This window comes from Triticum urartu, chromosome 1, assembly GCF_003073215.2.
Source record: "Triticum urartu cultivar G1812 chromosome 1, Tu2.1, whole genome shotgun sequence".
In the NCBI taxonomy this organism is placed as follows: domain Eukaryota; kingdom Viridiplantae; phylum Streptophyta; class Magnoliopsida; order Poales; family Poaceae; genus Triticum; species Triticum urartu.
This window is the reverse complement of record NC_053022.1, coordinates 253,547,398-253,619,486: the sequence shown is the minus strand read 5'-3', so window position 1 is coordinate 253,619,486 and position 72,089 is coordinate 253,547,398. Positions and strand designations below refer to the sequence as shown.

Genomic DNA, 72,089 nt, shown 5'->3' with positions numbered 1-72,089 from the left:
TCATCACCAGAGTGCTCCACAACAGAGCGTACCACCTCTATAACGTCAAGCATAAGAAAGACGAGCCACGCGCTTGGAATGCGGAGTTGCTCCGCCCCTTTTACACTTAAGCATTCAGATGGTTGAGATGTAATAAGAAATATCCCTTAGTTTGATTATCAAAGACACGGTTTTACAGTCTCGTAAATGATTGTTTTTCTTTTTTTATGTTCTAAATCCCCCAGTGGGTGCCTTAGATGCGAATCCGTTTCGCCTAAGTTTAACAAATCCTGCCGAGTGATGAGCAAGCCTCTCACTCGGAGGCTTAGCTGCGAATCCATTTCGCCTAAAAAATCCTACCGAGTGATGAGCAAACCTCTCACTCGGAGGCTTAGCTATAGTCCAGTACTCGCCTAAGTTTAAAAAAATCCTATCGAGTGGTGAGCAAGCCTCTCACTCGGAGGCTTAGCTGCAGTCCAGTACTCGCCTAAGTTTAAAAAAAATCCTACCGAGTGGTGAGCAAGCCTCTCACTTGGAGGCTTAGCTACAGTCCAGTACTCGCCTAAGTTTGAAAAATCCTACCGAGTGGTGAGCAAGCCTCTCAATCGGAGGCTTAGCTGCAGTCCAGTACTCGCCTAAGTTTGAAAAATCCTACCGAGTGGTGAGCAAACCTCTCACTCGGAGGCTTAGCTGCAGTCCAGTACTCGCCTAAGTTTAAAAAATCCTACCGAGTGATGAGCAAACCTCTCACTTGGAGGCTTAGTTGCAGTCCAGTACTCGCCTATGTTTAAAAAATCCTACCGAGTGGTCAGCAAACCTCTCACTCGGAGGCTTAGCTGCAGTCCAGTACTCGCCTAAGTTTAAAAAATCCTACCGAGTGATGAGCAAACCTCACACTCGGGGGCTTAGCTGCAGTCCATTACTCGCCTAAGTTTAAGAAATCCTGCCGAGTGATGAGCAAACCTCACACTCGGGGGCTTAGCTGCAGTCCAGTACTCGCCTAAGTTTAAGAAATCCTATCGAGTGATGAGCAAACCTCACACTCGGGGGCTTAGCTGCAGTCCAGTACTCGCCTAAGTTTTAAAAAAATCCTACAGAGTGATGAGCAAACCTCACATCGGGGGCTTAGCTGCAATCCGGTACTCGCCTAAGTTTAAAAAAATCCTACCGAGTGATGAGCAAACCTCACACTTGGGGCTTAGCTGCAGTCCAGTACTCGCCTAAGTTTGAAACATCCTACCGAGTGATGAGCAAATCTCACACTCGGGGGCTTAGCTGCAGTCTAGTACTCGCCTAAGTTTAAAAAATCCTACCAAGTGATGAGCAAACCTCACACTCGGGGCTTAGTTGCAGTCCAGTACTCACCTAAGTTTGAAAAACACCCCTATCTACAAGGACGACGAGGTGCAGGTCGACTGCAATCCTCTCCTCAGAGCTGTGCCACAAGTACAACGTGCGCTCCATCCCTATCCGCAAGGACGACGAGGTGCAGGTCGACTGCAATCCTCTCCTCGGAGCTGCGCCACAAGTACAACGTGCACTCCATCCCTATCCGCAAGGACGACGAGGTGCAGGTCGACTGCAATCCTCTCCTCAGAGCTGCGCCGCAAGTACAACGTGCGCTCCATCCCTATCTGCAAGGACGACGAGGTGCAGGTCGACTGCAATCCTCTCCTCGGAGCTGCGGCACAAGTACAACGTGCGCTCCATCCCTATCCGCAAGGACGACGAGGTGCAGGTCAACTACAACCTTTTCTTCGGAGCTGCGTCACATATACAAAGATTATTTCGACTGAAGAACAAGTTCCACTCGAAGGCAAACACAAGCATATTCGGAGATAAACCAAGTTCAGATAAATCCCAAAGTTCTGAACCACGGATCCAAAGTAATCGAGCATCAAGCCCGAAGAAGTTTAACAATTACACAATCACTCGGCATTCCAAAGAAGTGTAACGATTACACAATCACTCGGCATTCCGAGGCAAATAAAGGTGAAGCATAATGTTTTTGGTCACTCGTCAGGAGGAGGGCTGGCTGGATCGCAGAAATTGTCAAGGTCTATGATGTCTGTGATGCGAGTGGCGGCATCAAGGAAAGTGTCCATAAAGGACTGGAAAGTGTGCCTTTTTGTGTTAGCAACCTTGAGCTCCGCCAGCTTGTCCTCTTTGACATCCTTGCAGTGCACTCGGACCAGGGACAGGGCGACATCAGCGCCGCAGCGAGCAGATGACTTCTTCCATTCTTGCACTCGCTCAGGTATTTGATTCAGTCGGGCCATCAGAGACTCGAGGTCTTGAGACAGTTCTGCTTGAGGCCAGAGTTCGGCATCAACCCGAGTCATCGCCGCCTTCAGGCGGGCAAGATAAGCAACTGTGTTGTCCATCCAGGATTCCAACCGCATCACATTCATTGCAACGTCATCTTTGACTGGGCAATTTATGGGGTCGAGACCCGTCTCGACCCGCCCAGTTTCCGCTTCAAAGTCCTGGCAAAGCTCTGCACAGTCGGATGAACGGTGAGTTGACAATATAATAAGACCTGTCAATCAACCATAACAAGTCAGTCGAACATCAGTACCTTCAAGTTTTAAGACCAGTTGAGCAGCAATCTGGCCCAGATAAGACTCCAACTCGCCCTTCTTGGCTTTGAGGCTCCCAATCTCGTCAGACAGCTTGTCCTTGTCCTTCTTCAGTCGCTCGACCTCCCGATTGGCGTCAGAGACAACAGCCTTCAGTTTGGAGTTCTCTTCTTCTAACTTGCCAACTGAAGCAAGCTTCTTGTCAGCAAGTGTTGTTTTCTCTCGCGCTTCCTTCTGCGCGGCAGCAAGATCCAGATCCTTCTTCTCCAGAGCCTGCTTCATTTTCTCTAAAGAAATAACATTCTTCAGACGAGCTTGGAGTTGACGGTTTTCACTACGTACATCTGCTCGAGTGAAATCACTCGGTTAAAAAAAATGGAAAGGAAAAGTGCCAGTCATAAGATGGACAATTGTCAATTGGTTACCTCCCATGGCAGCTACTTCGTCACGAGCAGTCTTGAGATTCTTATTGGCCAATTCCAGATCAAGGTTGAGGCTGATTTGCTGCTTGTTCAGTGTAGAAAGTTGAGCCCCAAGATTACAAGATTTCTACAGTCAATATATAAGACATATCAGTCGACAGAAACAAAAAAGCATCACAGTGAAAGTTACTCTAAGACTACCGCCGAATCAAACATTCAACGGCAGTCTCGGGGACTACACCCAGTGGGTGCACTTAGTGTGCCCCCACTGGTTGGATTCAACACTTGACATGGTCTTCCCAGCTCGAGTCGAAAAAAAAGAAAGCGAAGACAGTTGTTCTCAGACCATAGTCGACTGCCCGCTGTCGGTGTCAAAACCGGCAGATCTCGGGTAGGGGGTCCCGAACTATGCGTCTAAGGATCGATGGTAACCGGAGATAGGGGACACGATGTTTACCCAGGTTCGGGCCCTCTTGATGGAGGTAATACCCTACTTCCTGCTTGATTGACTTTGATGAGTATAGGGGTTACAAGAGTTGATCTACCTCGAGATCGTATGTTGTGGTCTAAACCCTACAGGTATGATGAGTAATGTCATAATAATCTATTGACTAGCCTAGCCTCGGCTTATATAACATACCAGAGGCCCAGGATAACAAGAGTCCTAGTCGAATACGCCGGTGGAGAGGAGTCCTTGTCTTGACCACCAAGTCTTGTGGAATCTTCCTTGTATGCGGCAGCTGTCCGAACTGGCCCATGAGTATACGGCCATGGGGGTCCTCGGCCCAATCTAACTGATCGGGAGACGACTTGGTGAGTACCCCCTAGTCCAGGACACCGTCACCCGCAGTCCACCACGGTCTCGGGGACTATACCCAGTGGGTGCACTTAGCGTGCCCCCACTGGTTCAGATTGTCACTCGACATGACCCGCCCAGATCGAGTGAGAAAATTCAGAGTTTTAGACCACAGTCGACTGCCCGTAGTCAACTATGATCTCGGGGACTACACCCAGTGGGTGCACTCAGCGTGCCCCCACTATTTCAAAAATCCAAGTCGACTGAAGTGGAAGACCTATACGACTTTAGGATAGACAAACCCTAGTGGGTGGATGAGAAGTAAGATCAGTCAGAAAACCAACTAACTTGGACATTGGTCTACAGAGCAGCGCCGGCGTTGAAGGCCACCTGACTGGCCTAGTGCATCACTTACATCTGTCCCATCACAAGATTCAACTGAAGAAGAGCTTCCTTGGCGGCACTCGGTGGGTCGTCCGGAGTTTGGTACGCAATGAAAAGAGATGATGGCAGAACAGTCGAAGCACCCGCTGGGTCTGATGCATGGAGTTGTACTGGAGCAACAGGGGTCTGAGCAGCTGACCCCGATGGACAGTCAGTCGACAGCGGGATAGCGAAAGTGACGTTGGTGTGAGCCGGATCTACGGATCGCTCCACCGCCGTCCCAGGCATCAGTGTCGATTGAGGAACCTGAACCTCAGGCGCTTTCCTGGTCAGTCCGTGGTCCCTCCTCCTCCTTTCCCTCAGAGGCACTTCTTCTTCTTCATCGTCCGAAAGCACAACAACATCTCGTGGAGCTGCAGCAAACTAGAAAAATCAGAGAGACGACTGACGAACAGTCTAGTCGACCGACTAAATTCGAGTCAGGCAGACTTACTGGCTTTGGAGGTAGCTGCGTCGTCGGTTTCCTCGTCATCTAGGACCTTGTCAATATCCATATCAGTCGCGGCGGAGGCCGGGCTGGAAAGTTCATCATCCACTCGGGCAGGACATGAGACTCAGTCGAAGCAAAGAAACACAGGAAGAATGTTTACCCAGAAGCAACAGGAACATCCATCTTGATCTTAGGCAAAGTCTTCCGGGCCTTCGAGTGATTGATCTTGGGCTGCTTGATGACTTTCTCAGCCAGCTCTGGAGTCAGAGACCAAGCGCGCTTTTGGGATGGAACGCTCGAGGCCACAGTCTTACCGTGCCTGCCCATGGGATCGTGGCGTTGCTTGGATCGATGTTCCGAACGAGGCGGTGAGTTGACTACTTCCTCGTCGTCTAACTCGTCGCCCTCATCTTCATCATCATCGTCTGGCGACTCCCATTCACCGCTCTCCTCTGCGCTGTCCTCGCCCTCATGGTCCTGCTCCAGAGCTTGTTCACCATTGGGCATTGAGTACATCTTTGTGTAAATCTACAAGACAAGAAGTCGAGTGGAAATTAGTCGGATTAACAAATAGTAGGAAAACGCATTCAAATGCAATCGGTCATATTGGTCAAACCTTGTCTGGTTGGTTGCTGTTGCTGAAAGGGTTGACTCTCCTGGCGCCCCTGGGGTTTTCCTTATTCCCGGTGATGCTCGTCAGCCATTGAGCCACTGTTTCGGCCGGCACCTCCTCTGGATGAACCCGGAGCGGTGTCGCCAGCGCCGGAGTACATCCACATGGAATGGTCACGGGCCTAGAGCGGTTGGATGCGCCGACTGAGGAACACCTCCAACAAATCCATGCCAGTGACGCCTTGGTTGATCAGTTGGACAACCCTCTCGACCAGCATGCCTGTCTCCGCCTTCTCCGCAGCGGTCACTTTCAACGAGGAAGGAGTCTGAACGCGGTCGAAAGAAAAAGGAGGAAGTCCAGTCGACTGGCCTGGAGTCGCGATATCCTTGCAGCAGAACCAGGTTGACCGCCAGCCTCTGACCGACTCAGGAAGGGTCGTCGGAGGAAAGGAACTCCTTTTCCTCTTATGGATACCCAAACCCCACACATCTAGATAACATGGGTTTTCTCGTCCTTCGAGTTTGCTTTCTTCACTGTCTGGGATCGGATGGTGAAAATGTGCTTGAAAAGACCCTAGTGCGGTCGACACCCCAAGAAATTCTCGCACATGGACATGAACGCAGCAAGATACGTGATGGTGTTGGGAGTGAAATGATGGAGTTGGGCCCCAAAGAAATTCAAGAAACCCCGGAAAAAAAGATGCGGAGAAAGCGAGAAACCACGGTCGACATGAGTAGCAAGCAAAACACACTCACCCGGCCGCGGCTGCGGCTCCGTCTCCCCCTCCGGCAACCGGGCAGCCTTGTGGACGATCAGCCCTCACTCGGCCAGCTCATCCAAATCCTCTTGCCGAATTGAAGATCGGATCCAATCACCCTGGATCCAACCTGGCGGCAGCCCCGAGCGCGATGAAGATCCCCGATTTGTCTTCTTGCCCTTCGCCGCCCCCGTCGCCTTCTTCGCGCATTCCAGTGCCGTCGTTTTTTTCCTTTCCCATGGCGGCGGAGCGGCGGCGTCGAGAGTGGAGAAGCTGGATGCGGCGGTGGAGCAAGAGGAAGAAGAAGGAGAATGGACGCACACAGTGCAGGCGCCTCGGCCTCGTCGCTTTTAAAGGCCCACTTCCGAGTGGCTGACGCGCGGGCCCGGGTGATCCTATCAAATCCCTCAACAGTCGCACGTGAGTTACGTGGCGAAAAAGGTGGCGCGGAAATCGAAACATTCATGTTTATCCACTTCGCTTACCACGGCGCGCTCCATCCGGCGCGCTTCCCCTGAAATTTCAAATCCCGCGAAATCCGGGATCCGCCGCGACCAGTCACGCCAAAGATTTCCCGTCAAAGGCAACACTCGACAGGTGACGTTATAAAACCGATCGGCAATTTCTGAATCGATCAAGGCGACTGAAACGAAGCCGAAATTCCAACACTGACCTCTGTTTAGAAGTGAATAGTTGGGAAACACAAGAGTCAAGACAAGATCAACTTCAACCTTCTTTTCACTCGGACCTCAATCCATTCGGGGGCTAATGATGAGGACATAGACCTGGGGTAGGGTAATAGGCCTGACCTATATGTCCTATCCAAGGTCACTGTCCTAGAAGCAAAGAAGCTCAAGAGACGACAGGGAGGGCCCAACAAAGGTGTCGAGTACAATCCACTCGACCTACCAGTCACTCGGAGACTCCTCCTTCTTTGGGTCACTCGACCACACGATCATTCGACCATACAAGAATCCATTCGACCTATTTGAAGACCAAGAGTCGTCGAGAACAGCAACGGGCAAGCGTCCACTCTGTAACGTTTAAGGCCATTGAGGCATTTAAGGCTACCATTACCAGTAACTCCATCTCTTTATGTACCTTAAACTCCTTGTAACGTGGGCTGGCTGGGGTCCTGGCGCACTCTATATAAGCCACCCCCTCCACTGAGACAAGGGTTCACACCCCCTGTAAACACACACATACATAATTCAGTCGACCGCCTCCGGGCACCGAGACGTAGAGCTGTTACTTCCTCCGCGAAGGGCCCGAACTCGTAAAACTCGTGTGTACAACTTCACCATAGCTAGGATCTTGCCTCCTCATACCTACCCCCCATTCTACTGTCAGTCTTAGATCCACGACAGATAGATTCTCGAAAATGGCACACTTTATACCATGTCATAAAAGCGATGATGCTGCTAATGTTGTTGATTTGTTTTTTTGTGAAATTATTCGCTTGCATGGTGTGCCAAATACTATTTGTTTCAGATCGTGATACTAATTTTCTTAGCCACTTTTGAAGATGTTTATGGGATAAGCTGGAGACTAAACTGCTTTTTAGTATTACATGTCACCTCCAAACTGATGGACACACTGAAGTAGTCAATAGAACATTGTCTACTATGCTTAAGCTTGTTTTGAAAAATAACAAGAAAATGTGGGAAGAATGCTTGCCTCATATTGAATTTGCTTATAATCGTTCGCTGCATTCTACTACTAAGATGTGCCATTTTGAAATTGTGTATGGTTTTCTACTTTGTGCACCTATTGATTTGTTGCCACTTTCATCTTCGGAGAAGGTTGATGCTAAACAACGTGTTGAATTAATCTTAAAATGCATGAGTTAACTAAGGAAAACATTGAGCGTATGAATGCTAAATATAAACTTGTTGGAGATAAAGGTAGAAAACATGTTGTGTTTGCACCTGGAGATCTTGTTTGGTTACATTTGCGTAAGGATAGATTTCCGAATTTACGCAAATCAAAACTAATGCCACGTGCTGATGGTACTTTTAAGGTGTTAGAGAAAATAAATGATAATGCATATAAACTTGAGCTGCCTGCAGATTTGGGGGTTAGTCCCACTTTTAACATTGCATATTTGAAGTCTTATTTGGGTGAGGAAGATGAGCTTCCATCGAGGACGACTTCATTTTAAGAAGGGGAGGATGATGAGGACATCAATACCATTGTTACACCCACAGCCCCTGCTGCTATACATACTGAACCAATCACTAGAGCTCGCGCACGCCAATTGAATTACCAGGTACTTTCGTTTCTTGGTAACAGTTCTAATGTTCATGAGAATATGATGTTGCCTAAATTGGATACATTTGTTTTTCTTACAAATGAAGGGCCTAGTTTGGACAAGAAAGATGAACCTTGAAGCAAGTTCAAGCATGAAGATGATGGGATGCGCAAGGGAAACAAGACTGCAGTTTCAAGTGATGATTTCAGGACTTTGAAGCCACCATAATAAGTGCATGAAACCTTGAATGAAATATACAAGATGCCACTTCATAAATGTCGTCGAGAGGCTATTCTAGGTGCCGCGTCACTTTATTATTGGGCCAGGCCTGTGACGCCCCCGATTTGACCATACACTAATCATACACGCAAACGTGTACAATCAAGATCAGAGACTCACGGGAAGATATCACAACACAACTCTACAAATAAAATAAGTCATACAAGCATCATATTACAAGCCGGGGGCCTCGAGGGCTCGAATACAAGAGCTCAATCATAGATGAGTCAGCGGAAGCAACAATATCTGAGTACAGACATAAGTTAAACAAGTTTGCCTTAAGAAGGCTAGCACAAACTGGGATACAAATCAAAAGAGGCGCAGGCCTCCTGCCTGGGATCCTCCTAAACTACTCCCGGTCGTCGTCAGCGGCCTGCACGTAGTAGTAGGCACCTCCCGAGTAGTAGTAGTCGTCATCGACAGTGGCGTCTGGCTCTTGGACTCCAATGTCTGGTCACAGCAAACGGGTATAGGAAAGGGGAAAGGGGGGAGAAAAGCAACCGTGAGTACTCATCCAAAGTACTCGCAAGCAAGGAGCTACACTACATATGTATGCATTGGTATCAAATGGATTAAGGGTATCATATGTGGACTGAACTGCAGAATGCCGGAATTAGAGGGGGATAGCTAGTCCTTTCGAACACTACGCTTCTGGTAACCTCCATCTTGCAGCAGGAGAAGAGAGTAGATGGTAAGCTCACCAAGTAGCATCGTGTAGCATAATCCTAACCGATGATCCTCCCCTCGTCGCCCTGTGAGAGAGTGATCACCGGTTGTATCTGGCACTTGGAAGGGTGTGTGTTTTATTAAGTATCTGGTTCTAGTTGTCATAAGGTCAAGGTACAACTCCAAGTCGTCCTGTTACCGAAGATCACGGCTATTCGAATAGATTAACTTCCCTGCAGGGGTGCACCACATAACCCAACACGCTCGATCCCATTTGGCCAGACACACTTTCCTGGGTCATGCCCGGCCTCGGAAGATCAACACGTCACAGCCCTACCTAGGCACAACAGAGAGGTCAGCACGCCGGTCTAAATCCTATGGCGCAGGGGTCTGGGCCCATCGCCCATTGCACACATGCACGTTGCGTACGCGGCCGGAAAGCAGACCTAGCAACCTCCATTACAAAGGAAGTTGCATTACGCGGTCCAACCCGGCGCGCGCCGCTCAGTCGCTGACGTCACGAAGGCTTCGGCTGATACCACGACGTCGAGTGCCCATAATTGTCCCCGCGTAGATGGTTAGTGCGTATAGGCCAATGACCAGACTCAGATCAAATACCAAGATCTCGTTAAGCGTGTTAAGTATCCGCGAACGCCGACCAGGGACAGGCCCACCTCTCTCCTAGGTGGTCTCAACCTGCCCTGTCGCTCTGCCTCAAAGTAACAGTCGGGGGCCGTCGGGAACTCAGGCCCACCACTACCTAGATGGAGCCACCTGCCCCTTCAGCCCCCATCTCCGAACAGTATCATAAGTAATGTAACAGTATAAGTATACAGCATATGCCCGTGATCACCTCCCGAAGTGATCACGGCCCAGTAGTATAGCATGCCAGACGGACAAGAGTGTAGGGCCACTGATGGAACACTAGCATCCTATACTAAGCATTAGGATAGCAGGTAAAGGTAACAACAGTAGTAGCAAGGACAGTCTATGCATCAGAATAGGATTAACGGAAAGCAGTAACATGCTACACTACTCTAATGCAAGTAGTATAGAGAAGAGTAGGCGATATCTGGTGATCAAAGGGGGGGCTTGCCTGTTTGCTCTGGCAAGGAGGGGTCGTCAACACCGTAGTCGAACTGGGGGTCGCCGGCAGTCTCGGGGTCTACCGGAAAGAAGTAACGGAGGGGGAATACAATAAATAATAAAGCAATCAAGGTATCACAAAGCATAACAAGACAATATGCAGTGCTAGAGGTGACCTAACGCGGTACTAAGTGACACCGACAAAGGGGGAAACATCCGGGAAAGTAACCCCGGCGTTTCGCGTTTTCAGATAGATGAACCGGTGGGGAAAGTTGTTTGTTCGCTAAGCTAGGGATGTGTGGCGGACGAACGGGCTGCGTATCCGGAATCGTCTCGTCGTTCTGAGCAACTTTCATGTACAAAGTTTTTCCATCCAAGCTACGGTTTATTTTCTATGAATTTTTGAAGTCTAAACAATATTCTGAAATTATTTCTAATTATTAAATTCGACAGAAAAGGAATAATGACGTCAGCATGAGGTCAGAGTGATGTCAGCAGTCAACAGGGCGTTGACTGGTCAAACTGACGTGTGGATCCCACTGTCATAGACACAGTGTAGTTAAACAGTATAAGACTAACTAATCTAGTTAATTAGGTTATTAAGCATGTTAATTAAGTTAATTAATCATATTACTAATTAATTAATTACTTTTTATTTACTTTTTCATTCCTTTTTTCTGTTTTACAGGGGCTGTCCCACATGTCATAGGGTACAACTAAAGCTAAGTCTAATATAAATTAGTTTAACAAAGGGGCTTGTTTAACTAGGGATTAGCCCCTAAGCTAGCAAAGGGCCGGCCACACTCAGAACACACATACGCTGCACACACCACACAACACACTTGGCCATGGCCGTGGCCATGGCCAGTAGCAGCAGCCGGTGGTAGTGGGCAACAGTAGTACCAGCAACAGAGCAGCATAGCAGCGGCCTAAGCACGAAGCAGCAGTAACAACAATTAGCAGATACAGCAGTAATAAACAGCAGCAGAGAGCAGCGGCACAAGCAGTTCAGCGCAGCATGCAGCGACGAAAATTAGCAGTTGCGGGCGCAACGCACGACGACGGGAGCGGCGGGGTGCGGCCAGGGGACGGCCGGTGCACGGCCTGTCGCGGCCAGGGTGCGCGTGATGGGTTCGGGTAGGTGCATGCAAGAGCGCGGGTGCGGCCACGGTGAGGTCCGGCCATGGCGGACGACGGAGCTCTTTTTTTTGCGGGGATGCCTTGAAGGCGTCGAGGAGGTCGGGGATGGAGCTCGGTGCTTGTAGGCTTCAGTAGTACGGCACGAAATCGACGGGAAAACAAAGGGTAAATCGAAGGGAGCTCACAACGGGGCTGTAGGGCAAGTCAGTGTGCTTGGGGGTGCGTCGGGGATGGATTGGAGTAGCGGCAATCGACGGCGGACGGAGACGATGTACGCGGAGATGACCAAGTTGATGGCTAGCGTATGAGACGTCCCGGCTCGATTCCATGGCTCGGGATAGACGGAGTCGAGGGTGGTGGTCCTCCTGGACATCTTCTCAGGCGACAGGGAGGCCGGTGGCCATGACGACGACGGCGGCCATGGAGGGCGCCGTTCGGTTGTATGTTGCGGAGGAGAGAACGGCGCGAGGGAGGAGAAGGGAGAGGGCTAGGGTTTGCTAGGGTTTGGGGGGCGCGGGGATGCCTTGAAGGCGTCGAGGAGCTCGGGGATGGCGCCACGCACGGCCTGGCGCAACCATGGCTGGCGGATGGCCGCCACGCCCTCCCCCGTCCTCTATAGCGAGAGGAGGGGACAGATCGAGGTGGGCTAGGCCGTGTGTGCACCGAGGCCACTAGGGCCCATGTGCACAGTAGATCTCTAGGCCCATATTATTTTTATCCTTTTATGTTTTATATTTTTGACACCGTTTTCTATTTTCCTTTTGTACCAAACGATTTTTTGTGAACATGAAATTTGGCACATAAATAATAGGGATTATTTTGAGCTAGCAGAAAAAGTTTGGGGGCAATTGGAGTTAAATAAATAATCGTTAATTGTGAAAAGGCCATTTTATTCATTGTTGGGCCACTTATTAATTTCTAGGAATTTACTTGTGGGTCAAGTGAAGTTGGTTTCAACATGGCAATGATCAGGGCAATCTGTAGCGTATTGTGAACATTTTAGATTTACGGTTTGAAAACTTTTATCGTTTAACTTTATTTTAAATGTGAATTCAATTGGGATTTTAATCATCGCGAGATTGATAACAGTCATCGCGTTGACGTGGCATCATTAGTAGAGGGTTACTGTAGTCTGATTATCCGGGCGTCACAAGGCCCATGTAATTTCGAAATACTTAAGTATAGCCTGTTTTTAAAGTCCTTATGTGTAGGGAAACAAAAGATAGGCTTGGTTTCGGACCTCTCCCCCAAGGACCACGAAATTCCCCCCTCTTTCTTCATATATACAACCCTTATGGCGTCGTTAGACTTTGGGCTTTGTTTAGATTAAAAGTTTGTCATAGCTGCAACTTTGCGTATTTCGTTTGTTTTCAACGACCAGACTAAGACGTCACAGAACCCTATCTTGATCAATAAAACTTTCATCTTATATTCGCAAAATTCAGATTGCAATATCAGATTCTTGATTGTTCTTCGTTTGCTCGTAGAAAATAGACCTTCGTGGTCGGATTGATCATGCTCCGACATGGTCAATAACCCTCAGAGATTGGTTTAGCGATTGCTAAGGCGCGATATCTTCGCACCTTTGTAGTCAGATCGTCAAAGTCGGCTCCCACAGAAAACGATAGCTATCTCATTGAAACATTGGGACACCTTTGCCTCTATCATGCGTCGCCTCCAATCCTGTATCCACGGCCTCCTGCCCTCACCGCCGAGCGATGCTTGATCCGTCAGCACCATGGATAGCTGGGAGAGGGAGAGAGATTGAAATGAGAAGTGGGTGAAGTGGCGATGGAGGTAGTGGGCTAAGCCTTACAACTTTATGTTTGTTCGACTGGCCGTGGTGGCATCCTCCAATGCTTCAAGATATGTGCTTATTATCTGACGATCAATAAGTCGTTTGCTCGAGATTGCCAAAAATCTGCGCCAATGCTATAAACTTTAGAGAACGTGACGGTTTTGGTTGTGTGGAACTTGATACTCACATCAACCTAGCCCCGGAAGAATTGTAAAACAAATCTTAAACTTTCTCATGCCCGTTTCTCCGCGCTCTCCCGTCGGTTCCTGTCTCTCCCTCCATTTTCCGCTTCGTTCCTAGGGTTTTCTCCCCCCTCCTCCTCCTCCCAATTCTGCGCCCCCGCTCGCGCGATCCCCTCCGCGATGGTCTCCAGCGCCCGTAGTTCCGGCGGCATGGCTCACTCGGCTTCCAACAGCGCCGGAAGCGCCGGTTCCCCCTCCGGCGGCATCGGGCCCGGCAAGGGGGTTGCGGCGGCGGCCGCCACGACCTCGGCGTCAGCGTCCACGCCGGCCAGCGGGAGCACCGTTGCCCGCCGCCTCAATGATCTCGAAATTCAGGGAGATGACCCGCCATCGTCGCAGCCCGCTGCTAGGTTCGTGAAATCTGCTGTCGTGTTGCTGTTTAAGCTGAGTTGCTCACCACCTTCTTTGCCCGGGGACTGTGTACCGCAACCTTAGCACTGGGCGGTATAGAGTAATTTTGCGATCTGAGATGCGGATTTTGGTCTCGTGAGCTGTACTATGTAGAGCTGCATTTCGCTGTCCACGAAATTCAGTCGATGCATACTTCCTGCAGCATGTGTTGGTTTGAATTGGTGCGCATTGGCTACTGAAGAGGGTGTTAGGAAGATGCGACGGTGAACTACTGGACTTCATCGGATTGTTATGATTGCTTTACATTTGATTGTTAAAAAACAGGCGATTGCTAACTGTTGTTTGAGTAACAGCATGCTCTGAAGTCCATTGCCTTAGAACTTTTATGGGTGAGTTCATATTTTGCTTGGGACTTCCATGCTTCAAGCTATTGGATGTATCTTAGTGTTAGATGTGTTTCCTGTCAAGGAGTAGATAAGTAGTGTGATATCAAGCTGTGCCGCTTATCCTTTACACGGGTACACTTGCTGACCATCGAAATGTTGCGAGGTATCGATATCGTCTATGTGTAATTGCATAGAGTGCTCCTTAGGACAAAAGTGGAACGTCACTCAGACTATCAGAGTTGGTGGCAGGTTTTGTGCTTTGGATTTGTCTATAATCTAAGCTGTTCCCTGTTGGCTTCCTTAAATTAGACATCTTCTCTATTTTCTTTCTTGAGATTGGACTTTTTCACTTATTCTTAATTGATTAAAAATTAGCAGCATTAAAAGATTTTACAGTGGTTCTGCTTTGTCATTGCAATACATTATTTTCTACGTAATTTTAGTATTTTACTTATTTTATCTTAAAATCTACAAGTAGCTGTGCACTTTTGACAGATAGCTGTATGGTATTTGCAATGCAGCAAGAAGAAAAAGAAAGGAACACGCGTAGTAGGTCCCGACAAAGGTAACCGTGGATTGCGCCAATTCAGTATGAAAGGTGAGTTGAATACTCTTCTTTCCTCTAGTACCTCTGTGATAGTCATCTTCTCATCATCATGTAAGCATACTGATTCATAGGGCGCACGCAGAATACATATGACATACTGCTCACTCCATTTTCTGATGTAAAAGCATAATTGATATTTTCTCTGTTTGGTTCATTGTTAATTTGTTATTAAGAAAACCAGTTTATTGGGTCATATCTGACCAAATATAGTGTTAAAAGTTCTCATGAAGTGTTTCATTTGGTCTTTTTCAGTCTGTGAGAAAGTTGAAGGCAAAGGGAGAACAACCTACAATGAGGTGTTTGTTTTTTGTTTCTTTCTATGCAGCAACTTATCTTGTTTTAGCATAATTGATGTGTGGATATATATAATATACAAATGTACATCCACACTTTTAAAAAGGTAACCACAGATATCTGAACCACTATTATGTGATTATGGATCCTCGTCATGCTATAAGCTTGTGTTAGTTTGTTCACCAAAGTCTAGAGACATCAATTGTCACTGCATCTTATTATTCTAACCAATTCCTTTTTCGGTTATGGGTTACATGATACGGTTCGGAGGCACCCTTAGCTTGTGTATCACACAGATGTACACAGTAAAAGGATACAGCAGAGTCTGCTGAACTACCAATGCAGGAAGAAGCATTGCTAGATGTTTAATCTCTGAGTTAACATTTCTGTTTGTCTAGTAAAAGGAAAAAAGTGAATCTGTTCTGACTCAAATTTATTGTGTCAACATGATTAAAGCTTTGTACACATGAATCTTACTGGTTTTGCTCATTTGAGTTGAGCATACTATGTTGATTTGTCACAAAATGTGGAAAATCCGCGTTATGCCGATCTGTTCCTTTTACTTTGTATAAGACAAAGGCTATTTCAAAGGACATTCCTCTGTTCATCTTTGATTGATGGGATTGAATCTATCCATTTTATTCATATTGTTTTGCTAACATATAAAGTTCAGTCCAACATGCCTTGCAACATTTTTTCCCTGTTTGTTCATAAAACGAAGCGTCTGTAACAAATCGGTTTTGTCTTAGTTAGTAAGAGGCAGAGCTCCTGCCGGTTTCTCGAGAAAGGAAAGAAACTGAAGAACCAATTGTGTTATGTGTGCCTCAATAATTCAGTAAAGCAAAAATCGAGACTACAGTGTGTTAGAATCCTGAACATCAGGCTCAGGAGAAGAGGCAGCCCTGTTTCCTTGACGTGTATTCACAATGTGTGTTAACTGCAAACTTCAATTACCATTTTTAGAAGAAAATACTCTTTGCTAATGTAGTATGGTTCTATCACTGCCATGTTGTTAGGACCTAGGGTTCGGGGCGTGGGCTGGAACGCGGCGGCCGGCGGCGAGGCGCCGTCCTTGCGGCTGGGTGGCGGCGGCGCAAGAGAGAGAGGGGCTAGGGTTTAGGGTTCCGGCTCCTCTGGGAGCCGGGCAATAGAATAGTCTTATTGCTTAATCCTCAAAATAGTCTTACAACTTGTATATATAATCATAATCTGAAGTGGCCTCCGTATCCCAAGAGAAGGCGTCGCGGCGGAGGAGACGCGTGAGCGGGGCCGCGATAAGGCCAAACTCCCGAATGAACTTCCGGTAGTACCCGGCAAGACCAAGGAAGCCGCGAAGAGCCCGCGGAGACTGCGGAATGGGCCAGGCGGCGATGGCCGCCACCTTGTCGGCGTCCATGGCCACACCCTCGGCCGAGATGACGTGGCCGAGGTAAGCGACCGAAGGTGTCCCGAACGAGCACTTCGAGCGCTTAAGATGAAGATGATGCGCCCGAAGCTCGTTGAAGACGATGGCCACATGCTGGAGGTGCTCTGCCCAAGAGGCGTTGTAGATAAGAATGTCATCAAAGAAAACGAGCACAAACCGACGTAAGTAGGGCCAGAGGACATCGTTCATCAAGGCCTGAAATGTTGCCGGGGCGTTGGCGAGGCCAAAGGGCATCACCAAGAACTCGAAGTGGCCGTGATGGGTCCGGAACGCCGTCTTGGCGATGTCGTCGGGATGCATGCGCACCTGATGATACCCCGACCGGAGGTCCAGTTTGGTGAAGAAGCGCGCACCATGTAGCTCATCCAGGAGTTCATCGACCACCGGAATAGGAAACTTATCCTTAAGTGTGAGAGCATTAAGGGCGCGGTAGTCGATGCAGAAGCGCCAGTGCCGTCCGACTTACGGACGAGGAGGACCGGCGCCGTAAAGGGTGATGTGAGATACGGATAATGCCGGCCATGATGGCGCACTGCCGCTCCAACTCGTCCTTCTGCAACTGAGGGTACCGGTAGGGCCGTACTGCCACCGGAGCCGAGCCCGGCAGGAGATGAATACGGTGGTCGTAGACCCGGGCCGGCGGAAGGCCCTGGGGTTCCGCAAAAAGATCATCGTGCTGCTGCAGGAGGTGATCCAGCAGCGGATGCTCGGCCTCCGTGGTGGCCGCGGCTAGCTGGAGTGGGGGCGACGTCGGGGTGCCGCCAACGCCCTCCCACCGGATGCGGCGGCCGAGGCGCCAGAATGTCATCGTCAGGGCGTCGAAGTCCCAAAGGATGGGACCGAGAGTCTACAAAAAGTCGACGCCGAGGATGAAGTCGAAGCAGCCCAAGTCGATGCCGGCACATTGATGGTGAAGTGCTCGTCGCCGATAGTAATGGGAACGTCCCGAGCGAGCCCATGGCATCGGAGGCGGTCGCCATTAGCGACGGTGACCCGCAGCTGCTCCCCTCCCGTCGGCTGTAGGCAAGGCGCCGCATAGTAGCCTCCGGAAGGAAGTTATGTGTAGATCGTGTCTAAGAGAGCCACCAGAGTCTCGCCGTGGATCGTGACCGGATAAGCATAGTCCGCTCATTGCGGATGCCGGCCAACGTGGAGGGAGACGACAAGGGCCGTAGCCGCGGGGGCGGGTGCCGGCGCGACCTCGGCGGCGGCTGGGTCGCCGAGTCCCTCGTCGGTGGCAGCGTCCTCGGTCTCGTCTGTCTCCAAGTAGAAGAGGCGCGGGCAGACATGGCCCGGGGCATAGGGCGCATCACAGTTAAAGACAGCCCCAGGCGGCGGCGCTCGAGCTGCTCGGCCTGCGAGAGGCGCCGGAAGGGCGCGTCGCGGCCGGAGTGGCCGTCGGTGAGGCGGCTGAGAAGCTGGAGCGGCCGGCGGTGGTCGTGGAGGCACTCGGCTCCCCCGAGGTGGTGCGGGCCGTGTTAAGGCCTGGGCGCGCTGCTCGAACAGCCCGAGCGTAGTACATGGCCGTCTGCAGGTCCTGGGGTCCCTTCATCTCGACGTCCACGCGGATGTGGTCGGGAAGGCCGCCGACGAAGAGCTCAGCCCGCTGTAGTGCTGTCACCCCGGTGCGTGACACGCCAGAGCCTGGAAGCGGTCGGCGAAATCCTGGACCGTGGAGGTGAAGGGTAGGCGGCCCAGCTCGGACAAGCGGCTGCCGCGCCGTGGGGTCCGAAGCGAAGGAGACACTTCGCGGAAACGATCCCAGGGGGGCATGCCGCCCTCGTCCTGCTCGAGGGCGTAGTACCATGTCTGGGCGGCACCCCGGAGGTGGTATGAGCGAGCCAAGTGCGCTCGGACGCAGGTGTGCGCTGCCCGGAAGAACTGATCACACTGGTTTAACCAGTTAAGAGGGTCCTCCGAGCCATCATACGTGGCAAAGTCGATCCGGGCGAAGCGAGGTGGTGTCGGGGTCGATGCGCCAGTGCCCACCGGTTCGTCGATGCGAAGGGCCGAGGACGGCGCGCCGAACTGTAGCGTGGGCACCGCCGGGTTCGCCGGCCTCCGTGTAGACCGGCGGTGGCGACGATCCGGTGAGCCAAGCCGGAATCGGAGAGGGCGACGGTGGAAACCGCACCTGCTGGATCGGAAGCCCCCCGGAAGGGCCCTGACTCAGGCCGGCGTAGGCGGTGGAGACGGCGTGGGGGCCGGCGCAGCCGGCGCGGAGGGGGCCGGGGCAGACCAGACCGGCCACGGGGTTGGGGCGGACGCGGCCGATGCCGCGGGTGCTGGCGCGGGCCAGTGTGGCCAGGCCGGCGCTGGAGCGGCCGGCTGCTGTAGCGCCGGGTAGCCGCCGGCGAGAGCGGGCAGGCACCGAGTCCAGGAAGCGCCGGCGGCCCGGAGGGCGCAGGCGGCGGGGGCGGCTGTGGCGGTCCCGTACGGGCTGGCCAGGAAGAGCCGGATGCCCTGGACCGCGACGACCAAGTTGTTGAGGACCCCCGCCATGGCCTCCGGGGTGTAGTGGGCCGGTAGAGTTGATGGCGACGGCGGCGTAGTGGTGATGGGGGCCGGCGGATGGCCGGGTGACGCGCCGGGGATGAGGTCCAGCGACGCGGACGGGAGGACCAGCGACCCCGTGGCGAGGGGCGCTGATGCGGCGGTGGTGGTCACGGGCAGCGACGGCGATGATGGTGAGGATGACATGGTCGAACCAGAGCTGGCTGATACCAAGGTGTTAGGACCTAGGGTTCGGGGCGTGGGCTGGAACGCGGCGGCCGGCGGCGAGGCGCCGTCCTTGCGGCTGGGTGGCGGCGGCGCAAGAGAGAGAGGGGCTAGGGTTTAGGGTTCCGGCTCCTCTGGGAGCCGGGCAATAGAATAGTCTTATTGCTTAATCCTCAAAATAGTCTTACAACTTGTATATATAATCATAATCTGAAAATAAACTAAGATAACTTGGGCCTTAAGCCTGCCCAGTGGGCCCCCGGCGGCCATAGACCTGGCCGGTCATAACACATGTTTTCCTGTTTGCATTGCAATTTAGCTATTGCTTATACGATGTAAGGCCTGTCTTTTTCAGGTGGCAGACGAACTTGTAGCTGAGTTTGCAGATCCAAATAGTAATATTGGGTCACCAGATCCTGATAATCCCAACACAGTTAAGAAATATGGCTACTCCTTCTGGTCAGTTATTTGTTATGTGCAATGTACTGATTGTATGTAAAATTCAGCAACAATATGATGAGAAAAATATACGAAGAAGGGTTTACGATGCACTAAACGTCCTGATGGCTATGGATATTATATCTAAAGATAAAAAGGAAATTCAGTGGAAGGGCTTACCCCGAACAAGTTTGAGTGATATTGATAAATTGAAGGTAAGTTTGTCCCTAATCATGTACTCCCTCCATCCCAAAATAAGTGACTTAACTTTAGTACAACTTTCTACTAAAGTTAGTATAAAGTTGAGTCACTTATTTTGAGACGGAGGGAGTACTTAACAACTGTTCTACCTTTCTTCTGGTTGTTTCCTTCATAAGTTCCCTAATCATGTAACCGTTCTACCTTTTGGTTGTTTCCTTCATAATTTCATGTGCATTTTACAGACTGAGGTCATTGGGCTGAAAGGTAGAATTGACAAGAAAAGTGCATATCTGCAGGAATTGCAAGACCAAGTAAGGACATATGGCATTTTTACGCGGACCGATAATTTGAATTATTCTGTAATCCCCAGTCTTTAAAATTATGACAAGGAACTTGGTTTCATACATCTTCTAGATCACTTGCTATTTTTGTATACATATTGATTTTCTGTGATGGTGAATGTTTCAGTTTTTTCACCCTATATAGTGAAATATTCATCCATATCAATAGGGAATCCCTTCGTGTACACTTCTGTGCCACAGCATGGGTGCAGAATTAGGAGAACAGCTAATCTACGATTCAGCCTTTATGGTGCATGCTTAATTGATCGATGCAATGTTCAACTGCTGTATGTCTGCTAGATTTATTGTAGGGCTGAATGCTTAGCAAGCATATATCTGTTTTAAAGTTATCATAGTACTATAACTAAGCTGGCTTATTTTAAAGTTGTGGTATGCCAGAAGTTTGTTATTTCTTGTCTGATATCAGAAGAAGATTGGAGTATATTGTACGGAAAGGTATCATTAATATCTAGGTGTTAACCATGTTTTTTCTTCTACTTTTCTGTATTTAAGTATGTGGGCCTCCAAAATTTGGTAGAGCGAAATGAGCAGCTATATGGTTCGGGAGATGCTCCATCTGGCGGAGTGGCCCTGCCATTCATATTGGTTCAGGTAAGCAAAATTGTATCCTGTAATTGATATGTGGGCTTAAATGAAGTTAATCATGCATTATATTCAAATGCTAAAGCTGATGATCTAGCTAACTTGTGTTGCTATTGTACATTTTAAGTCACTTTGGAGCTTATCGTGCTAAGTAGAATTTTGATTTTCTGTGAACTCGAACAAGAAAGTTTCTGCTTCCCCTTTGGAGCTGTGGGCATGCTTTATTCATTCACATTGCTACCTCAAGTTGTGCGCATTTGACTTCCATGGCATCTGTTTGGTTCTCTACCACAATGGTGGCATGTTACACTTTCGTACCTCTAGGCAGTTGACATATGTTTTTTTTTCTGGCCATAGTCTGCCTAAACTGCGGTATACAATTTCTTTACCACACAAGATGTGGCTTGCCACATTTTACTAAATTAGATTTGGCAAAGTGAGGTTGTCAACAATGCACCCATGTAAGTTATAACTCTTTTTAGTCATAGTTTTTTCTCCACCACGAACATTCAAAGGAGCATCCTTTTTTCGAGGTTTGGACTTGGATTATCATAATTGAGGAACCTACAGCAAAGGAGGCGAATTCTGAGCAGGGTTAAGTGTTAACCAGTCAATACCATTTGATTCATGGATTATCAATGGGTCGTGGGTGCTATAGTAAATTCTTGCAATGGAATTTTTGCTGTTGTTTTGCATGGACTGCATAGGTATTAATAATGCAAGGTGGAGCAAAGTTCTAACCTTGAGAACAAACAAATAGAAAGAAAACGAAATCCACAAGATTTTATATTAAGTTCCTAGCTTCCGGTCGTGGTCTGTAACTTTCACCCAGCCAGGTTTTAGGGCTTTTATTACACGACCATTTGGACAACAGCTCCGGGTTCTGTTCTCATAATCCTGATCCTATATTTGGGCGTGGCCAAAATGGACCTGTGGCCAACAGAACTACATATTCATAATTGTAGGAGCAGTATTGCATTGTAAGTGTACATTCTTAGATGGCTATGAATTGATTCTTTTTTATTGAGTTATTAATTTAAACATATGAACCATCGTACCAACCCTTGTGGTTCTGCATTTGCCTTTTTTTTCACCGCTTATATGCCCCACAAAATGCTTTCCCAACTCCAGTATGTATATGCTACCAGCATTTATTTTCATGGCGGTGAGTGACAAGGACCTCTTTTTGTTGTGCAAACAGACACGTCCTCATGCAACTGTCGAAGTGGAGATATCAGAAGATATGCAGTTGGTGCATTTTGATTTCAATAGGTAAAAGACTAACGCTACAATGTGTTCCTTGGCATGATGAATCTTGCTAAGTGATCTAATTATCTACTCCCTCCGTCCCATAATTTAAGACGTTTATTGACACTAGTGTACTGTCAAAAAACGTCTTACATTATGGGACGGACGGAGTAACAATTTAGTAATAAGTGACATTTCTTATAATTTTCTGCCCTAAGTTTTCTTAGATTTAACTTGTCCAGTTTCCCAATTAAATGGGGTGTCTGTTGCTAAGCACAAATCTGATCTTATTTTGCATTCTTTCTGTACGGAGATTTCATAAATTTCTTGGCATACCTTTTCTGCTGGACACGCATCTCTAATTATTTCTGTATAATAGCTTGGATAAAAACTCTAAATAAGGGTCCCTCTTTTTTCTAAAGGGAAATGTAACTTTTCAGTTGTATGATCATCCATTCTAAATAATGATCCATTAGTTGGGAATCAATGTCTGTTGATTCCCTTGACCACTTGAGGAACCTGTGGTGTCCAATCTGGTCGCAAACGAAACACTCAGCAGTACCACTGGTCTCTTTGATTTGCAGGATTCTAAAAATGCAGGAATAGGAAAAACACGGATTGCATTGTCATGCTCATTTAAATCTTACAGCATTTTTGTCTTGTTTGATTGGATCACAGTTAAAACAAAGTATTTTTTTCAAAAGGTTTGAGTGGATGCATAGTTATTATGAAATGTATTGTACAGTAATCTTTAAGAAAAATTCCTATAGGATTCAATCCTACTAATCAGACAAGTGACATAGAAAAATTCGTTAGGATTCCTATGAAAATCCTTGAATAGGCCTTAGCTTGTTATTTCTTTTTTCTGAGATGGTAGCTTGTTAGTATTTCTTAAGCAAGTGTTTTGCGTACTTGACATGGTGAGCCCACACCCACTACTTTATTGGCAATGGAAATCTTGTCTCAGCTCTATGAATTATGCAGAATCATTTGAGATCATGTCTTGTGAGTCATAAGTGCACAAGAAAACCCTTCGGCAACCATGTCTGACATGTATGTTTCTGAAAATGTAGCACTCCGTTTGAGTTGCACGATGATTCCTTTGTATTGAAAGCAATGGGGTTCTCTGGTAAAGAAGAAACTGACGGTACAGTGGCTCTGGTTGCAAATGCGGTTGAATGCTCAAGTGCATCAAATGTTTATGGGCGTCGATCACCACAACCTGCAAGGCCAAATGGAATTAGGCTACGAACCTCACCTCCTATTCCAGGGATACTGAAAGGGCGTGTCAAGCATGAACACTAGGCACTAAAATGGGTTGTTAATGTTTTGAGAGCTACTTGGATTTATACTCCCTTGGCTTCTGTAACTTAAGATGTAAAAAGGCTTGTAAATTATGTCCATGGGGAAATGTGATGTTCTAATTTAGCTTTGCAGCCGATGGTAGGCTGATCGGCATGTGAAGCTCCAGGCCTGATTTTAACTTTTAGCTCAATTCTTTTTGTTCCTTTTTTGATTTAGAGAAACAGACTTGGTTTGGTCCAATGTAACTGTAGCATTTTATCTTATCAAAACTAGTCAGCATCTTAGTTAGGATGTTCACTCGAGTAAATTGCATGTATATCATACTGTTATGTATCTGGGGAAGTTAAATTTGTCAGAAGATACGAAAAGACTCCTCTTTGGCGAGTGGCCTGTTAGTCTTGTATTACCCCTTCATTTTTGCTGCCTTGGTTCAGGCTGGATGCTGGAGAACACAAGTATTAGCCATCATTTCACAGTTCAAAGACATATGATTCGTAAAGTTTATGAAGTGTTCGTGTATGCCCCTGCTAATATAATGTCATGGTTGTTCTCCAGGCCATGGTTGGTTTTGTTGGAAACTTTTCATACATTATGGTACGTTAAGTTAGATGCAAAATAGAAAGATGCTGCAGATACGCCATGCTGACCCTCCTCCCTTTAAATTCCATTTGATTGTCTTCTTAACATGTATTGTTGCACAGTTACATTTTCGCCAACATGCGACATGGTTTTTCCTGCGCGAACAGTAAAAATCCGAAAACAATAGACAAAACTTTTTTAAATGTGGTTGAACATCAACGTATGTTATAACCTGTAAAATTTCACTTACAAAAGACATCTGTGTACGCCGGTACACCACAAAAACAAAATTCAGGACTCAAAAAGACGCATTTGGAGCACTCACTTCTGTTTTTTCGGCTCAGACCACTATGGATACCTTTTTGTGGCGAAATTTTGCAGGATTTTAGAACACTTGTTGATGTTCGTCAGGAAAAAAAATCATTTTTTTACAATTTTATCAGAAATTGCTGTTCATGCGGGTGCACTATGCTACAAACCTGTGGAGAACTGGGCAGCAATTTGTTTATGGCAAGTTTCAGACTCGAGTAAAATATCAAATAAATTCCGGTAACTAACTAGATAAATTACATGGTGAAATAAGTTGGTCCTGAGAGTTGCAGTAAAATTATCCTGATGCCTTTGTTAAGCTTAGGGCTTCCTTCTCTGCATCTCCAGCCTTCTTTTCTTCTCTCATACGAGCCCTTGACAAAACGTCGGTCATATCTAAGTTCATAGGCATAGCAGCTTGCAGCAGTTGAATGAAAGTTTCAACATCCTTGAGATCACCTTCGTCTCCAAGATACTTGAGTATCATCTCAATCATCGCAGGCCTCGGGATCCAGCCGCTCCTCGGAGCGTAAACACAAAGGGCATTTTTTGTCAACTCATAGGCTTTCGCAGCATCACCTTTCTCAGCATAGCCGATTGCCACGATGGCCCAACTGCTCGAAGGAGGCATCTTTCCCTTCTTCAAGAAGTCATCCAGCAGCGCTTCGGCCTTGTCCAGCATGTCCTTCTGTCGGTATCCAGTGATCAAGACATTCGGAACATGGAAGTCGAATGTGTTTTCGCTCGACTCCCACTCTTTCAACAAGGCCTCAGCTTCTTCAATTTCATCAAGTCTCACAAGCATTGCAAGCATTGTAGTGTAGTCCTTATTAATATGCCTCTTGCAGTTTGACATTTGGAGTGCCCACAGCCTCTTCACCTCTGACTTGTCCCCCAGCTGGCCGTAGAGGGACATCAGGTGGTTGTAGGTATCTGAATCTTTTATGTCAATTTTTGCTTCTGCTTTCTTTAAGGCAGAGATTGCCTTCTCCCTTAGGTTGCCCTTAATGTAGTTGCTCGCCGCAACGGCATAGGTATTCCAATCGACTACAATTTGAGGCTCACACTCCATATCTTCCAGGGTGTTCTCCATCCCGAAAAAATCTGCCCGTGTGCCATAAGAGTTTATGCAAATTCTGTAGCTGAAGTTGTCAGGCATGATACCACTCCTTTTCATCTCTGCTATCACTGAAGGGACCTTCTCATGCTGTCCTATGTTAGTATAGAGGCCCATGAGGTTGTTGTAGGGGAGACTGCAGAACACAAAACCCAGCTCTTTCATCTTCTGAAAATGAGCCAAGGATTCATCAACCATGAGTTCTCGTGTGTAGCAGTTCAGGAGTGCACCGTAGGGTTTCTCCGTCTTATCTTTATCAGGCAGTTGATTGAAATAGGCTTCTGCTGCTCCGATTCCACGAACTTGACCGATCAAATCCAGGTGAACAGCATGATCCTTTGGCAAAAATCTGACATGACCCTTAGCACTCATCCATTCGGAGACCTGTGCAAAGTAAAGGTTTGGAAAGAAACTGATGAGGCATTTCAAGGGTATGCAAAATACCCCATAATTACTAGCGACAAACTATAGGGATTAGGCCTTGATTGGATTGTCGTTTCTAGCGCTTTTGCCCCTGTAAAATATACAGACCACGATCCGTCGTTTTGATTCTCAGGTGAAATTTGCACATGGCAGGTAAGATACACTTGGAAAACAAATACAGGTGTATAAAAACACACCGATTCCAAGCATGGCCTTATTATTATTTTATAAATACTTCAAGGGTTTAATGGCTTACATGCTGCAAACCCCTGGTTGCCATAGTTTGACGTTAACTCTAAACATGAATGCAGATGCAGGTTAACTGGCGCAGAAGTATTTTAACTACAGACCACATTGAGTTAAAAATAAAACACATGCCAGATTAAACTCCTCATTCCACTAAACTTCAAGTCTGTGACATACGGCAGATAAAAATAAATTGAACACGACATCCTCTTCTTTATACACCATGTGCTACTGTTCCGTACTCGGATCATCTAGTCATGCAAAGTCATAACTCATAACATCTAAGCAATGAGTCGAAAGGAAATCTTCCTTGCAGTTCTTTCAACGCCTCTTTGGATTGTAAGATTTTCATAGGTATTTTGGTTCTTAGAACTGGGTTGCCAAAATCCTACGTGATACATTCGATGTACCCAATTCCATATGAATCTCCACATGAACTTCCGTTTCCCCATTGAGAAGTCCAAGTATCCACGTGATTATGCAGCATGGTAACAATGAGAAACATATCGGGTCACCATCTCAGAAATGTCCTACTCGCATCTGTCAGTGGCAGGGAACTTCCCGCATTTCTCCGCAAGAGATAAAGGGGCGAAGAGAACCATGGGAAGCTACTGCCGCATTTCATCGAATAGCCGACGGGCAGCTAATGGGGCACGGGGAGGGTAGTACCTCGAGGGCCTGGCGGTGGCGGCGGCGCTTGCGGAGCTCTTTGACGATGCGCTCGAGCTCCACGGGGCGGAGGCGGTTGCGGGGCTTCTCCGCCCAGCGCTCGATCTCCGGCACCAGAAGCGTGTCCGGGTGGCCCAGCGGCCACAGCGTGGACTGCAGGCCCGGGGGTCGCCGCGGCGGCCTCTCGGCGCTGTTGGAGGGAGGAGAGGATGCGGCGCGCACAGGGAGGAGCAGAGGAGTGGGATTGTGGGGACGGACTCGGCCTTGGAGAAGCCTGCCGCGCCCCAAGTGGAGAAGGCGGCGCCCGGCGGCGAAGAGGGAAGAGGAGGCCATGGCTTGGGGTTTTTTCTTTCCCTTTGGCTACTTGGGTTTAAGGAAAGTTTGTTTGCTTCAGCATCAATAGGAGCGGTTTTACGTTTTACTAAAAAAATATCGCGTTTCTTCTTTTAGATGTCAACTTGACTAACTAACATAAAGAATGTTTTAAATTTCATAAATCATGGCGTGTATTGAGAAAATATTAAAGCCTGTCTCAATATACTACTTTAGTAATAGTAAAAAAAAAGATATGCATAAACCCTAAAAAGGGTTACACCTTGAAAATGGTTACATTTTAGGTATCATGATAAGAAGCACCGTAAAATTTGATCTTTGCCCAATATTGAGGTTTTCGGTTTGATGTGATGATTACTTTATGTCAACAATAAAAAGTGATCAAATATTTGAAAACTATGTAAACAAAGGCAAAACATGTGCATTTATCAGAAAATTAGATTGGGTTCTTTTTTCACAAAATAAGACATAAATTGTTTGGCATTACATGGATTGTGATAATACCATTGAAACCATTACTTTGTATGTTTTGTAGTCTAGTTTACTAGCTTAACACGTCTATAGCACATATGATATTATTTTTCAAACAAGCCATGATACTATGGTGCATTATCTCTTTTTACATTATTATTAAATACCAGCCTCTTGGTTCAAAAAGGCACTTCTTAGTGAGGTTTTCCGCATAATATCTATATGGTGGTGTGTGTAGTAAAAATTTATTGAGATTCATCAAGTTATTATAGTTTTCATCATTATAGTGTGTGTGTGTGACTAGGAAACGTGCGTGTCTGGTTATATGTGTGGCATGTGTGAGCTCACTTTTTTATGTGATATATAGATAGAGTAGAATTTACAATATATATTTTTGGAATCTATAACTCCCGAATAATGCTATATTTGGCAATCTCGTCCTGAACACCCTTGTTGTCGTTGGACCGCCCGCACATATCTTGGCGCACGCGAACTCGCCACGTCATCCCAGCGACTTGTTCGCGTCGAGGCGAAGTCTCCCGAACGCTCCCTACCCCCATCTGCCTCATCCATTTCTCCTGACTCTCCTCACACATCTTGTGTGTCGAGCACCTGAGCATGAGCTCGATCCCGAGTGACCCAGCCGCCTCTCCCTCCGACGTCTGGTGACCGTCGGCGAGCGTCGCGAGATTCCTTCTAAGCCACCCCATGCCACTCCTCTTTTCTCTTGCTCAGATATTCGTTGAGGGTGGTAGGGATGGCGACCTGCAGAGGCGGGCAGCTGATCCGTCTCCAATGTATCTATAATTTTTTTATTGTTTCATGCTATTATATTATCTGTTTTGGATGTTTTATATGCATTAATATGCTATTTTATATGATTTTTGGGACTAACCTATTAACCTATAGTCCAGTGTCGGTTTCTGTTTTTTCCTTGTTTTAGAGTTTCGCAAAAAAGAAATACCAAACGGAGTCCAAACGGAATAAAACTTTCGCGATGATTTTTCTTGGACCAAAAGACACCGAGGAGAGTTGGAGTGCAAGTCAGAGGAGCCTCGAGGCGGCCACAAGGATGGAGCCCCCCCCCCCCCGACCTTGTGGGCCTCTCGTAGCTCCCCTGACCTAATTCTTCTGCCTATATATACTCTTATACCCCAAAAACATCCAGGAGAGCCATGAAACCACTTTTCCACCGTCGCAACCTTCTGTACCCATGAGACCCCATCTTGGGGCCTTTTTCGGCATCCTGCCGGAGGGGGAATCGATCACGGAGGGTTTCTACATCAACACCATTGCCTCTCCGATGAAGCGTGAGTAGTTTACTTCAGACCTACGGGTCCATAGCTAGTAGCTAGATGGCTTGTTCTCTCTCTTTGATTCTCAATACCATGTTCTCCTCGATGTTCTTGGAGATCTATCCGATGTAATACTCTTTTGCGGTGTGTTTGCCGAGATCCGATGAATTGTGGATTTATGATCAGCTTATCTATGAGTATTATTTGAATCTCCTCTAAATTCTTATATGCATGATTTGATATATTTGTAAGTCTCTTCGAACTATCGATTTGGTTTGGCCAACTAGATCGGTTTTTCTTGCAATGAGAGAAGTGCTTAACTTTGGGTTCAATCTTATGATGTTCGATCCTAGTGACAGAAGGGGAACTGACACGTATTGTATTGTTTCCATCGAGGATAAAAAGATGGAGTTTTCATCATATTGATTGAGTTAATTCCTCTACATCATGTCATCTTGCTTAATGCGTTACTCCGTTCTTTATGAACTTAATACTCTAGATGCATGCTGGATAGCGGTCGATGTGTGGAGTAATAGTAGTAGATGCAGAATCGTTTCGGTCTACTTGACACGGACGTGATGCCTATATTCATGATCATTGCCTTAGATACCGTTATAACTTTGCGCTTTTCTATCAATTGCTCGGTAGTAATTTGTTCACCCACTGTAATAACTTCTATCTTGAGAGAAGCCTCTAGTGAAACCTATGGCCCCCGGGTCTATTTTCCATCATATAAGTTTCCGATCTACAATTCTAGTTTCATATTTTCTTTCTTTTGCAATCTTTTAATTTCCGTTCCATAAACCAAAAATACCAAAAATATTACTTTACCATTTATCCATCTCTATCAGATCTCACTTTGCGAATAACCATGAAGGGATCGACAACCCCTTTGTCACGTTGGTTGCAAGTTGGTGTTTGTTTGTGCAAGTATTCGGTGGCTTGTTGCGTAGTCTCCTACTGGATTGGTACCTTTGTTCTCCAAACTGAGGGAAATACTTATGCTACTTTGCTGCATCACCCTTTCCTCTTTAAGGGAAAAACCAACGCAAGCTCAAGAGGTAGCAAGAAGGATTTCTGGCGCCGTTGCCGAGGTGATCTACACCAAGCCAAGACATACCAAGTACCCATCATAAACTATCATCTCTCCATTCGCCTCTTGTTTTCCTCTCCCCCACTTTTAAAATAATTTTCGAAAAGATTCGCCTTTTCTTCGCCCCTCTTCCGTTCGTCTTCTTCGCTTGCTTTTTGTGTGCTCGTGTGTTGGATTGCTTGCTTTGTCACGATGGCTCAAGATAATACCAAATTGTGTGACTTTTCCAATACCAACAACAATGATTTTATTAGTACTCCGAGTGCTCCCGATGCTAATGCGGAATCTTGTGAGATTAATACTACTTTGCTGAATCTTGTTATGAAAGATCAATTTTCTGGCCTTCCCAATGAAGATGTCGCATCCCATCTTAATAATTTCGTTGATTTGTGCGATATGCAAAAGAAAAAAGATGTGGATAATGATATTGTTAAGTTGAAGTTCTTTTCGTTCTTGCTTAGGGATCGCGCTAAAACTTGGTTGTCATCTTTGCCTAAAAATAGTATTGATTCATGGAATAAGTGTAAAGATGATTTATTTCCAAGTACTTTCCTCCCGCTAAGATCATCTCCCTTAGGAATGATATTATGAATTTTAAGCAACTAGATCATCTCCCTTAGGATGAAATTGATGATTAGAAATTGCCCTACTCATGGTTTGAAGTTGTGGATGATTATGCAAAACTTTTATGCCGGATTGAATTTTGCTTCTAGAAATCTTTTAGATTCGGCCGCGGGAGGCACTTTTATGGAAATTACTTTAGCAGAAGCTACTGAACTCTTGGATAATATTATGGTTAACTATTCTCAATGGCATACCGAAAGATCTTCCACTAGTAAAAAAGTGCATGCAATTGAAGAAATAAATGTTTTGAGTGGGAAGATGGATGAGCTTATGAAATTGTTTGCTAGTAAGAGTGCTCCTATTGATCCTAATGATATGCCTTTGTCTACTTTGATTGAAAACAATAATGAATCTATGGATGTGAATTTTGTTGGTATGAACAATTTTGGTAATAACGCGTATAGAGGTAATTTTAATCCTAGGTTGTTTCCTAGTAATTTCTCTAATAATTATGGTAATTCCTACAACAATTCTTATGGAAATTATAATAATATGCCCTCTGAATTTGAGAATAGTGTTAAAGAATTTATTAGTTTGCAAAAGAATTTCAATGCTTTGATTGAAGAAAATTTGCTTAAGATTGATGATTTGGCTAGGAACATGGATAGAATTTCTCTTGATGTTGATTCTTTGAAACTTAAATCTATTCCACCTAAGCATGATATCAATGAGTCTCTCAAAGACACAAGAATTTCCATTCATGAGTGCAAAGAAAGAACCGCTAAGATGCGTGCTAAGAAAGATTGGTTTATAAAAGCGTGTTCTTCTAGTTTTCGTGAAAATAATGATGAAGATCTAAAAGTGATTGATGTGAATCCTATTGAATATTTGTTTTCCAATGTAAATCTTGATAAATATGGGACTGGAGATGAGTCACCTTTAGCTAGAAGGTGTCCCAATGATTCAAAGTTTTTAGATCTTGATGCAAAATTTGATAAAAGTAGGATTAAAGAGGTCAAAACTTTAAGTAGCAATGAACCCACTCTTTTGGATTTCAAGGACTTAAATTATGATAATTGCTCTTTGATAGATTGTATTTCCTTGTTGCAATCCATGTTGAATTGTCCTCATGCTTATAATCAAAACAAAGCTTTTACTAAACACATCGTTGATGCTATGATGCAATCTAATAAAGAAAAACTTAATTTGGAAGTTTATATTCCTAGAAAACTTTATGATGAGTGGGAACCTACTATTAAAATTAAGATTAAAGATTAATAATGTTATGCTTTGTGTGATTTGGGTGCTAGTGTTTCCACGATTCCGAAAACTTTATGTGATGTGTTAGGTTTCCGTCAATTTGATGATTGTTTCTCAAATTTGCATCTTGTGGATTCCACTATTAAGAAACCTATGGGAAGAATTAATGATGTTCTTATTTTTGCAAATAGGGATTATGTGCCTGTAGATTTCATCGTTCTTGACATAGATTGCAATCCTACATGTCCTATTATTCTTGGTAGACCTTTCCTTAGAACGATTGCTGCAATTATTGATATGAAAGAAGGAAACATTAGATTTCAATTCCCATTAAAGAAAGGCATGGAACACTTTTCAAGAAAGAAAATTAAATCGCCTTATTAATCTATTATGAGAGCCACTTATGGATTGCATGCCAAAGATGATAATACTTAGATCTATTCGTGTTTTTATGCCTAGCTAGGGGCGTTAAACAATAGAGCTTGTTGGAAGGCAACCCAATTTTATTTTTGTTCTTGCTTTTTAGGTCCTGTTTTGTTTTGAATAAATCATATAGCCTCTGCTTAGATGTGGTTTTGTGCTTTAATTAGTGTTTGTGCCAAGTAAGACCTTTGGGATAGCTTATGGTAATAGTTGATTTGATCCTGCTGAAAAACAGAAACTTTTGCTCCCAGGAGATTAGTTTCAATTTTTAACAGAAGCACAATAAAATACTGATTCTTTCTGAAGAGGACTAATAAACAAATTATCTAGGACTTCCTAATTTCTCAGAATTTTTGGAGTTACAGAAGTATTCGAAATCTCCAGATTACTACAAACTGTTCTGTTTTTGACAGATTCTATTTTTCGTGTGTTGTTTGCTTATTTTGATGCATCTATAGCTAGTATCAGGGGGGTATGAACCATGAAAAGGTAGGAATACAGTAGATATTACACCAATATAAATAAAGAATGAGTTCACAACAGTACCAAAAGTGGTGATTTATTTCCCTATACTAACGGAGCTTACGAGATTTTCTGTTGGAGTTTTGTGTTGTGAAGTTTTCAAGTTTTTGGTAAGGATTTGATGAATTATGGAATAAGGAGTGACAAGAGCCTAAACTTGGGGATGCAAAAGGCACCCCAAGGTAATATTCAAGGATGTCAAAAAGCCTAAGCTTGGGGATGCCCCGGGAAGGTGCTACCTCTTGAGCATGTGTTGGTTTTCCCTTGAAGAGGAAAGGGAGATGCAACAAAGTAGCGTAACTATTTCCCTCAGTTTTTGAGAACCAAGGTCTCAATCCAGTAGGAGACTACACGCAAGTCGCCTAGTACCTGCACAAACAAACAAGAACCTCGCAACCAACGCGATAAAGGGGTTGTCAATCCCTTCACGGTCACTTACGAAAGTGAGATTTGATAGAGATAATAAGATGAATATTTTTGGTATTTTTGTTGTATAGATTGAAAAGTAAAGATTGCAAAATAAACGGCGACAGAAATAGCTAGTTGACGGGAAAATAATATGATGTAAAGTAGACCCGGGGGCCATAGGTTTCACTAGTGGCTTCTCTCGAGATAGCATATATTACGGTGGGTGAACAAATTACTGCCGAGCAATTGATAGAAAATCGCATAGTTATGAGAATATCTAGGCATGATCATGAACATAGGCATCACGTCCATGTCAAGTAGACCGAAACGATTCTGCATCTACTACTATTACTCCACACATCGATCGCTATCCAGCATACATCTAGAGTATTAAGTTCATAAGAACAGAGTAACACATTAGGCAAGATGACATGATGTAGAGGGATAAACTCAAGCAATATGATATAAACCCCATATTTTTATCCCCAATGGCAACAATACAATACGTGCCTTGCTGCCCCTGCTGTCACTGGGAAAGGACACCGCAAGATTGAACCCAAAGCTAAGCACTTCTCCTATTGCAAGAAAGATCAATCTAGTAGGCCAAACCAAACTGATAATTCGAAGAGACTTGAAAAGATATCAAATCATGCATATAAGAATTCAGAGAAGAATCAAATATTGTTCATAGATAATCTTAATCATAAACCCACAATTCATCGGATCTCGGCAAACACACCGCAAAAATAATTACATCAAATAGATCTCCAAGAACATCGAGGAGAACTTTGTATTGACATCCAAAGAGAGAGAAGAAGACATCTAGCTAATAACTATGGACCCGAAGGTTTGCGGTAAACTACTCACACATCATCGGAGAGGCTATGGTGTTGATGTATAAGCCCTCCATGATCGAATCCCCCTCCGGCAGATCGCCGGAAAAGGTCCCCAGATGGGATCTCACGGGTACAGAAGGTTGCGGCGGTGGAAAAGTGGTTTCATGGCTCCCCTGGATGTTTTCAGGGTATAAGAGTATATATAGGCAAAAGAAGTTGGTCGGTGGATCCACGAGGGTGGGGGCCGCGCCGCCCTACCTCGTGGTCGCCTCGTTGCTTCCTTGACCTCCACTCCAAGTCTCCTGGATTGCGTTTGTTCCAAAAAAGATCCTCGCGAAGGTTTCATTCTGTTTGGATTCCGTTTGATATTCCTTTTCTGCGAAACACTGAAATAGGCAAAAAAACAGCAATTTGCACTGGGCCTTCAGTTAATAGGTTAGTCCCCAAAATAATATAAAAGTGCATAATAAAGCCCATTAAACATCCAAAACAGATAATATAATAGCATGGAACAATAAAAAAACTATAGATACGCTGGAGACGTATCAAGCATCCCCAAGCTTAATTCCTGCTCGTCCTCGAGTAGGTAAATGATAAAAACAGAATTTTTGATGTGGAATGCTACCTAACATAATTTTTAATGTAATTCTCTTTATTGCGGCATGAATGTTTAAATCCAAAAGATTCTAGACAGAAGTCTAATATTGACATAAAAATAATAATACTTCAAGCATGCTAACCAAGCAATTATGTCTTATCAAAATAACATAGCCAGAGAAAGCTTATCCCTACAAAATCATATAGTTTGGCCATGCTTCATTTTCATCACACAAAATGCTCCCATCATGCACAACCCCGATGACAAGCCAAGCAACTGTTTCATACTTAGCCTTTTCAAACTTTTTCAACTTTCACGCAATATATGAGCGCGAGCCATGGACATAGCACTATGGGTGGAATAGAATATGATGATGGAGGTTGTGTGAGAAGACAAAAGGGGAGAAAGTCTCACATTGATGCGGCTAATCAACAGGCTATGGAGATGCCCATCAATTGATGTCAATGCAAGGAGTAGGGATTTGCATGCAATGGATGCACTAGAGCTATAAATATATGAAAGCTCAACAAAAGAAACTAAGTGGGTGTGCATCCAACTTGCTTGCTCATGAAGACCTAGGGAATTTTGAGGAAGCCCATCATTGGAATATACAAGCCAAGTTCTATAATGAAAAATTCCCACTAGTATATAAAAGTGACACAATAGGAGACTCTCTATCATGAAGATCACGCTGCTACTTTGAAGAACAAGTGTGGAAAAAGGATAGTAACATTGCCCCTTCTCTCTTTTTCTCTCATTTTTTCTTTGGGCCTTTTTCTCTTTTTTATGGCCTTTTTTTCGTCCGGAATCTCATCCTGACTTGTGGGGGAATCATAGTCTCCATCATCCTTTCCTCACATGGGACAATGCTCTAATAATGAAAATCATCACACTTTTATCTACTTACAACTAAAGAATTACAACTCGATACTTAGAACAAAATATGACTCTATGTGAATGCCTTCGTCGGTGTACCGGGATATGCAATGAATCAAGAGTGACATGTATAAAAGAATTATGAAGGTGGCTTTGCCACAAATACAATGTCAACTACATGATCATGCAAAGCAATATGACAATGATGGAGCGTGTCATAATAAACGGAATGGTAGAAAGTTGCATGGCAATATATCTCGGAATGGCTATGGAAATGCCATAATATGTAGGTATGGTGGCTGTTTTGAGGAAGATATAAGGAGGCTTATGTGTGATAGAACGTATCATATCACGGGGTTTGGATGCACCGGCGAAGTTTGCACCAACTCTCGAGGTGAGAAAGGGCAATGCACGGTACCGAAGAGGCTAGCAATGATGGAAGGGTGAGAGTGCGTATAATCCATGGACTCAACATTAGTCATAAAGAACTCATATACTTATTGCAAAAATCTACAAGTCATCAAAATCAACCACTACGTGCATGCTCCTAGGGGGATAGATTGGTAGGAAAAGACCATCGCTCGTCCCCGACCGCCACTCATAAGGAAAGCAATCAAAGAACACCCCATGCTTCAAATTTGTCACACAACGTTTACCATACGTGCATGCTACGGGACTTGCCAACTTCAACACAAGTATTTCTCAATTCCACAATTACTCAACTAGCACAACTCTAATATTACCACCTTTATATCTCAAAACAACTATCAAGAATCAAACTTCTCATAGTATTTAATGCACTCTATATGAAAGTTTTTATTATACCCAAAGCAAATTAATGCACTCTATCAAGAATCATATTAGGTCTAATTTCATAACCAAAGCAAATTACCATGTTGTTCTAAAAGACTCTCAAATTAATATAAGTGAAGCATGAGAGATCAATAATTTCTATAAAATAAAACCACCACCATGCTCTACAAAGATATAGGTGAAGCATTAGAGCAAAATTATCTAGCTCAAAAGATATAAGTGAAGCACATAGAGTATTCTAATAAATTCCGATTCATGTGTGTCTATACAAAAGGTGTGTACAGGAAGGATGATTGTGGTAAACTAAAAAGCAAAGACTCAAATCATACAGGACGCTCCAAGCAAAACACATATCATGTGGTGAATAAAAATATAGCCTCAAGTAAAGTTATCGATAGATGAAGACGAAAGAGGGGATGCCTTCTGGGGCATCCCCAAGATTAGGCTTTTGGTTGTCCTTGGATTTTACCTTGGGTTACCTTGGGCATCCCCAAGCTTAGGCTCTTGCCCCTCTTTGTTCCGAAATCCATCAAATCTTTACCCCAAAACTTGAAAACTTCTCAACACAAAACTCAACAGAAAATATCATGACCTCCGTTAGTATAAGAAAACAAACCACCACTTTAATGTACTGTAATGAAATAATTATTTATTTATATTGGTGTTAAACCTACTGTATTCCAACTTCTCTATGGTTCATACCCCCCGATACTAGCCATAGATTCATCAAAATAAGCAAACAACACACGAAAAACAGAATCTGTCAAAAACAGAACAGTCTGTAGTAATCTGTAGGTTTCGAATACTTCTGTAACACCAAAAATCCTGAGAAATTAGTAAATACTAAATAGTTTGTATGTTGATCTACTTCAGTTGGAATTAGTATTTTATCCCTCTCTGGTAAAAAATGAAAATTATTCTCGTAAGCGCAGACTTTCTGTTTTTTCAGCAAGATCAAATAACAATCATCCAAGAAGATCCTAAAGGCTTTACTTGGCACAAACACTAATTAAAACATAAAAAAACACAATCATAACATAGGATAGATGATTTATTTATTACTAGACAGGAACAAAAATAAAATTGAGTTCCCTCCCAACAAGCGTTATCGTTTAACGCCCCTAGCTAGGCATAAAAGCAAGAATAGATCTAGGTATTGTCATCTTTGGTATGCAATCCATATGTGGCTCTCGTAATATATTCATAAGGTAATTTAATTTAATTTCTAGGAAAGTGTTCCATGCCTTTCCTTAATGGAAATTGGAATCTAATATCTCCTTCTTTCATGTCAATAATTGCACCAATCGTTCTAAGGAAAGGTCTACCAAGAATAATAGGACATGTAGGATTGCAATCTATATCAAGAACAATGAAATCTACGGGAACATAATTCCTATTTGCAACAATAATAACATCATTAATCCTTCACATAGGTTTCTTAATGGTGGAATCCACAAGATGCAAATTTAAAGAACAAACATCAAATTCACGAAAGCCTAACACATCACACAAAGTTTTTGGAATCGTGGAAACACTAGCACCCAAATCACATAAAGCATAGCATTCATGATTTTTAATCTTAATTTTAATAGTAAGTTCCCACTCATCATAAAGTTTTCTAGGGACAGAAACTTCCAATTCAAGTTTTTCTTCATAAGATTGCATTAAAGCATCAACGATGTGTTTAGTAAAAGCTTTATTTTGACCATAAGCATGAGGAGAATTTAGCACGTATTGCAACAAGGAAATACAATCTATCAAAGAGCAATTATCATAATTAAATTCCTTGAAATCCAAAATAGTGGGTTCATTGCTATGTAGAGTTTTGACCTCTTCAATTCCACTTTTACCAATTTTTGCATCAAGATCTAAAAACTCCAAATCATTGGGACGCCTTCTAACTAAAGTTGACTCATCTCCAGTCCCATCTTTAACAAGATTCATGTTGGCAAACAAAGATTTAATAGGAGACACACCAATCACTTTTAGACCTTCATCTTTATTATCCTCTAGATCTTCCGGTTTAGCGGCCATCTTATTAACTAAGGTGGCTTGCTTATTCGAAATTTGGCCTACTAAATTTTCAAGATGGGCAAACTGAGATTTCAAACCATAGAATTCCTTAGATATATCATCAAACTCTTTATTCATGTACTCCATAAAACCTTTTATTCTTTAAGCTCATTTATGAAGAAATTATTATGCTCAAATTGCAAAGACATAAAGCTTCTAACGTTGTTCTCAATTTCTTCCAACCTTCTAAGGTGAGGATCAACGCTTTTAGGCAAGGCCATTAGGGCAAGCAGACACACAAGAGACAAGTGAAAGAAGGCGAACATAAAAAGGGTGAAAAGAAAAGAGGCGAATAAAACGGCAAGGGTGAAGTGAGGGAGAGGAAAACGAGAGGCAAATGGCAAATAATGTAATGCGAGAGATAAGAGTTTGTGATGGGTACTTGGTATGTCTTGACTTGGCGTAGATCTCCCCGGCAACGGTGCCAGAAATCCTTCTTGCTACCTCTTGAGCATGTGTTGGTTTTCCCTTGACGAGGACAAGGTGATGCAACAAAGTAGCATAAGTATTTCCCTCCGTTTTTGAGAATCAAGGTATCAATCCAGTAGGAGATTACACGCAAGTCGCCTAGTACCTGCACAAACAAACAAGGACCTCGCAACCAACGTGATAAAGGGGTTGTCAATCCCTTCATGGTCACTCACGAAAGTGAGATCTGATAGAGATAATAAGATAAATATTTTTGGTATTTTTGTTGTATAGATTGAAAAGTAAAGATTGCAAAATAAACGACGACAGAAATAGCTAGTTGACGAGAAAATAATATGATGTAAAGTAGACCCAAGGGCCATAGGTTTCACTAGTGGCTTCTCTCAAGATAGCATATATTATGGTGGGTGAACAAATTACTGCCGAGCAATTGATAGAAAAACACATAGTTATGAGAATATCTAGGCATGATCATGAACATAGGCATCATGTCCGTGTCAAGTAGACCGAAACGATTCTGCATCTACTACTATTACTCCACACATCGACCGCTATCCAGCATGCATCTAGAGTATTAAGTTCATAAGAACAGAGTAACACATTAGGTAAGATGACATGATGTAGAGGGATAAACTCAAGCAATATGATATAAACCCCATATTTTTATCCTCGATGGCAACAATACAATACGTGCCTTGATGCCCCTGCTATCACTGGTAAAGGACACCGCAAGATTGAACCCAAAGCTAAGCACTTCTCCTATTGCAAGAAAGATCAATCTAGTAGGCCAAACCAAACTGATAATTCGAAGAGACTTGCAAAGATATCAAATCAAGCATATAAGAATTCAGAGAAGAATCAAATATTGTTCATAGATAATCTTAATCATAAACCCACAATTCATCGGATCTTGACAAACACACCGCAAAAAGAATTACATCAAATAGATCTCCATGAACATCGAGGAGAACTTTGTATTGAGATACAAAGAGAGAGAATAAGCCATCTAGCTAATAACTATAGACCCGAAGGTCTGCGGTAAACTACTCACACATCATCGGAGAGGCTATGGTGTTGATGTAGAAGCCCTCCGTGATCGAATCCCCCTCCGGCAGATCGCCAGAAAAGGTCCCCATATGGGATCTCATGGGTACAGAAGATTGCGGCGGTGGAAAAGTGGTTTCGTGGCTCCCCTGGATGTTTTCAGGGTATAAGAGTATATATAGGCGAAAGAAGTAGGTCGGCGGAGCCATAAGGGGCCCACGAGGGTGGGGGCGCGCCTGCCCCTGATAAACCACAAGTATAGGGGATCAATTGTAGCCTCTTTCGATAAGTAAGAGTGTCGAACCCTACGAGGAGCTAAAGGTAGAACAAATATTCCCTCAAGTTCTATCAACCACCGATACAACTCTACGCACGCTTAATGTTTGCTTTACCTAGAACAAGTATGAAACTAGAAGTACTTTGTAGGTGTTGTTGGATGGGTTTGCAAGAATATAAAGAGCACGTAAATAAAAACTAGGGACTGTTTTAGGTAAGAAGCAATAAAGTTAGTATAGCGAGTGTGGAAAAGTGGTGGTAGGAGTTGCGAAATTGTTCCTAAGCAATTGACTACTTTACTAGACCGATAGCAAGTTTTATGTGAGAGAGACCACTGCTAGCATGTCATCCCTGACTTGGAATTCTATGCACTTATGATTGGAACTATTAGCAAGCATACACAACTACTAACGTTCAATAAGATAAAACCCAACCATATCATTAAGATATATTGGTCCCCCTTCAATCCCATATGCATCAATTTCTATGCTAGGTTGAAGCTTCTGTCACTCTTGCCCTCCAATACATAGTCCTATCAACATACAACTAACCCTATGGTGTGATCCATGCGCGCGCTCATATGATGGGCACCAAAGGACAGCAACATAACCACAAGCAAATCTATACCTACTAATAAAGGAAATAGGTATTCTTAGTCCGTCATGCTATTTTATAAAAAAACCTTGATGTTTTTTGACATTAAACCTGCAGTACATATTAAATGTTTTTTAAAATACTCATAGCTTCTAAACTGTAACTCCAAATGTAACATGTTATATATGAATTTGATTAGAAAAATTTGTAGAATCTGAATACGATGTTATTTTACCTGTTAACCATTAAAAATATACTATTAGGATGCAATTTTAATCAATAATGCATTATACGTCTTTCTTTCATACCGATAGGTACGGTACAGATCTGGATTGGGGATGAACACGTCAGTAAAATCAGGATTAGAGACGAAATTGAAGATAAATTTGCTAGAAACACCCAATAAATAAGGACATGACAAGAAATAAAAGAGAGATCCAATAAAGATGGGATGTCCGCTATAAAAGAAATAAAAGAAAAAATGCAGAGGAGATCCGATAAAGATGAGATGTTACACTATTTCTCCTATAAATAAGAAGGAAAAAGAGAGGACATGCATGACAAGAAGTAAAAAGGAGGCATCCATGACAATAAAATAATATAAAAAGACATGTTTGATAAGATATGAATAGTGAAGAAACAAGGAAAAGTACCCATGACATGTATGGCAAGAAATAGTGATGAAATAGGGGCGCAAGTACCTGCGTGTCCACATATTAGAGGTGTAGAACATATCAGATGTAGCACTCTATTACGATCGTTGGGCTTGAGGACAAAATATGCGACATCAACATCTTCTTTCAGATAGGTTGTAAACAACAAGCCAAGAGACTCTCTAGCAAAGGGGTGGATAAATTATCAGAAAGAAGATGTTTGCGAACCAAACTAGGTGATCATAGAGGAGGCATGAGGAGTTCCAGTGTGAAGCGAGGATGAGCTCGGGATGGCGGCGCGAGGATGAGCTTGAGGTCACGGATCGGAGAAAAGTTATTGTTTTTGTCAAGGAATAGCAATTGTGATGTATTGTCAAAAACTTAGAGTGGTAAAAGTGATATGTCAAATTCTAGAGTGGCATAAGCAAAGTAGACAAAAACTAGAGTGACAAAAACAAAGTTTTCCCTTTTGTAAATTAAGAGCATGTGGTATTATTTTCTCCCGTTGCAACGCATGGGACTTCTTTCTAGTTAAACCAATCATAGCAATTCACCAATTACTGATAGGACAACGAAAATCTACTCAGACATCATAGGATGGCAACATATCATTGGATAATAATATGAAGCATAAAGCACCATGTTCAAGTAGAGGGTACAACGGGTTGCGGGAGAGTGGACCGCTGTAGATAGATGGGGGAAGGTGATGAAGATTTTGGTGAAGATGACGGAGGTGTTGGTGTAGATTGCCGTCACACGATGATGGCCCCGGCGGCGTTCCGGCGCCACCGGGAGAGAGGGGGAGAGAGCCCCCCTTGACCTTCTCCCTAGATGGGAGAAGGGTTTACCCTCTGGTCCATGGCCTCCATGGCAGCAGAGGGGCGAGAGCCCCTCCGAGACTGTATCTGTCTCCTTGTCTCTCTCTGTTTCTGCATTCCAGATTCTGGCCTTTCACCGTTTCTTATATTCCCGGAGATCCGTAACTCCGATTGGGCTGAAATTTTAACATGATTTCTATCCGGATATTGGCTTTCTTGCAGCGAAAGAAGGGCACCAACCGCCTTATGGGGTGTCCACAAGGGCCCAGGGTGAGCCTGACCCCCTCGGGCGCGCCCCCTGCCTTGTGGCCCCCTCAGGCATCGTCTCACGTTGATTCTTCTTCCCAAAAATCACATATATTCCAAAAAAAATCTCCGTCAGTTTTTATCCCATTTGGACTCTGTTTGATATGGATTTTCTGTGAAACAAAAAACACGCAACAAACAGGAATTGGCACTGGGCACTGGATCAATATGTTAGTCCCCAAAATAGTATAAAAAGTTGCCAAAAGTATATAAAAGTTGTAGAATATTGGCATGGAACAATCAAGAATTATAGATACGATGGACACGTATCAACATCCCCAAGCTTAATTCCTGCTCGTCCTCGAGTAGGTAAATGATAAAAAAGATAATTTTTGATGTGGAATGCTACCTAGCATAATCTTGATCATGTAATCTAATCATGGCATGAATGTTAAGACATGAGTGATTCAAAGCAATAGTCTATCATTTGGCATTAAGACAATAATACTTCAAGCATACTAATAAAGCAATCATGTCTTTTCAAAATAACATGGCCAAAGAAAGTTATCCCTACAAAATCATATGGTCTGGCTATGCTCCATCTTCACCATACAAAATATTCAAATCATGCATAACCCCGATGATAAGCCAAGCAACTGTTTCATACTTTTGATGTTCTCAAACCTTTTCAACTTTCACGCAATACATGAGCGTGAGCCATGGATATAACACTATAGGTGGAATAGAATATGATGATGGAGGTTGTGTGGAGAAGACAAAAAGGGAGAAAGTCTCACATCAACGCGGCTAATCAACGGGCTATGTAGATGCCCATCAATTGATGTCAATGCGAGGAGTAGGGATTGCCATGCAACGGATGCACTAAGAGCTATAAGTGTATGAAAGCTCAAACTAGAAACTAAGTGGGTGTGCATCCAACTTGCTTGCTCATGAAGACCTCGGGCATTTGAGGAAGCCCATCGTTGGAATATACAAGCCAAGTTCTATAATGAAAATTCCCACTAGTATATGAAAGTGATAACTCAAGAGACTCTCTATATGAAGAACATGGTGCTACTCTGAAGCATGAGTGTGGTAAAAGGATAGTAACATTGTCCCTTATCTCTTTTCTCTCGTTTTTCTCTCATTTTTTCTCATTTTTTCTCTTTTTTTTGTAGGCTTCTTTGGTCTCTCTCTTTTTTTGGGGGGGGGGGCTTCTTTGGCCACTTTTATTTTGATAACCTCACATGGGACAATGTTCTAATAATGATGATCATCACACTTCTATTTACTACAACTCAATATTACAACTCGATACTAGAACAAAGATATGACTCTATATGAATGCCTCCAGCAGTGTACCGGGATGTGCAATGATCTAGCGTAGCAATGACATCAAAAAAGGACAAGCCATGAAAACATCATGCTAGCTATCTTACGATCATGCAAAGCAATATGACAATAAATGCTCAAGTCATGTATATGATGATGATGGAAGTTGCATGGCAATATATCTCAGAATGGCTATGGAAATGCCATAATAGGTAGGTATGGTGGCTGTTTTGAGGAAGATATAAGGAGGCTTATGTGTGATAGAGCGTATCATATCATGGGGTTTGGATGCACCGGCGAAGTTTGCACCAACTCTCGAGGTGAGAAAGGGCAATGCATGGTACCGAAGAGGCTAGCAATGATGGAAGGGTGAGGGTGTGTATAATCCATGGACTCAATATTAGTCATAAAGAACTCACATACTTATTGCAAAAATCTATTAGTCATTGAAACAAAGTACTACGCGCATGCTCCTAGGGGGATAGATTGTTAGGAAAAGACCATTGCTCGTCCCCGACCGCCACTCATAAGGAAGGCAATCAATAAATACCTCATGCTCCAACTTCGTTACATAATGGTTCACCATACGTGCATGCTACGAGAATCATAAACTTCAACACAAGTATTTCTACAATCCACAACTACCCACTAGCATGACTCTAATATCACCATCTTTATATCACAAAACCGTTGCAAGGAATCAAACATATCATATTCAGTGATCTACAAGTTTTATGTAGGATTTTATGACTAACCATGTGAATGACCAATTCCTGTCATCTCTCTAAATAGATATAAGTGAAGCAAGAGAGTTTAATTCTTTCTACAAAATATATGCCCACGCTCTAAAAAATATAAGTGAAGCAAAAGAGCATTCTACAAATGGCGGTTTTCTATGTGAAGAGAAACAGGCAATCCAAACTTCAAATGATATAAGTGAAGCACATGAAGCATTCTATAAAGCCATACTCAAAAAATATAAGTGAAGTGCAATGAGTATTCTATAAATCAACCATGGACTATCTCATACCAGCATGGTGCATCAAAGAAATTTGAAAACTAAATGCAAAAGATGCTCCAAGATTTGCACATATCGCATGAACGAAATGAATCCGAAAACATACTGATACTTGTTGAAGAAAGATGGGATGCCTTCCGCGGCATCCCCAAGATTAGACGCTTGAGTCTCCTTGAATATTTACTTGGGGTGCCTTGGGAATCCCCAAGCTTGATCTCTTGTCTCTCCTCCTCCTCCTCCTCACATCGAGACAACCTCGATCTTCGAACACTTCATCCACAAAAAACTCAACAGAAAGCTCGATAAGATCCATTAGTATAATAAAGCAAATCACTAGTCTAAGTACTATTGCAAACAAATTCATATTTTGTTTTTGCATTGTAGCTATTGTAATATAAATTTTCCATGGCTTAATCCATTGATAGAAATCGATAGTTTCATCAAAACAAGCAAACTATGCATCAAAAACAGAATCTGTCTTAAACAGGACAGTCTGTAGTAATCTAAACATTCACCATACTTCTGGTACTCCAAAAATTCTGAAAAATTTATTAAAAATAAAAAATTTGTATGGAAAGAGAGTGAAAAAGGTTTCAGAACCATTTGATGTTCCAGTAAAAAATGTAAAATTGCGCACTACAGCCAAAATTTCTGTCTTGCACTGCACAAACGAACAAGCAATGTAAACATCCTAAAGGCAAATCTTGGCACATTATTTTTATTTTGAAAATTTATAAAAGCAGATACGTCCATTTTGCATCATGCTTTTATATCGATATTTATTGCATTATGGGTTGTTATTACACATTATGTCACAATACTTATGCCTATTCTCTCTTATTTTACAAGGTTTACATGAAGAGGGGGAATGCGGCAGCTGGAATTCTGAGCTGGAAAAGGAGCAAATATTAGAGACATATTCTGCACATCTCCAAAAGTCCTGAAACTCCACAAGAATTATTTTCAGAATATATAAAAATATTGGGCGAAAGAAGTACCAGAGGGGGGCCACCCACCGTCCACGAGGGTGGGGGGCGCGCCCTACCCCCCTGGGCGCGCCCCCTGCCTCGCGGGCCCCCTGGTGGCCCTCTGCTGCCCATCTTTGGCTATATGGAGTCTTTCGTCGAGGAAAAAATCATAAGCAAGCTCACGGGACGAAACTCCGCCGCCACGAGGCGGAACCTTGGCGGAACCAATCTAGGGCTCCGGCGGAGCTGTTCTGCTGGGGAAACTTCCCTCCGGGAGGGGGAAATCATCATCATCGTCATCACCAACGATCCTCTCATCGGGAGGGGGTCAATCTCCATCAACATCTTCACCAGGACCATCTCATCTCAAACCCGAGTTCATCTCTTGTATCCAATCTTTGTATCCAAACCTCAGATTGGTACCTGTGGGTTGCTAGTAGTGTTGATTACTCCTTGTAGTTGATGCTAGTTGGTTTACTTGGTGGAAGGTCATATGTTTAGATCCATTATGCATATTAATACCCCTCTGATTATGAACATGAATATGCTTTGTGAGTAGTTACGTTTGTTCCTGAGGACATGGGAGAAGTCTTGCTATAAGTAGTCATGTGAATTTGGTACTCGTTCGATATTTTGATGAGATGTATGTTGTCATCCCTCTAGTGGTGTCATGTGAACGTCGACTACATGACACTTCACCATTATTTGGGCCTAGAGGGAGGCATTTGGAAGTAATAAGTAGATGATGGGTTGCTAGAGTGACAGAAACTTAAACCCTAGTTTATGCGTTGCTTCGTAAGGGGCTGATTTGGATCCACATGTTTCATGCTATGGTTAGGTTTACCTTAATACTTCTGTTGTAGTTGCGGATGCTTGCAATAGGGGTTAATCATAAGTGGGATGCTTGTCCAAGTAAGGGCAGTACCCAAGCACCAGTCCACCCACATATCGATTTATCAAAGTACCGAACACGAATCATATGAACGTGATGAAAACTAGCTTGACGATAATTCCCATGTGTCCTCGGGAGCGCTTTACTTCATATAAGAGTTTGTTCAAGCTTGTGCTTTGCTACAAAAAGTATTGGGCCATCTTGCTGCACCTTATTTACTTGCATTACTTGTTACTCGTTACAAATTACCTTATCACAAAACTATTTCTTACCGATAATTTCAGTGCTTGCAGAGAATACCTTACTGAAAACTGCTTATCATTTCCTTCTGCTCCTCGTTGGGTTCGACACTCTTACTTATCGAAAAGGCTACGATAGATCCCCTACACTTGTGGATCATCAAGACTATTTTATGGCGCCGTTGCCGGGGAGTGAAGCTCCTTTGGTAGGTGGAATTTTGTAAGGAAAAATGTATATAGTGTGCTGAAATTTACTGTCACTTGTTACTATGGAACATAATCCTTTGAGGGGCTTGTTCGGGGTATCTTCACCCTGACCAGTAGAGCAAAGAGTTGCTCCTCAACCTACTGAACCTACTGAAAATGTTTACTTTGAAATTCCTTCGGGTATGATAGAGAAACTGCTAGCTAATCCTTTCACAGGTGATGGAACATTACATCCGGATTTGCACCTAATCTATGTGGATGAAGTTTGTGGGTTACTCAAGCTTGCGGGTATGCCCAAGGATGTTATCAAGGAGAAGGTCTTCCCTTTATATTTGAAGGGAGAGGCATTGACATGGTTTAGGCTATGTGATGATATTGGATCATGGAACTACTAACGATTGAAATTGGAATTTCATCAGAAGTTTTATCCTATGCGTCTTGTTCATCGTGATCATAATTATATATATAATTTTTGGCCTCGCGAAGGAGAAAGCATCGCTCAAGCTTGGGGGAGGCTTAAGTCAATGTTATATTCATGCCCCAATCATGAGCTCTCAAAATAAATGATTATTCAAAAAATTTATGCTCGACTTTCTCTCAGTAATCGCTCCATGCTCGATACTTCTTGTACTGGATCTTTTATGATGAAGACTATTGAATTCAAATGGGATTTATTGGAAAGAATTAAATGCAACTCTAAAGATTGGGACCTCGATGAAGGTAGGGAGTCAGGTATAACACCTAAGTTTGATTGTGTTAAATCTTTTATGGATATTGATGCTTTCCGTGAATTTAGCACTAAATATGGACTTGACTCTGAGATAGTAGCTTCTTTCTGTGAATCCTTTGCTACTCATGTTGATCTCCCTAAGGAGAAGTGGTTTAAATATAATCCTCCCATTGAAGTAAAAGTAGTTGCACCTATTAAAGTTGAAGAAAAGACTATCACTTATAATGATCTTGTTGTTCCTACTGCTTATATTGAGAAACCACCTTTCCCTCTTAGAATAAAGGATCATGCTAAAGCTTCAACTATGGTTAACAAAAGTAATATTAAGACACCTAAACCCCATGAGCAAATTAAAGTTGAACCTAGTGTTGCTTGAAGGAAATATGCCCTAGAGGCAATAATAAAGTTATTATTTATTTACTTATTTCATGATAAATGTTTATTATTCATGCTAGAATTGTATTAACAGGAAACATAATACATGTGTGCATACATAGACAAATATAGTGTCACTAGTATGCCTCTACTTGACTAGCTCGTTAATCAAAGATGGTTAAGTTTCCTAACCATACACATGAGTTGTCATTTGATTAAAGGGGATCACATCATTAGGAGAATGATGTGATTGACTTGACTCATTCCGTTAGCTTAGCACTTGATCGTTTAGTATGTTGCTATTGCTTTCTTCATGTTCCTATGACTATGCGATTATGCAACTCCCGTTTACCGAAGGAACACTTTGTGTGCTACCAAACATCACAACGTAACTGGGCGATTATAAAGGTGCTCTACAGGTGTCTCCGAAGGTACTTGTTGAGATGGCCTATTTCGAGATTAGGATTTGTCACTCCGATCATCGGAGAGGTATCTCTGGTGCCACTCGGTAATACACATCACTATAATCCTTGCAAGCATTGTAACTAATGAGTTAGTTGCGGGATGATGTATTACGGAACGAGTAAAGAGACTTGTTGGTAACGAGATTGAACTAGGTATTGAGATACCGATGATCGAATCTCGGGCAAGTAATATACCGATGACAAAGGGAACAACGTATGTTGTTATGTGGTTTGATCGATAAAGATTTTCGTAGAATATGTAGGAGCCAATATGAGCATCCAGGTCCCGCTATTGGTTATTGACCGGAGACGTGTCTCGGTCATGTCTACATAGTTCTCGAACCCGTAGGGTCCGCACACTTAAAGTTCGGTGACGATTTGTATTATGAGTTTTTGTGTTTTGATGTACCTAAGGTAGTTCGGAGTCTCGAATGAGGTCAGGGACATGACGAGGAGTCTTGAAATGGTCAAGACGTAAAGATCGATATATTGGACGACTATATTCGGACATCGGAAAGGTTCTGAGTGATTCAGATATTTTTCGGAGTACCGGAGAGTTACGGGAATTCGCCTAGGAGTAGATGGGCCTTATTGGGCTTTAGGGGGAAGAGAGAAAGGAGAGGCTGCGCCCCCCAAGGCCTAGTCGGAATTGGACTAGGGGGAGGGGCGGCGCCCCCTCCTTCCTTCTCTTCTCTTTTCCCTTTCCTTCTCTCCTACTCCTACTACTTGGAAGGGCTCCTAGTTCTACTAGGAAAGGGGGAATCCTACTCCCGGTGGGAGTAGGACTCCCCTAGGGCACGCCATAGAGAGGGCTGGCCCTCTCCCTCCTCCACTCCTTTATATATGGCGAGAGGGGCACCCCTTGGAGACACAACAATTGATCTCTTGGATCTTTTAGCCGTGGGCGGTGCCCCTCTCCACCATAGTCCACCTCGATAATATTGTAGCGGTGCTTAGGCGAAGCCCTGCGACGGTAGAACATCAACATCGTCACCATGCCATCGTGCTGATGAAACTCTCCCTCAAAGCTCGGCTGGATCGGAGTTCGAGGGATGTCATCGAGTTGAATGTGTGCAGAACTCGGAGGTGCCGTGCGTTCAGTACTTGACCGGTCGGATCGTGAATACGTACGACTACATCAACCGCGTTGTGCTAACGCTTCCGCTTTCGGTCTACGAGGGTACGTGGACACACTCTCCCCTCTCGTTGCTATGCATCACCATGATCTTGCGTGTGCGTAGGATTTTTTTTTGAAATTACTACATTCCCCAACAGTGGCATCAGAGCCAGGTTATTGCGTAGATGTTATATGCACGAGTAGAACACAAGTGGGTTGTGGGCGATACAAGTCATACTGCTTACCAGCATGTCATACTTTGGTTCGGCGGTATTGTTGGATGAAGCGACCCGGACCGACATTACGCGTACGCTTACGCGAGACTGGTTCTACCGACGTGCTTTGCACACAGGTGGCTGGCGGGTGTCAGTTTCTCCAGCTTTAGTTGAACCGAGAGTGGCTACGCCCGGTCCTTGAGAAGGTTAAAACAACACTAACTTGTCGAACTATCGTTGTGGTTTTGATGCGTAGGTAAGAACAGTTCTTGCTCAGCCCGTAGAGGCCACGTAAAACTTGCAACAACAAAGTAGAGGACGTCTAACTTGTTTTTGCAGGGCATGTTGTGATGTGACATGGTCAAGACGTGATGAGATATAAATTGTTGTATGAGATGATCATGTTTTGTTAAAGTTATCGGCAACTGGCAGGAGCCTTATGGTTGTCTCTTTATTTGCATAAGATGCAAGTGCTATGTAATTGTTTTACTTTATCGCTATGCAATAGCAATAGTTGCAAAAGCAATAGCTGGTGAAATGACCATGTGACGACACGTTGATAAAATATCAAGATGATGGAGATCATGGTGTCATGCCGGTAACAATGAAGATCATGAAAGTACTTTGGAGATGGAGATCAAAAGCACAAGATGATTATGGCCATATCATGTCACATATTTTGATTGCATGTGATGTTTATCTTTTATACATCTTATTTTGCTTAGTTCGACGGTAGCTTTATAAGATGATCTCTCACTAAATTCAAGGAAAAAGTGTTCTCCCTGAGTATGCACCGTTGCCAAAGTTCTTCATGCCTAGACACCACGTGATGATCGGGTGTGATAAGCTCTGCGTTCATCTACAACAGGTGCAAGCCAGTTTTGCACACGCAGAATACTCGGGTTAAACTAGACGAGCCTAGCATATGCAGATATGGCCTCAGAACACTGGAGATCGAAAGGTCGAGCGTGAATCATATAGTAGATATGATCAACATAGTGATGTTCACCATTGAAATCTACTCCATCTCACGTGACGATCGAACATGGTTTCGTTGATTTGGATCACGTGATCACTTAGATGATTAGAGGGATGTCTATCTAAGTGGGAGTTCTTAAGTAATATGATTAATTGAACTTTAATCTATCATGAACTTAGTCCTGATAGTATTTTGCAAATAATGTTGTAGATCAATAGCTCGCATTGTTGCTTCCCTATGTTTTATATATGTTCCTAGATAAAACTAAGTTGAAAGATGATAGTAGCAATGATGCGGACTGGGTCCGTGATCTGAGGTTTATCCTCATTGCTGCACAGAAGAATTATGTCCTTGATGCACCACTAGGTGACAGACCTATTGCAGGAGAAGATGCAGACGTTATGAACGTTTGGCTAGCTCAATATGATGACTACTTGATAGTTTAGTGCACCATGCTTAATAGCTTAGAATCGGGACTTCAAAGATGTTTTGAACGTCATAGACCATATGAGATGATCCAGGAGTTGAAGTTAATATTTCAAGCAAATACCCGAGTTGAGACATATGAAGTCTCCAACAAGTTCTATAGCTAAAAGATGGAGGAGAATAGCTCAAGCAGTGAGCATGTGCTCAGATTGTCTGGGTACTACAATCGCTTGAATCAAGTGGGAGTTAATCTTCCAGATAAAATAGTGATTGACAGAATTCTCTAGTCACCATCACCAAGCTAGTAGAACTTCGTGATGAACTATAGTATGCAAGGGATGACGAAAACGATTCCCGAGATTTTCATGATGATGAAATCTATGAAGGTAGAAATCAAGAAAGAGCATCAAGTGTTGATGATTAACAAAACCACTAGTTTCAAGAAAAGGGCAAAGGGAAAGAAAGGGAACTTCATGTAGAATGGCAAGCAAGTTGTCACTTCCGTGAAGAAGCCCAAAGCTAGACTAAAGCCTGAAACTGAGTGCTTCTACTACAAAGGAAATGGTCACTGGAAGCGGAAATGCCCTGAATATTTGGTGGATAAGAAGGATGGCAAAGTGAACAAGGGTATATTTGATATACTGGTTATTGATGTGTACCTTACTAGTGTTTATAGTAGCCCCTGGGTTTTTGATACTTGTTCGATTGCTAAAAATTAGTAACTCGAAACAGGAGTTACAAAATAAATAGAGACTAGTTGAGGGTGAAGTGACGATGTGTGTTGGAAGTGGTTCCAAGATTGATATGATCATCATTGCACACTCCCTATAACTTCAGGATTAATATTAAACCTAAATAAATGTTATTTGGCGTTTGCGTTAAGCATGAATATGATTTGATCATGTTTATTGCAATACAGTTATTCATTTAAAGTCAGAGAATAATTGTTGTTCTGTTTACACGAATAAAACCTTCAATGGCCATACACCCAATGAAAATAGTTTTTTGGATCTCGATCATAGTGATACACATATTCATAATAATTGAAGCCAAAAGATGCAAAGTTAATAATGATAGTGCAACTTATTTGTGGCACTGCCGTTTAGGTCATATTGGTGTAAAGCGCATGAAGAAACTCCATGCTGATGGGATTTTGGAATCACTTGATTATGAATCACTTGATGCTTGCGAACCATGCCTTATGGGAAAGATGACTAAGACTCCGTTCTCCGGAACAATGGAGTGAGCAACTGACTTATTGGAAATAATACATACTGATGTATGCAATCCAATGAGTGTTGAGGCTCGCGGCGGGTATCATTATTTTCTGACCTTCACAGATGATTTGAGCAGATATGGGTATATCTACTTGAAGAAACATAAGTCTGAAACATTTGAAAAGTTCAAAGAATTTCAGAGTGAAGTGGAAAATCATCGTAACAAGAAAATAAAGTTTCTACGATCTGATCGCAGAGGCGAATATTTGAGTTACGAGTTTGGTCTTCAATTAAATCAATGTGGAATAGTTTCACAAACTCATGCCACCTGGAACACCACAACATAATGGTGTGTCTGAACGTCATAACCGTACTTTATTTGATATAGTGCAATCTATGATGTCTCTTACCGATTTACCACTATCATTTTGGGGTTATGCATTAGAGACAGATGCATTCACATTAAAAAGGGCACCATCTAAATCCGTTGAGACGACACCGTATGAACTGTGGTTTAGCAAGAAACCTAAGCTGTCGTTTCTTAAAGTTTGGGGTTGCGATGCTTATGTGAAAAAGTTTCATCTTGATAAGCTCATACCCAAGTCGGAGAAGTGCGTCTTCATAGGATACCCAAAAGTAACTGTTGGGTACACCTTCTATCACAGATCCGAAGGTAAGATATTTGTTGCTGAGAATGGATCCTTTCTAGAGAAGGAGTTTCTCTCGAAAGAAGTCAGTGGGAGGAAAGTAGAACTTGATGAGGTAACTGTACCTACTCCCTTATTAGAAAGTAGTTCATCACAGAAATCTGTTTCTGTGACTCCTACACCAATTAGTGAGGAAGCTAATGATGATGATCATGTAACTTCAGATCAAGTTACTACCGAACCTCGTAGGTCAACCAGAGTGAGATCCGCACCAGAGTGGTACGGTAATCCTGTTCTGGATGTCATGTTAATTGACCATGACGAACCTACGAACTATGAGGAAGCGATGATGAGCCCAGATTCCGCGCAATGGCTTGAGCCCATGAAATCTGAGATGGGATCCATGTATGAGAACAAAGCATGGACTTTGGTTGACTTGCCCGATGACCGACAAGCCATAGAAAATAAATGGATCTTCAAGAGGAAGACGGACGCTGATAGTAGTGTTACTATCTACAAAGCTAGACTTGTCGAAAAAGGTTTTGACAAAGTTCAAGGTGTTGACTACGATGAGATTTTCTCACTCGTAGCGATGCTTAAGTCTGTCCGAATCATGTTAGCAAATTGCCACATTTTATGAAATCTGGCAAATGGATGTCAAAACTACATTCCTTAATGGATTTCTTAAAGAAGAGTTGTATATGATGCAACCAGAAGGTTTTGTCGATCCTAAAGGTGTTAACAAAATGTGCGAGCTCCAGCGATCCATCTATGGACTGGTGCAAGCATCTCAGAGTTGGAATATACGCTTTGATGAGTTGATCAAAGCATATAGTTTTATACAGACTTGTGGTGAAGCCTGTATTTACAAGAAACTAAGTGGGAGCACTACAACATTTCTGATAAATATATGTGAATGACATATTGTTGATCGGAAATAATGTAAAATTTTCTGGAAAGCATAAAGGAGTATTTGAAAGGAGTTTTTCAAATAAAGACCTCGGTGAAGCTACTTACATATCGAGCATCAAGATCTATAGAGATAGATCAAGATGCTGGATAAGTTTTTTCAATGAGTACATACCTTGACAAGATTTTGAAGTAGTTCAAAATGGAACAGTCAAAGAAAGAGTTCTTACGTGTGTTACAAGGTGTGAAATTGAGTAAGACTGAAAGCCCGACCACAGCAGAAGATAGAAAGAGAATGAAAGTTATTCCCTATGCCTCAGCCATACTTTCTATAAAGTATGCCATGCCGTGTACCAGATCTATTGTATACCCTACACTGAGTTTAGCAAGGGAGTACAATAGTGATCTAGGAGTATATCACTGGACAACGGTCAAAATTATCCTTAGTGGAATAAGGATATGTTTCTCGATTATGGAGGTGACAAAAGGTTCGTCGTAAAGGGTTACGTCGATGCAAATTTTGACACTGATACAGATGACTCTAAGTCTCAATCTGGATACATTTTGAAAGTGGGAGCAATTAGATAGAGTAGCTCTGTGCAGGGCATTGTTGACATAGAAATTTGCAAAATACATACGGATCCGAATGTGGCAGACCCATAGACTAAACTTCTCTCACAAGCAAAACATGATCACACCTTAGTACTCTTTGGGTGTTAATCACATAGTGATGTGAACTAGATTATTGACTCTAGTAAACCATTTGTGTGTTGGTCACATAATGATGTGAACTGTGGGTGTTAATCACATGGTGATGTGAACTATTGGTGTTAAATCACATCGTGATGTGAACTAGATTATTGACTCTAGTGCAAGTGGGAGACTGAAGGAAATATGCCCTAGAGGCAATAAAGTTATTATTTATTTCCTTATGTCATGATAAATGTTTATTATTCATGCTAGAATTATATTAACCGGAAACATAATACATGTGTGAATACATAGACAAACATAGTGTCACTAGTATGCCTCTACTTGACTAGCTCATTAATCAAAGATGGTTAAGTTTCCTAACCATAGACATGAGTTGTCATTTGATTAAACGGGATCACATTATTAGGAGAATGATGTGATTGACTTGACCCATTCCGTTAGCTTAGCACTTGATCGTTTAGTATGTTGCTATTGCTTTCTTCATGACTTATACATGTTCCTATGACTATGAGATTATGCAACTCCCATTTACCGGAGGACCACTTTGTGTTCTACCAAACGTCACAACATAACTAGGTGATTATAAAGGTGCTCTACAGGTGTCTCCAAAGGTACTTGTTGAGTTGGCGTATTTCGAGATTAGGATTTGTCACTCCGATCGTCAAGAGGTATCTCTGGGCCCACTCGGTAATACACATCACTATAAGCATTGTAACTAATGAGTTAGTTGCGGGATGATGTATTACGTAACGAGTAAAGAGACTTGCCGGTAACAAGATTGAACTAGGTATTGAGATACCGACGATCGAATCTCGGGCAAGTAATATACCGATGACAAAGGGAACAACATATGTTGTTATGCGGTTTGACCCATAAAGATCTTCATAGAATATGTATGAGCCAATATGAGAATCCAAGTTCCGCTATTGGTTATTGACCGGAGACATGTCTCGGTCATGTCTACATAGTTCTCGAACCCGTAGGGTCCGCACGCTTAAAGTTCGGTGACGATTTGTATTATGAGTTTTTGAGTTTTGATGTACCGAAGGTAGTTCGGAGTCCCGGATGAGATCGGGGACATGACGAGGAGTCTCTAAATGGTCGAGACGTAAAGATCGATATATTAGACGACTATATTCGGACATCGGAAAGGTTCCGAGTGATTCGGGTATTTTTTGGAATACCGGAGAGTTACGGGAATTCGCTGGGGAGTAGATGGGCCTTATTGGGCTTTAGAGGAAAGAGAGAGAGAGAGGAGAGGCTGCGCAACCCCCAAGGCCTAGTCCGAATTGTACTAGGGGGAGGGGCGGCGCCCCCTCCTTCCTTCTCTTCTCTTTTCCCTTCCCTTCTCTCCTACTCCTACTACTTGGAAGGGCTCCTAGTTCTACTAGGAAAGGGGGAATCCTACTCCCGGTCGGAGTAGGACTCCCCTAGGGCGCGCCATAGAGAGGGTCGGCCCTCTCGCTCCTCCACTCCTTTATATACGGCGAGAGGGGCACCCCTTGGAGACACAACAATTGATATCTTGGATCTTTTAGCCGTGTGCGGTGCCCCTCTCCACCATAGTCCACCTCGATAATATCATAGCGGTGCTTAGGCGAAGCCCTGCGATGGTAGAACATCAACATCGCCACCACACCGTCATGCTGACGGAACTCTCCCTCAAAGCTCGGCTGGATCCGAGTTTGAGGGACGTCATCGAGTTGAACGTGTGCGGAACTCGGAGGTGTCGTGTGTTCGGTACTTGATCGGTCGGATCGTGAAGACGTATGACTACATCAACCGCGTTGTGCTAACGCTTCCGCTTTCGGTCTACGAGGGTACGTGGACACACTCTCCCCTCTTGTTGCTATGCATCACCATGATCTTGCGTGTGCGTAGGATTTTTTTTGAAATTACTATGTTCCCCAACATTGCTATGGTTAAAGTTCTCTTGGCCAATAATATTGATGGGCGTATTATTTACTTCTACAATGAATCTGCTAGAATTGCTAGACCTGATACTAAAAATAAACATAGACCTGTTGTAGGCATGCCTGTTATTTCTGTTAAAATAGGAGATCATTGCTATCATGGCTTATGTGATATGGGTGCTAGTGCAAGTGCAATACCTCATTCCTTATACAAAGAAATTATGCATGATATTGCACCTGCTGAGATAGAAGAAATTGATGTTACAATTAAGCTTGCCAATAGAGATACTATTTCACCAGTTGGGATTGTTAGAGATGTTGAAGTTTTGTGTGGGAAAGTTAAATATCCTGCTGATTTTCTTGTTCTTGGTTCCCCACAAGATGACTTTTGTCCCATTATATTTGGTAGACCCTTCTTGAATACTGTTAATGCTAAGATAGACTGCAATAAGGATATTGTTTCTGTTGGTTTAGGGGATATGTCTCATGAGTTTAATTTTGCTAAATTTCGTAGACAACCCCATGATAAAGAATTGCCTGGTAAAGATGAAATTATTGGTCTTGCTTCTATTGCCATGCCTCCTAGTGATCCTTTAGAACAATATTTGCTAGACCATGAAAATGATATGTTTATGAATGAAAGAAGGGAAATAGATGAACTATTATTTAAACAGGGTCCTATTTTGAAACACAACTTGCCTGTTGAAATTCTAGGGGATCCTCCTCCACCCAAGGGTGATCCCGTGTTTGAGCTTAAACCTTTACCTGATACTCTCAAATATGCTTATATTGATGAGAAAGAGATATATCATGTTATTATTAGTGCTAACCTTTCAGAGCATGAGGAAAAGAAATTATTGAAAACTCTGAAGAAGCACCATGTTGCTATTGGATATACTCTTGATGATCTTAAGGGCATTAGTCCCACTTTATGCCAGCACAAAATAAAGTTGGAGAAGGATGCTAAACCGGTTGTTGATCACCAACGACGGTTAAACCCTAAGATGAAAGAAGTGGTAAGAAAAGAAATACTAAAGCTTCTAGAGGCAGGTGTAATTTATCCCGTTGCTGATAGTCAGTGGGTAAGTCCTGTCCATTGTGTCCCTAAGAAGGGAGGTATTACTGTTGTTCCTAATGATAAAGATGAATTCATCCCACAAAGAATTGTTACAGGTTATAGAACGGTAATTGATTTCCACAAATTAAATAAAGCTACTAAAAAGGATCATTACCCGTTACCTTTTATTGATCAAATGCTAGAAAGGTTATCCAAACATACACATTTTTGCTTTCTAGATGGTTATTCCGGTTTCTCTCAAATTCCTGTATCAAAAGAGGATCAAGAAAAGACAACTTTCACTTGCCCTTTCGGTACCTTTGCTTATAGGCGTATGCCTTTTGGTTTATGTAATGCACCTGCTACCTTTCAAAGATGTATGACTGCTATATTCTCTGACTTTTGTGAAAAGATTGTTGAGGTATTCATGGATGATTTCTCCGTTTACGGAACTTCTTTTGATGATTGCTTAAGCAACCTTGATCGAGTTTTGCAGAGATGTGAAGAAACTAATCTTGTCTTGAATTGGGAGAAGTGCCACTTCATGGTTAATGAAGGTATTGTCTTGGGGCATAAATTTTTTGAAAGAGGTATTGAAGTTGATAAAGCTAAAGTTGATGCTATTGAAAAGATGTTGTGTCCCAAGGACATTAAAGGTATAATAAGTTTCCTTGGTCATGCCGGTTTTTATATGTAACATCCCAAATTTTCAATTTGGAATGTTATACATAGTCATCCATGCATATCATATTTTATTTGCATTTCGTCTCGCGATCCTCAAAATCCTAAGCAACTCAAGGACCCTCGCAGAGAGTTGGGGATTTTTCCGGTTTTCAAATTTGATTTTATCAAATTATGAAACGAGGATTTTGGTTTTACTTATTTTTCTCTCCGAAAATATTTCATATCAAAATATATGAGAGGAGATAATATGACTTCTCCAAGATAATTGAAATATTGGAGGAAAAATATTAAAATCAAATATTTGTTTTATTTGGATTTTATTGCAATTTTGTTTGCATTAGAAAAATTGCACGTTTTCAAAATTGCATTTTAGGGCCAAGAAAATGTTCCTCTTGTTCTAAATATTTTATTTAGACGGTGAAAATTTATTTTGGCATTTTTAGATTTTTATTTATTTTTCTAGGGTTTTATTTCGGTCGGTGAAATTATTTTAAAAAAAAGTTCCCGCGCCCGACTGGGCCTAAGGCCCAGCCAAGCCAGGCCGGCCCGCAGCCGCCGCCGCCGCTCGGACTAGGAGTCCGAGCCGGACTCCGCCGCCGCCGCTTGCCCCTCCTCCAAGCAAGCCGCCCCGCCCCGCCCTTTATATAGCCGCCACCCCCTAGCCCCCCACCCCCACAGCCACCGCCGCCCCGCGCCAACCCCGCCGCCTCCCCGCAAGCCACCGCCCCGCCACCTCGCCTCGCCGGAGCCCCTCGCCGGAGGTAGCCGCCGGATCCGAGCCGCCGGTTTTTTAAGAACCGTTTGGTTTTTTTAGAAAACCCTAGATTCATTTTTTTCGGATCGCTGGTTTTTCTCGGTTCTTCTAGTTAGCAGACGTTCGTCCGTACGTTCGTTTTAACGAAGGTTTTCGCCCGTTAGTTACAGCTAACGAACGCTCGTTCGTTAGTATGTTCATCAGTTTTCTTTTATCGGATTTATTCCGCGAGTTTTCTGATCGTGATTTCTGATCCGATCTTAGTTTCTGTTTATCTTTCCGCTCGTTAGTCGGAATCAGGCGATTCAAGCACCTAGAGTTTCGTCTCAAAACCCTCTTTCCGTTTAACCAACTTAAATAAGTTTTTGCTACTGTAAAATTTGACCTAGGTTCAGATTAGTAAACGAAGCTTCTTTCTTTCGCCGTATGAGTTTCGTTGCTCCGTTTGATTTGATTCTTTTTGCGAACCGGAGTTCTTAAGTTGAACCTTCTAGTCAACCTCTTTTATTTGAGTTTTACTTGCGCATATTTGCTTGTTGCTTATGTATGTTATTGTTTGTTTGCGATAGAACACCCGGTGTGAAGCGTGCTACTACGAGTCCCTAGGTTTCGCAGACCGTCAGCAAGGCAAGTAACACTTTGATCATATCCCTTTTATCACCCAGTTTTTATGCATTAGTTCCAATCCTCAAACTTTGCATGATTAGGATGCCATTAACATGTGGGTTGGGAAGTAGTTGATGAGGTAGAACCTATTACCCTGTTACATTCAAACCCTTGGGAGTTACTTCTATGCGTTGCTTATATTGCTATGCTATGCTATGCTCGTAGACGTGGTTTGGGTTTGAGTGAAATCCATGACAGATGTGAGTTTGTTAATTAATGGTTCAACTTAAGGTGGCAACTTAAATTAACATCTGGGTGGATTGAGGCACCTGGAGTACCCAGTGTTGCCTGTATTTTTGGAAATCCCGGAGTACCCGTGTGATCTTCCTATGGACCGCCACCCAGGCTCAAAGGGAACTAAGATGATTCATGCTAGAAACTTCCGTGTGCAGCCACAGGCTATTATGGGCTCTAGCATAGTTGAGTAAGTTACGTGAAGCTCTTGAAGAGGCAGATCAGCAGGTAGTGGGATGTAGGTTTGGTATGGTCTGTCCGGAGTAGAGAGCTAATGTTTCTGAAAGACTGTGTCTCGGTCATCCGTTTCTCAAACACTTTGTAGTGCGAGAAATCCAACAGAGGCGATCGAGTCTTGTGGGGAAAAGTGCACAAACCTCTGCTGAGTGTATAATCTAATCATGGTTAGCCGTGTCCCCGGTTATGGACAATTCTTGAGTATCTAGTATTTGGGTTATCACATGTATCTCATCATTCTTAAATAATATTGTTGGGATGTTAATCACTTTAATTGGGATTGAGTTGGAGGAACCTTCTCAATGATGTTTCAACTGCCATGATAGTTAAATTAAAACCTATTCCTTTGTTGTAGGAAAAAATTGGCTTTTCACAAAAACTATAACCATAGAGCTTTCCACCATCCAAATATGCATGTAGTGATAGCATTATTCTGTTCCTGCTCTACTGTGTTACTTTGCCAGCATATTCCATGTGCTGACCCATTTTCGGGCTGCAACGTGTTATGTTGCAGACTTTTCAGACGAGGAGTAAGGTTCGTTAGGTCGTTGCCGTGCAGCTCAGCTATGCCGTTGGAGTTAATGGACTCACTTTATCTTCCAAGCCTTCCGCTGTTATCGTATTAGATGGCCTTAAGCCATATTATTGTAATAAGTTCTCTTTTGAGACATTCGATGTAATAAGTGTGTGATTGCCACTCTGTTATAAATCCTTTGAGTACTGTGTGTGTCAGCATTACCGATCTAGAGATGACACTGAAGCACAGAGACTTGGCCATCTGAGGTCAGGTCGCTACAAGATGGTATTAGAGCCAGGTTTCGATCCTAGTGATGATGACTTTGAAGACGAAGCTGGAGCAGACATCATGGAGTCTTCCACCGATCAAAATTTCTAGATGACCACCAAATATTAGTTGTATTTCCCCATGTAATTAGTAGTAGATGAGCACTTTGCAATATCCCTAGACCATTTGTATGCCCTTGCTTGATTGATTGAGTGAAATGTTTGTGTTTGTCTCATGTGCATATGGGTAGTGTTTTCTCATTAGACCGCTTTTCTATTCTGATCTCTTCCATCTAAACCCATCAGATGCCTCTGAGACGTGACACCGGTTTTGCTTTCCCACCGGAGCTCACCCAGTTGATCCAGCAGCAGAATACTTTGATGCAATTGCTAGTTCAGAACCAGGGCAACAACAACAACAATAACAACAACAACAACCCGCCGCCAGTGGACAACCTAGCCCGTTTTCTAAGGTTACAACCGCCGGTGTTTTCCAGTAGCACCGAGCCAATAGTTGCTGATGATTGGCTACGCCATATTGGAAGGGAGTTGACCACTGCGGGATGCACTGATGCTGAGAAGGTGCATTTTGCCGCACATCAGTTGGATGGACCAACAACATCATGGTGGGAGAATTACACAGCCACTTTCCCCATAGCCAACGTCACTTGGGACCAGTTTCAGCAAGCTTTCCGCACGGCCCATGTCTCAACTGGAGCTATGCAGATGAAGAAGCGGGAGTTCCGCAACCTACGCCAGGGGAACCGTACCGTGGCTCAGTACGTGGATGATTTTAGCAAGTTATCACGCTATGCCCCTGATGATGTGGCCACAGATGCCGCGAAGCAAGAGAAGTTTATGGAAGGGCTGAATGATGAGATGAGCATGCAATTGATGGTAGCAACCTTCAACAACTACCAGGAGTTGGTAGATAAGGCTCTTATGACTGAAGGGAAGCAGCAGCAGATTGAGAGCCGCAAGAGAAAGTATGGACAAGGGAAGTATAATTCAGGTGCACAGCAGAAGCCACGCCTAACCCCGAATTCGGGAGGACTTGTTCATAACCATGGAGGTCACAACCACACTGGAGGAGGATCGCATAACCACAATGGTTCTAGGAATGGGAATGGGAATGGAGCCAACAATAATCAGAACCGCCCCAATCCAGCCACACCCGCCAAAAGAGATCTAAGTCACGTTACTTGTTTCAAGTGTGGGAAGACTGGACACTATGCCACGGAGTGCCCTGAAGGAAAGAATGGAAATGGAAATGGGAGCGCTGGGAAGAAACCCAATCCATTCAACAAAGGACAAGTGAACCACGTTAACGTGGAGGAGGTTGAAGAGCAGCCGGACGCGGTAATAGGTAAGTTTTTGGTTAAGTCATTTACCGCTCTTGTTCTTTTCGATACATTCATATATATCAAGGGGATTTGTGGATAAGTTTAAACTACCAACCCAAACCCTTAGGACCCCTCTGTTAGTAAGCTCACCTGGAGCAGAATACATGCCTAGCTGATGGTGCGACCAGGTACCCTTAACCATTGGCACACATGTTTTTCCGTCTGACCTAATTATCTTGGAGTCACAAGGATTGGATGTGATATTAGGTATGGACTGGATGTCAAAGTTTGGAGGGAGTATTTCCTGTGCTAGTAAGTCGATTTATCTTATCACCCCGGAGGGAAAAAGGATTAAGTATGTGTCTAGGCATGTGCCTAGGAGGAGCCAAGTGAATGCCCTTATGGGAGTTGTTCAGGAGGAAGTGCCTGTAGTGAAGGATTATCCGGATGTTTTTCCCGAGGAGTTACCAGGCATGCCACCAGATAGAGACATTGAGTTTTTGATAGAGCTGTTGCCAGGAACAAGACCAATATCCAAGAGACCCTATCGGATGCCCGCAAATGATCTGGAGGAAATCAAGAAACAGATCAAGGAGTTATTGGAAAAAGGATACATTCGAAGAAGTTCATCACCTTGGGGAGCCCTTGTGCTTTTGGTTGAGAAGAAGGACAAATCCCTAAGGATGGTTGTTGATTATCAAGCCTTGAATGAGGTGACGATTAAGAACAAGTACCCACTGCTGATGATCAATGATCTGTTTGATCAGTTGCAAGGAGCTAAGCTGTTTTTCAAGATCGATCTGCGATCAGGATACCATCAGTTGAAGATACGTGAGAAGGATATACCAAAGACAACGTTCACGATGCGGTATGGATTATACGAGTACACGGTCATGTCATTTGGACTGACTAATGCCCCTGCTTATTTCATGAGCATGATGAACAAGGTGTTCATGGAGTATTTGGACAAGTTTGTTGTGGTGTTTACTAATGATATTATGGTATACTCGAAGAACGAGGAGGAGCACAAGGAGCATTTGCGCTTAGTTCTCGAGAAACTCAGGGAACACCAGTTGTATGCTAAGTTTAGCAAATGCGAGTTTTGGTTGAAGGAAGTCGGGTTCCTTGGACATGTTATATCGGGAGAAGGTATAGCAGTAGACCCCAGCAAAATTCAGTCAGTCACTGAATGGTTGGCACCCACCTCAGTTAGCGAGATCCGCAGTTTCCTTGGACTCGCAGGTTACTATCGGAGATTCATTGAGAACTTTTCCAAGATTGCGAAGCCAATGACTGAACTATTAAAGAAGGATACTAAGTTTAAATGGACAGAAGATTGCGAGGCAAGTTTCCAGGAGTTGAAGGAACGGTTGACTACAGCACCAGTGCTAACACTGCCGGATATACATAAGGAATTCCAAGTGTATTGTGACGCCTCTCGCTTAGGATTTGGATGTGTACTTATGCAGGATGGAAGAGTTGTTTCGTATGCCTCACGACACTAAAACCTCATGAGTTGAACTATGCCACGCATGATTTGGAGTTAGCAGCCGTAGTGCATGCATTGAAGACCTGGAGGCATTACCTTATTGGAAACCGTTGTGATGTATACACGGACAATAAGAGTTTGAAGTACATCTTCACCCAGAAGGAACTGAACCTTAGACAGAGGAGATGGTTGGAGCTTATAAAGGATTATGATATGAAGCTACACTATCACCCAGGAAAGGCCAAAGGTTTTCATGAGGATGAGCACGATAACTTATGGTTTGAAGACCGAGTTTATGTGCCCAATAACTAGGAGATCAAGAAGTTAATACTTCAAGAGGCTCATGACTCACCCTACTCAATACACCCCAGAAACACCAAGATGTATCTGGATTTGAAGGAACATTTCTGGTGGACTGGTATGAAGAAGGATATTGCTGAGTACGTAGCCGTATGTGACGTATGTTAGAGAGTGAAGGCAGAACATCAGAAGCCAGCATGATTATTACAGCCTATGCCGATACCCGAATGGAAGTGGGATAAACTTGGCATGGATTTTATTACCGGATTGACCAGGACTAAAGCAGGGTATGATTCTATATGGGTAGTAGTTGATCGCTTGACCAAAATGGCTCACTTCATCCCAGTGAAAACCACTTATACAAGTGTGAAGTTGGCCAAGATTTATATGTCCAGGATCGTATGTCTGCATGGATTTCCAAGGACCATCGTATCAGATAGAGGAACATAGTTTACTTCAAAGTTTTGGCATCAGTTACATCAGACTTTGGGGACTAGGTTGGAGTTTAGTACAACTTTTCACCCACGGACAGATGGACAGACCGAGAGAGTGAACCAAATTTTGGAGGACATGTTGAGAGCCTGTGCGCTAGATTATGGATCTAGTTGGGATGACAATTTGCCTTACGCAGATTTCTCGTACAACAATAGCTACCAAGCCAGTTTGAAGATGGCACCATTTGAAGCCCTGTATGGACGCAGGTGCAGAACACCTTTGATGTGGGACGAGGTAGGAGACCGACAGTTGTTTGGACCAGACTTGATCAAGGATTCTGAGGAGAAGGTTAAATTGATTCGTGATAGATTGAAGATTGCTCAGTCTAGGCAGAAGAGTTATGCGGACTCAAAATGCAAAGAAGTAACCTATGAAATTGGAGATAGAGTATATCTGCGAGTATCTCCCTTGCGAGGAGTGAAACGTTTTGGAGTTAAGGGGAAATTAGCTCCGAGATTTGTAGGACCATATAGTGTTTTGGAACGGATGGGAGAAGTTGCCTACAAGTTGGAATTACCCGAGGGATTGTCAGGAGTTCATGATGTGTTTCACGTTTCACAGCTGAAGAAGTGTCATGCTGAGATGGCCGATATACCGTTAAGAGATACAGTACCCTTGGAGGCAATTCAGTTGGACAGTGATTTGACTTACGAGGAGAAACCAGTAAAGATTCTTGAGTTTGCCAGCAGAGTCACTCGCAGTAAGGTTATCAAGTTTTGCAAAGTTCAGTGGAGCCACTATACCGAGGACGAAGCCACCTGGGAACGAGAGGATGATCTTCGCAAGGACCACCCACACCTATTTTCAAGCCAACCCGAATCTCGAGGGCGAGATTCATCTTAAGGGGGGTAGGTTTGTAACATCCCAAATTTTCAATTTGGAATGTTATACATAGTCATCCATGCATATCATATTTTATTTACATTTCATCTCGCGATCCTCGAAATCCTAAGCAACTCAAGGACCCTCGGAGAGAGTTGGGGATTTTTTCCGGTTTTCAAATTTGATTTTATCAAATTATGAAACGAGGATTTTGGTTTTAATTATTTTTCTCTCCGAAAATATTTCATATCAAAATATATGAGAGGAGATAATATGACTTCTCCAAGATAATTGAAATATTGGAGGGAAAATATTGAAATCAAATATTTGTTTTATTTGGATTTTATTGCAATTTTGTTTGCATTAGAAAAATTGCACGTTTTCAAAATTGCATTTTAGGGTCAAGAAAATGTTCATCTCGTTCTAAGTATTTTATTTAGACGGTGAAAATTTATTTTGGTATTTTTAGATTTTTATTTATTTTTCTAGGGTTTTATTTCGGTTGGCGAAATTATTAAAAAAAAAAGTTCCCGCGCCCGACTGGGCCTAAGGCCCAGCCGAGCCAGCCCGGCCCGCAGCCGCCGCCCCGCCACCGCCGCTTGCCCCTCCTCCAAGCAAGCCGCCCCGCCCCGCCCTTTATATAGCCGCCATCCCCGAGCCCCCCACCCCACAGCCACCGCCGCCCCGCGCCAACCCCGCCGCCTGCGCTAGCCGCCACTGCGGCGGCTTGCCGCCGCTGCCGCTTGCCGCGCCCAGCACCGCCGCCACCGCTTGCCGGCGCCGCCCCGCCACCTCACCTCGCCGGAGCCCCTCGCCGGAGGTAGCCACCGGATCCGAGCCACCATTTTTTTAAGAACCATTCGTTTTTTAGAAAACCCTAGATTCGTTTTTTTCGGATCGCCGGTTTTTCTCAGTTCTTCTAGTTAGCGGACGTTCGTCCATACATTCATTTTAACGAACGGTTTTTGCCCGTTAGTTACAGCTAACGAACGCTCGTTCATTAGTCTGTTCGTCAGTTTTCTTTTATCGGATTTATTCCGCGAGTTTTCTGATCGCGATTTCTCATCCGATCTTAGTTTCTGTTTATCTTTTCGCTCGTTAGTCGGAATCAGGCGACTCAAGTGCCTAGAGTTTCGTCTCAAAACCCTCTTTCCGTTTAACCAACTTAAATAATTTTTTTCTACTGTAAAATTTGACCTAGGTTCAGATTAGTAAACGAAGCTTCTTTCTTTCGCCGTTTGAGTTTCGTTGCTCCGTTTGATTTGATTCTTTTTGCGAACTGGAGTTCTTAAGTTGAACCTTCTGGTCAACCTCTTTTATTTGAGTTTTGGTTGCGCATCTTTGCTTGTTGCTTATGTATGTTATTGTTTGTTTGCGATAGAACACCCGGAGTGCGAAGCGTGCTACTACGAGTCCCTAGGTTTCGCAGACCGTCAGCAAGGCAAGAAACACTTTGATCATATCCCTTTTATCACCCAGTTTTTATGCATTAGTTCCAATCCTCAAACATTGCATGATTAGGATGTCATTAACATGTGGGTTGGGAAGTAGTTGATGAGGTAGAACCTATTACCCTGTTACATTCAAACCCTTGGGAGTTACTTCTATGCGTTGCTTATATTGCTATGCTATGCTATGCTCGTAGACGTGGTTTGGGTTTTAGTGAAATCCATGACAAATGTGAGTTTGTTAATTAATGGTTCAACTTAAGGTGGCAACTTAAATTAACATCTGGGTGGATTGAGGCACCTGGAGTACCCAGTGTTGCCTGTATTTTTGGAAATCCCGGAGTACCCGTGTGATCTTCCTATGGACCGCCACCCAGGCTCAAAGGGAACTGAGATGATTCATGCTAGAAACTTCCGTGTGCAGCCAAAGGATATTATGGGCTCTAACATAGTTGAGTAAGTTACGTGAAGCTCTTGAAGAGGCAGATCAGCAGGTGGTGGGATGTAGGTTTGGTATGGTCTGTCTGGAGTAGAGAGTTAATGTTTCTGAAAGACTGTGTCTCGGTCATCCGTTTCTCATACACCTTGTAGTGCGAGAAATCCAACGGAGGCGATTGAGACTTGTGGGAAAAAGTGCACAAACCTCTGCAGAGTATATAATCTAATCATGGTTAGCCGTGTCCCCGGCTATGGACAATTCTTGAGTATCTAGTATTTGGGTTATCACATGTATCTCATCATTCTTAAATAATATTGTTGGGATGTTAATCACTTTAATTGGGATTGAGTTGGAGGAACCTTCTCAATGATGTTTCAACTGCCATGATAGTTAAATTAAAATCTATTCCTTTGTTGTAGGGAAAAATTGGCTTTTCACAAAAACTATAACCATAGAGCTTTCCACCAGCCAAATATGCATGTAGTGATAGCATTATTCTGTTCCTGCTCTACTGTGTTACTTTGCCAGCATATTCCATGTGCTGACCCGTTTTCGGGCTGCAACGTGTTATGTTGCAGACTTTTCAGACGAGGAGTAAGGTTCGTTAGGTCGTTGCCGTGCAGCTCAGCTGTGCCGTTGGAGTTAATGGACTCACTTTATCTTCCAAGCCTTCCGCCGTTATCGTATTAGATGGCCTTAAGCCATATTATTGTAATAAGTTCTCTTTTGAGACATTCGATGTAATAAGTGTGTGATTGCCACTCTATTATAAATCCTTCGAGTACTGTGTGTGTCAGCATTACCGATCCAGGGATGACACTGAAGCACAGAGACTTGGCCATCTGAGGTCAGGTCGCTACATTATAGGAGGTTCATTAAGGACTTCTCTAAAATTTCTCGGCCTCTGACTATTCTCTTACAAAAATATGTCCCTTTTGTCTTTGATGATGATTGTGTAGGAGCATTTGAAATACTTAAGAAAGCTTTGGTTTCTGCACCTATTGTTCAACCTCCTGATTGGAATTTACCATTTGAATTTATGTGTGATGCTAGTGATTATGTTGTAGGGGCTGTTCTAGGACAAAGAGTTGATAAGAAATTAAATGTTATTCAATATGCTAGTAAAAATCTAGACAGTGCCCAAAGAAATTATGCTACTACTGAAAAAGAATTTTTAGCAGTTGTATTTTCTTGTGATAAGTTCAGACCTTATATTGTTGATTCTAAAGTAACTGTTCACACTGATCAAGCTGCTATTAAATATCTTATGGAAAAGAAAGATGCTAAACCTAGACTTATTAGATGGGTTCTCTTGCTACAAGAATTTGATTTGCATATTATTGATAGAAAGGGAGCTGAGAACCCCGTTGCAGACAACTTGTCTAGGTTAGAGAATGTTCTTGATGACCTACTACCTATTGATGATAGCTTTCCTAATGAACAATTAGCTATCGTAAATGCTTCTCGTACTGCTCCATGGTATGCTGATTATGCTAATTATGTTGTTGCTAAGTTTATACCACCTAGTTTCACATACCAGCAAAAGAAAAAGTTCTTCTATGATTTAAGACACTACTTCTGGGATGACCCACATCTTTATAAAGAAGGACTAGATGGTGTTATTAGATGTTGTGTACCTGAGCATGAAAACGAACAGATCCTATGCAAGTGCCACTCCGAGGCTTATGGAGGACACCATGCTGGAGATAGAACTGCACATAAGGTATTGCAATCCGGTTTTTATTGGCCTACTCTCTTCAAGGATGCCTGTAAGTTTGTTTTGTCTTGTGATGAATGTCAGAGAATTGGTAATATTAGTAGACGTCAAGAAATGCCTATGAATTATTCACTTGTTATTGAACCATTTGATGTTTGGGGCTTTGATTATATGGGACCGTTTCCTTCTTCTAATGGGTATACCCATATTTTAGTTGCTGTTGATTACGTTACTAAGTGGGTAGAAGCTATTCCAACTAGTAGTGCTGATCATAACACCGCTATTAAGATGCTTAAAGAAGTTATTTTTCCGAGGTTTGGAGTCCTTAGATACTTAATGACTGATGGTGGTTCACATTTTATTCATGGTGCTTTCCGTAAAATGCTTGCTAAGTATGATGTTAATCATAGAATTGCATCTCCATATCATCCACAGTCTAGTGGTCAAGTAGAACTTAGCAATAGAGAGCTTAAATTAATTTTGCAAAAGGCTGTTGATAGATCTAGAAAGAATTGGTCCAAGAAACTTGATGATGCATTATGGGCCTATAGAACTGCATATAAAAATACTATGGGTATGTCTCCGTATAAAATGGTTTATGGTAAAGCATGTCACTTACCTCTTGAATTAGAACATAAGGCATATTGGGCTATTAAAGAGCTCAACTATGACTTTAAACTTGCAGGTGAGAAGAGGCTTTTTGACATTAGTTCACTCGATGAATGGAGAACCCATGCCTATGAGAATGCCAAACTGTTTAAAGAAAAAGTTAAAAGATGGCATGACAAAAGGATATAGAAGTGTGAGTTTAATGTAGGTGATTATGTATTGCTATACAACTCTCGTTTAAGGTTTTTTGCAGGCAAACTTCTCTCTAAATGGGAAGGTCCTTACATCATCAAGGAGGTCTATCGTTCTGGTGCCATAAAAATCAACAACTTCGAAGGCACAAATCCGAGGGTGGCGAACGGTCAAAGAATCAAACATTATATCTCAGGTAATCCTATAAATGTTGAAACTAATGTTATTGAAACCATAACCCCAGAGGAATACATAAGGGACACTTTCCAGAACGTTTCAGACTCCAAAAAGAATAGGTACATGGTACGGTAAGTAAACAAACTCCAAAACAGTTCTAATGGCAATTTTTCTCCGTTTTGGAATATTTAAGAAAATAGGAAAATAAGAAGCAGTCCGGGAAGGACACGGAGCTTCCACGAGGGTGGAGGGCGCGCCCTACCCCCCTGGGCGCCCCCTGCCTCGTGGGCACCTCGTGTGCCCCCGGACTCCGTTTTCTTGCACAATACTTCTTTTGGTCGGTAAAAATTCACTATATAATCTCCCGAAGGTTTTGACCACCGTATCACGCAAATATCTTCTGTCTTTGTTTCGAGTTGTTTCTGCTGTAAAGTTAGAGCAAGATGTCTTCTCAAGAGTCAGTCGGGGAGAGCCGGGTGTCTCATCCGACACCGGGGCCAAGAGCAAACAGCAATGCTGACCCCTTTGGGCCATCAACTGAGGAAGAGATGGAGGCCGATTTGAAAAGGATAGATGCCATGGAGAAGGATGAAGAAGTTACTTCTTGTTTCCGAGCTGGATTCACTATGGGAGAACTATAGAGCTCTGCTATTCCAAACTCGGTCATCCCTTCCAATGTTAGATTTCTTTCTTATGAAAATATGAAAAAGAGTGTTACTTGTTCTCCTGCAGCTATGCAACATCCTTGGGTGAAAGGAGCTTTAGCCGTCACAGGCAAGCTCCGTAAGGAAATAATGGACCTCAAGCAGCAAGTCAATAAGCTCGAGGAAGAGAATCGTATCCCGAAGGGAATCATCGCCAAGAATATCACATCACCACCCCCGAAGAAGGAGACATAAACACATGGTATGGGCACTCCCCTTGGCAACTGCCAAGCTTGGGGGAGTGCCCCAGTATCGTATCACCATCACTTTTATCTTTACCGTTTTTCTTAGTTCGATCCTTTTGGTAATATCTTGATCTAGTAGAATAAAGTTTTACTATATTCTAGTTGTGAGTTTTGCTTTACGATCCTTCTATGTAATCAAGTCCGTGAGCTATATATAATAAAGATTACTGTTGAGTCGAGGGCTTGATTATCTTGCTATGATCTTGAGGGAATAGAATAAAAGAATAAGAATAAAAGGAAATAAAGAGATCATATGGATCTTATGGAGAGTAATGACTTCACATATAAAGAGTATGATGAATAAAAATTGTTGAGAGTTGACAAACATAGTTTTGGTCATCGTTGCAATTAATAGGAAGTAATAAGGAAAGAGAGGTTTTCACATATAAATATACCATCTTGGACATCTTTTATGATTGTGAGCACTCATTAAAATATGATATGCGAAAGAGTTGACGTTGGACAAGGAAGACAACGTAATGGGTTATGTTTTCTTACATCTCAGATAAATTATATTGTCATGGATCATCCAACATGTTGAGCTTTCCTTTCCCTCTCATGCTAGCCAAATTCTATGCACCAAGTAGAGATACTACTTGTGCTTCCAAATATCCTTAAACCTAGTTTTGCCATGAGAGTCCACCATATCTACCTATGGATTGAGTAAGATCCTTCAAGTAAGTTGTCATCGTTGCAAGCAATAAAAATTGCTCTCTAAATATGTATGATTTATTAGTGCGGAGAAAATAATCTTTATACGATCTTGTGATGTGTAAGAAATAAAACCAATGGACTGCATAATAAAGGTCCATATCACAAGTGGCAATATAAAGTGATGTTCTTTTGCATTAAGACTTCGTGCATCCAACCATAAAAGCACATGACAACCTCTGCTTCCCTCTGCGAAGGGCCTATCTTTTATTCTTGTCTTATACTTCATGCAAGATTCACGGTGATCTTCACC

General features: G+C 43.2%; 2 protein-coding genes across 2 annotated transcripts; one reads left to right on the top strand and one right to left on the bottom strand.

The window, feature by feature from the left end:
- Positions 1–13,447: 13,447 nt before the first annotated feature.
- On the top strand, positions 13,448–23,978 carry LOC125505973 (transcription factor-like protein DPB). The gene is made up of 9 exons (XM_048670871.1): positions 13,448–13,832; positions 14,741–14,817; positions 15,079–15,122; positions 19,620–19,697; positions 19,771–19,917; positions 20,146–20,214; positions 20,758–20,856; positions 22,049–22,119; positions 23,169–23,978. The coding sequence occupies exons 1-9, from the start codon at positions 13,603–13,605 to the stop codon at positions 23,398–23,400; spliced, it is 1,047 nt and encodes a 348-aa protein (XP_048526828.1). The 5' UTR covers positions 13,448–13,602; the 3' UTR covers positions 23,401–23,978.
- Positions 23,979–24,465: 487 nt separating this feature from the next.
- LOC125505962 (pentatricopeptide repeat-containing protein At4g21705, mitochondrial-like) lies at positions 24,466–27,123 on the bottom strand. The gene is made up of 2 exons (XM_048670859.1): positions 26,744–27,123; positions 24,466–25,789 (listed from the first exon to the last, which is right to left on the bottom strand). Exons 1-2 carry the CDS (start codon positions 27,074–27,076, stop codon positions 24,587–24,589), a joined length of 1,536 nt encoding a protein of 511 aa, XP_048526816.1. The 5' UTR covers positions 27,077–27,123; the 3' UTR covers positions 24,466–24,586.
- Between the last annotated feature and the right edge of the window lie 44,966 nt (positions 27,124–72,089).

Coding starts and splice junctions, on each gene's coding strand:
- LOC125505962 (XM_048670859.1), bottom strand. CDS start 27,076: ATGGCCTCCTCTTCCCTCTTCGCCGCCGGGCGCCGCCTTCTCCACTTG. Junction 25,790..26,743: donor GCCACCGCCAGGCCCTCGAG/GTACTACCCTCC, acceptor TACTTTGCACAG/GTCTCCGAATGGATGAGTGC.
- LOC125505973 (XM_048670871.1), top strand. CDS start 13,603: ATGGTCTCCAGCGCCCGTAGTTCCGGCGGCATGGCTCACTCGGCTTCC. Junction 15,123..19,619: donor GGAGAACAACCTACAATGAG/GTGTTTGTTTTT, acceptor TGTCTTTTTCAG/GTGGCAGACGAACTTGTAGC. Junction 20,857..22,048: donor TGCCATTCATATTGGTTCAG/GTAAGCAAAATT, acceptor TTGTGCAAACAG/ACACGTCCTCATGCAACTGT.